This window comes from Pocillopora verrucosa, chromosome 5 (assembly GCF_036669915.1).
Source record: "Pocillopora verrucosa isolate sample1 chromosome 5, ASM3666991v2, whole genome shotgun sequence".
Taxonomy (NCBI): Eukaryota; Metazoa; Cnidaria; class Anthozoa; order Scleractinia; family Pocilloporidae; genus Pocillopora; species Pocillopora verrucosa.
This window is the reverse complement of record NC_089316.1, coordinates 2929639-3000580: the sequence shown is the minus strand read 5'-3', so window position 1 is coordinate 3000580 and position 70942 is coordinate 2929639. Positions and strand designations below refer to the sequence as shown.

The window sequence follows — 70942 nt, the reverse complement described above, 5'->3', positions numbered from 1 at the left end:
AGTCTTTTGCCTTACTTTTGACTTTATTTATATCATATATTATCCTACACAAACTTAACTTATTATATTCTGTCGCTATCAGCTAAGTGATACTGATCCACTTTCGAAATTACCAAGGTCGTAGTTCTTGACGAATGACTGATGAAGATGACGCGCAGGACGGAATCTTTCAGGGTCATAAAGACTATTTATTTTTCTGTCAGCCTACGGATGCATTATATTCAAATTGACTGAAATTTTCTATTTTCTTTAAACAACTTATCTGTCTCTCAGTAAGACACTATCTCCACCGGTGCGATTCTGTAGGAAACTCCAGTGAATCCATAACTTAGCTTGGGGATGAAAACTTAGAGATTTTTTATTTCGTGCGATTTTGAGAGTTGGAAACTACAAAAGTTTAAAATCACTACAGATTGCTGGAGAGACCACTTCAAAGATCTAAAATTTGGACTTAAGTCCAAAACAATGATATTCAAGGGTGAGCCATCACGGGCACACAATATACACTTCCAGCCGCTACTTTCATGTAGAACTGTTTATCTTTTCGTGAAGAGTGCCTCTGAATTTTTAATTATGTGCGAAAGCCATATGGTTTAAAGCAGAGAAAATACAACTGTGGCACAATTCTTTAGTTTAAGATTTTCAGCTTAATTTGTTAAATTTGAAAAACCTAGATCTGGAAGTTGATAACAATCAAAAAAATTTTCCGAAGCTTGATTGTTGGAGAAGAAGGGAAAGTAATGTTTAGATTTCAGTATCTTTACACAAAAACAACCCCGACCCGAAAAAAAAAAAAATAATAATGTTTGTTTAATTCAAATTATCCATACATTGTTTTACAGAACCTAATGATTTTAAGCAGGATTAGTGAACAACAAAACAAAAATAAGCATGTTCAAAGTGTTTCGGACATCATGCATCAGAAAAGTTATAATCGTAAGGAAAAACAATGAGTTGTGAGAAATGGCAATTGTAACAGTAGCTGAGTATGTTTCTCTCTCTCTCTCTCTCTTTTTTTCTGTGCTAGTCTTGAGAATTTCGTTTATCTTTTCATATTAAACATGCAAATGAATTGAGAAGTCACTTTTGGAAAGTGCATTCATTTTGCCATTAACAAACCATGATAGTATTTCTAATTAAAAGATATGTGGATTAGGCTACAATCTGGAACTTTATCTACGGCGTAAGAAGATTCAAATCTCTTACTTTCTGGCTCATTACTGTGCCTCGTAAATCTCGTACGATGAACATTATTGTTTTTGCATAATGTTCGGTGGTGGTTGCGTGTAGCACTAATCTCAATTATTAATATATTTTTTTTCTTGGCAAATTAACATTTTTCTTTTACCTAGAAAATTATGGCATTTTGCTCGACAATCCAACTTTTATGGGAAGGTTTATGACGTACCCAAGTTTTGCAGAAGCTTGAATAATCATTTTGTTGTCTTATTATCAGTAAATACTAAATGAAGTTATTTTAAGCAGTGCAATTTAAATTTTAAAACACTCAATTTTGCAACTAAATCATTTTTCAGAAAAAAAAATACGCAAAATAGAGACGGTAGAGACCACTTTGATTTAACCAAAAATTTATTTGATGGAAATCAACGTGACAAGGAGAGTTTTACAAGGTGCTGTAGTGTTAGACATACCGTTCTTTAATTTTTTTATGTTATTATTTATTTATTTCGAATTGACTGGGTTTCTTTCTCTTTTTCCTCATTTCTGACAGTAGGTGTATAGGCTTGGATAATAGTGTTGAAAATTGCCACGATACTTCAGTTTAAAATGATAGCTTTCCTAATAAATAGCTTGAAAATACTTTTAAAACCTGACTAGTGGGTCATTTTATAATGCAGATACGCTGATGTTTAGATGACTATATGCATATGCAGACTTAAGTGTATTTTAGATATTGCCGAAAGCTGCCTGAGGGTGGACGGAGGACTTCTTTCAAAACTTACAAACTAGGTCACATCTTTTGTAGATAATTTGGTTTTATAAAGTGAGTTGATAACGTAAATTATCCGCCCTAAACAGTTTCTAAAGCTGACGTTTCAAGCGTGAGCCTCTCGTCAGAATATTCGTTTCTTTCGGCAAAAGTAACGGAATCTTCGACCACCTAATTAGAAGTCATCGTTAGAGTTGAAACGAAACTCGCTAATTTAACGTATGTAAATTAATTTGCTTGACAATTACCCCTTCTCCAGACTGCCGCTTCTCTATTAATAACAATCTTTGTGTCAACAGTAAATAATTAACCAACAATGTTTTGCAGACAACTATCTCCACTATTTGGACCCGGACCAGAGAAAACTAATGGTGTCGTGCTGTACCTCGCATGAAGTTCTGTCCCGTTTCTAATCTTCACCGATCCACGAAACAGCTCAGTCTTAACACAGAGTGGCAGCTACCTTTGCACGAAGAGAGATCATGAGCTTTCAATTAATGTTGACTTCTATGTTGTTTCTTGCTGGTATGTACGTGTACATTTCTATCAGTCACATTAATCACATTCCCTTATTGTACAATTTAAGTAAATCGAGAAATTGTTTCTAAACAATTCAGACCTGATTCTTGATGTTTAAACTTAAATTTCTCAAACGGAAAATATGAAAAGCAACTTTCATCCGAACTGCATGGCTACATCTTTTATTTGGATTCACCTATCCTGGATTTCCTGGTGTAGTACTAACCAGCTATAAGTGCAAAGTGTAGCGGCAGGCGTATAATGTAATAGTAGAGAGTTTAGCCATACAGGACGAGTACTTTCTGTTTCTTTATAATCGATGAATGATATTCGTCTTTTCGTTGACGACCTTTGCTTGTTAATTCTTTCCCTTACAACCGGCAACTTAATATTCCTCTAGAAAAAAATTTCCGTCTGACTTTAACTCAGCCTGCTTACGTCTAAATTCCTTATGGACCATAGAAATGAAAAGTCTGAGAGACGAAAATTCGAGGGAGTCATCACAGTTTTTCACCAGATGAGGTTAAAGCAATTAGGGCCGTCCTTTTAAAAGAATTCTGCGCCATATTTTCTGTAAACAAAGCAACTTTGGAATTCATCTTTATTAGCAAACTATTTGCACTTAACCAGAGACGCTCTTTTCAGAGGCTCTAACGTAACACAACATTTAATTTTAATGTGTTAACGTTGCCGGGTACACAGCCTTCATCAGGGAATGTGCTAGCCTCCATTTATTGTGTAGAAGTCTCTAGAACCTTGTAGTTAAGAATGGCTAGAACAAAAGAACAATACCACAGAAGTTATCATAACCTGGTATTGTGCCCGCCTGTTTAAATACTCTGAAGAATAGGTACGATGATTTTCAAGTTACTGATTAACTTGAAAATTATCCTGCTCATTTTTTAGAGTATTTAAACAGGATCTTTAATATAAATAACTTAGTTTTAATTTGATCCAAGCTCAGAAAGCGCAATTTCTTTTTCAAATTCCTTAGAACTACAAAAAGCAAATGGTGCAGCTTCGTATATAGGTAAAAACAGCTTCCATCGTTGGTCTGATGCGGTGACGAATTGTAAAAGAAATGGTGGCGGATTCCTCGCCAAAATCAAAAGCTCAGCTGAACTTCAAAAGGCAAGAACTGCATTCTTACAATACCAAGACCCAAAGGAATACTGGATCGGTATCAAATATGATACAACGAAAGGTGACTTTGTTTGGGGCGATGGAACTTTAGTGACCGCAACTACAGCCTTTGAAACAATTGTCAACAGAGTTGAACAACAATCGGACACTGATAAACGGTGCTTGTATCTCAGTACACAAGATGTACTAGTAGCAGCTGATTGTGAAGCACATAAAAAGTATATTTGTCAAGTTGGTGAAACAGCAGATCCAGTTGAAACAAGTGAGTTATTAAGCTCACAAAGTTATAATCGGCCATTCTAATCTTTTCCCCTATTGGTTGTCTTCGGTCTTTTTTGTGTTCCTTTTGTTTTCTTTTGGTTATGTATTATGCTTTTTTTTTTTTTTTTTTTTTCTTTTCATGTTTTTGCTTTGTTATTTTTGTTTTTGTCTGCTGTTTGTGTTTTGCTGTTTTTGTAGTTTTCTCTCACATTAAATTGTATTTTACAATCTCCTTTAGGTCAACCGCCCAAAAAGACCAAAAGCAAAATCAAAAACAAGACCAAAACAAAATTTCAGAGATCTCGACATAGGTTCTATAAACCTGAAAGTACAGCTTTAGAGATGGACGTACAGCCGTTCACCAATTCCCTGACACTATGCTATCAATTATGCTATCAGGCTAATTAAAAGTGGAATTAGCTCTATGGGCTACATTAAGGTTAATAAAGGTTTATTTTAGCAATAATTTTGTAAGATCTCGAAGAAGCATGACAATTTGATTAAAGAAATATTGTCGAATTACTGACCCAGAGTCTCTACAAAGGCTATCGGAACTTCTGCAATTTTGACATCGTTGTTTATTTCTATGTTTATTTGTTTATTGTTTATTTGCTTACTGATAATCAGGCGACATCAAAGTCAATGTTGTCTGTCATATTATTATCGACAGCAGCGGCAACCACAGCAGTTCCAAAAACCACAACAGCAGCAAAACCAACAACAACGACGACGATACCGACAACGACAACAAATACAAAGGCAAGAATTGGATCCTCTTTACCTCTGACTTCCATGTCGGCGTTATTACCTGTTCCATCACGTTCGGTTTCTCTAACACCATTGCTGCAAAGTACATATTTATCTGTCTCATCAACGAACCTGCTGTCATCGAGTTTGGCCCTTACACCTTCAAAGACCCTCCCTACTATCACCGCTATTACCGCTTCTCACACACCAAGTTTGGTAAAGCTGCTATTTTTTTATTTGTTGACTCCTCTACCCATTCCCTATCAAAATTAGTCTGCTAGTGTCGATGAGTGACAAAATGCGTGGGTATCAGCACTTTATCGAGGAAAAAGTGTCAAACCTTCGTGTAATTCTGTCCGCTTTGTTACCAAGAAAACTCGAGGCATTCCCATTGCATTTATCCCTCTTACCTTCTTTTGTCGCCAAAGTAGCTAGTAAAGTATTATACAATTTGTTAAAATTGCAGGTTGAGGAATATGCCAATGAAATAGAACAGCTCAACGCTAGTGAGCCTTCGTCTCTAGAGGTAATTTACGAATGGAAAACAGGCTCACAAATAGGATGTAGAATTATACATATTTGCTTTATTAAGCTTACGAACTACAGTTATGTTTCGATTATACAATAGTAAATTTGCACATTGGTTCACGGGAGGTTGATGATTTCAAACTGTCTTTCATTTCTCGTGCGTTGGCCTGTTACTTCCATGGTGTACGTATCAAAAGGGGCATTTCCTAAAATTTGAAAGGCAAAGCGGTTGGCTACGGAGCTGACAGTCAAGACCGATAACCACCAGCATGAATTTGACCTAGGTATTCCCATCAAATATGAAGAAAAATGGCGCTGGATACTATACTTGATACTGGATTTTACTCACAAAAATTTATCAAGAATATAGTAGTTATTATAAATGCCTTTTTTATAGTAAACTTTGCCTTTTCCTATTTTTATTTCTTGCAGAATGCTGTAAATCTCACCTCTACGCTTGTTAGAAAGGCAAGCACTGCAGACAGCAAAGTCAATATTCTTGTTAGCTTTGAGAAACTGGAAGTCTTTGCTATGAATTATGCTAGCCTTCACTTGACGCCCCAAAATGGTTCTGAGAGACAAATTTCTATTGAGCAGAAAGAATTAGGTATCGCTTTTTTCGTTACTATTTTACAAATTATATTTGCTATTTCTGTTTGTTTCCTTGTTTGTTTGTTTGTTTTTTAATCTTTTCGGACACCAGTGGTCTTGATTTCATGTTTGTTTCTTTACTGGGCATGGTTGACTGGCTGCTATCACTTATCTGCCAAGATTACGACCGAAGCTCGAAAATGATTTGATGTCTCTTACCTTTGTTATTTATTTGTTTCTTTGTTTACTATTCTTACTGAAGGTATGTTAGTGATGAGAGTTTCTGCTGATCACAAAAGTGGTGTCGTATTCCCGTCCCATGCTAATACTTTTAACGAGAGCTTCATTCAAGAAGAGAAGGGAGCCATTACGCTTTCTGCTAGCATGTTTAATCAAGGTATTAAAACATTATCTTATATTCACATTTTTTTGTAATGTAAATGTGTTTTTCGATTTGCTTAATAAATGTATACTCTTTTTTTTTCTTACTGAGAATTGAAGCCCAACATATACGAAACATTTCCATACACTGCACATTTACATTTCTACGATTTACATCTCATCCTTAGTAATTCTTTAAGCACACGCATTATGACCTCTACATGATATATCTCAACCAAAATCATAAATAGCGACTTCACTGACACTTGACAAGAAGTCCTTTTGCCCTACTGTTTGGCTTTAACTCTCCAGTCATACATTTTTTAACTTAGACGATGACAGTTGTATCGTTTATGGCAATCTATCGCAATATTTCTCTTTACTTTAGACCGATACGTTGTCTGTGCGTTGTACAAAAACGCCGCCGACTTAATGCCTGAAGGAGCAAATAATGTCAATAACAGGTTTGTATGCGTGTGTCAACAGGTTTTTTTTTTCGTTTTTCCTTTTGCCTTTCGAAAATCCGCGTAAGTGAGTCAAATTTAAAGGTTCTTATGAATGGGTCAAACGTTTCATTAAAAGAGACCGGAAACTACTTTTTCTCTCACTTTAGAAAGAAGTCCACCATACGCACTCGGATCATATCATGTACAGTAAAACCAGAGGTTCGAGGCAACTTTGAAGAGGACGTCGTAATTAACCTTACTAACACCAAGGTAAATGTTTGAAGAATTTTCTCGCAATAAGGTGAATTATCTTGCAACATTGTTTAATATTTCATGTATTAATACAAGTAGAGAAGGCATCCTTAAAGTGTTATATATGCGAATTTTCCTCAGGATAACTTAACAGCCACACAGACGAGCTGTGTATTTTGGAATTTTTCGATAAGGTATGAAGGCTTAGTTTAGATGACGAACTACAATCATTGAATGATACTCTCTAAAAAAGGCCCTAGCATCAAGAAAGGAATTAAACTCGATTAGACATAGATACATCAGTCAACTAACCATCAGCCACTATAGAGGAAACAAAAAATATCATCTAGTAAAGTATTTCATCATCGTCAACTCTATTATCGTTGTTACTTTTAATATTACCATTGCCATTACCACCATGGTTATTTTTGTCTATGTGATAAGGTAATTTATGTACATAATTTGAATGGTTCTTATATGGGGTCTATTAGGGAACAGACGCATAGATTACGTCACCCTTGACAGCGTTAAGACTAATGTGCCATTTTCTTGTTCGTACTACGTGTTGACATCATCTATGATCTATTACTGAGCACATGCACGACAACATGGGATCTATTTGTTGATGTTATTATTGTTTATGCTATTACTATTAATATTATTATCATCGTTTTTATATTTTATTATTATTGATATCATTGATATTATAATTATCCTTTAGCACAAAGTTTGACGGTGCTTGGTCCCAAAAGGGTTGTAAAATGGTTCAGGAAACCAAAGAGCGGACTACCTGCAGTTGTAATCATCTGACGAATTTCGCTGTCTTAATGGAAGTGGGTGAGACAAAGGTTTGGCCTTTCAACTTTCTTTTCTCAAATTTTTCAGCATATGGTTTAACTTAGCTTCTTAAAAAATGCAGAGGATGTGGTTTTCTCTTGCTGGCGTAACGGGATCAAGAGATGAAGAGAAGAACACAACAACGAAAACCGCAGCCACAACCACCACATATAGCCAAATAAAAAAAAATTTCAAAGTGCATTCGTTCAGTTCATATTTATCTCTTTATTCCCAAGATCTAATAGTTTATTTCCCCCTCTAAGTGCTACACATTTTATCGTGAATTGGTTTCGAGAATTTGGTGTTAGTTTTACCTGATGAGTTTGAGTATTCTCATTAAGTTTTTGCGAGACAATGCATGCACATTGTAAGGACAATTTTCATGTTCAACACCTCTGGGAGTTAAGGGGTTGAGAGGTTTTGGAGTCCTGTAAAGCATGCTTACCTCTGATTTAACGAAGTTAAGGAGTACATAATTTTCATTCTCTCATCTAGATCTCTGACGATCACAAATTTGCACTAACGTTGGTGACCTACATTGGACTTTCACTGTCTTTGATTGGCGAGACTATCACCATTTTGGTCTATTTAGTTCTTATGTAAGTGCAAATAGCTTCCATTTCTTGTATGCGTTATCGTGTATTTCACCTTGCTTCTTCTCTATGTATAAAGCTAGTTTACTTATCAACACTGTGTGGAACGCTGCAAAGATTCAGATGGCCCAATTATGCTAACACCAGATGATTCTGCTTACTTCCAAGGAATCTGAAATCCTCTCAGTCCCATATCCGGTTGAATTTGGTAATGTGCCTGGTTATCGCCCAGTTAGTTTTTATGACTGGTATCCAAGCCACTCAAATGAAGGTAACGTTGGTATGGAAACCTAATGCAAACGTATACGCAAACTTGATGAGGTGCAGTGTAGCTGACAGAGTTAGTCAACCAGCAGAGTCCCGCCATTCGCTCAATTAATTATATGCAAAACGGAATCTAGCGACTTGATCACTCGTGGTTCCTCGAGCTTCAGGCCGTTTTGTTTTGATTTGATTTGCCGCTCTATATTAAATTAATTTTTTTTATTTTCCCTCTAGACGTTGTGCGCGATTGTCGCGATAACAATAAATTACTTCTACCTTGTTGCTTTCGCTTGGATGGTTACGGAAGGAGTCATGCTCTATTTAAAAGTTGTCAAAGTCTTCAATGTTGACACAAGTACAAAGATCTTCTATGCCCTCGCTTGGGGTAAAAAGAATCTCATTATATCAAAGAAGCGACTTTTTTTTAGTGACCTCTTTCGGTTTAACGTTTTCTTCTCCTCTGAAATCCGTCTCAAACACTAATGTTACCACAAGTACAAAGTTCTTCTATGCCCCCCCATTGGGGTAAAAGAATCTCTTTCGACCACTGACGAGACTTCGTTCTGATGAACTCTTTCGAAGAATTAGATTGGACAATTTCTCGTCGTGTGAAATCAGTCTTGAACACTAAATATGACCAAATAAAAACAATAAAATCAACCTGGTTCATATCTTTTCTCGTATTTTGGAATTAAAACCTCTCTTCCTGGACATCTCCGTACAGAGGTCACCTCAATTCAAGGATACAACCCTGAAATAATCTTTTTATCTGGCATTGGTGGGATAATCCTATAATCCCTATTCCTGTTAGGAAAACCTCTATTCATGGGTCATTGTAAATATTCCCAGGATTTGCCCCAAATAAAGATTCCACTCGAAATTGCAACAAGGTTGTGATGAGGTTATTCAAAACGGTGAAGTACACTTTTGAGTATTATCTTTTGTCTAATAACATGAACTCATGATTATATGATTCAGATATCTGTAATATTTAGCCTGAAACAACACCAGGCTGTATCCTATTTTTTTTTTCTCCGAAGGTGTTCCAACGTTGGTGGTAGCTAGTGCACTTGGTATAACTGTTATCCTCGATGGAAGCACGGATAACAGTATGCGTGATGACGTGTGAGTAGTACAAAACGATCTGTTGACGTAGTTAAGCCTCTTCTGCATGTTGATGTCGTAACTATTGTAGTTGTTTCTGTGTTCATGTATCCTTTTGTTTTACTCACAATTTACATGCGTTGGTAAGGTTGTAAGCGTGACTGTATTGCATGCTAAGTGCTTAGCTTAGTTTCGCTGGGTAGCATGTAGGGATTAGGAGTGTCTATACTATTAATGCTTCTGGAAAGAGAGAGATCCTGTGTCGTGCCTAAGATCACAACAAAATAACTCGACGAAGAAAGATCGAAGTATTTTTACGTTCAATCGAATTTTTCGTGTATTTTGCAGCTGTTGGTTTGCATTTTCTTCTGGTTTCATGTGGGCTTTTGCTGGATCGGTACTTCTTGCATGTTTGGTAAGTAAAATATGCACTGTGTCTATTAGAATTCATTCATTAACAGTAAAAGGTTGAACCTTGATCTTCTGATCGTCGCATTAAAATGATGAACGCCATGATGGATTTATTTGAATGGCCATTAACTAGGGTTTTACTAGATTAAAAACCCGCAGAGTCAAAAGAGGAACCCAGTGCGTGCTATGTAGCTTCCACACCATCTTTTTTTTCTTTAAGCACATGTACCCACTACAATAAAGTAAAAGAGGTAAGTTTCTAGAGAATCTGTGGTGCCGCGTCAGTGACGTGGGGGTTATTGCAAGTATTTTATTTCATTAACTTAGTTTATAAAGTGTATGGCCACCATCAAGGGAATCTAAAGCTGACGTTTGACCGTTAGCCCTTACACTCGAAACCAGTGATAAACAAAAAAATCGAAATCAGTAATATACGGAAACTGACATAGTCTCTCTTTGAAACGTTTTTTTTAAAGATAAACTTAGTCCTCCTAATACGGATCATAGTGGAGATCACGAGGCTAAAGGACGTATCTGGGGTCTCAGAGACTCATTCATGCAGGTACAACTCGCTCTAACAGAGTTTTGTGTAGTATCATCGTGTACTCTTTCAAGTTTTCAGTGTGTTTGTGTGTGTTGGCCGAAGCATACATTTACATTTTTGCTTTTAGCTTTTTATCGTATGTTTTCAGTGGTATCTATTGTTTGATATCAATAAACAATAAAATCGTTTTAAGGCACTTGTTTTATGAGATGTGGCTTGTTTTTTTGAAATTTACTTTGTTACCTTTCGGTGTTGGACTTGCCGAATTAACAAATATATCCCACGATGCCGTGTGCTTGTTCAGTAATAATTCACAGATGAAGTCTAAAAGTGGTAAGAACAAAAACATTGGCACACGAGGCGCAGCCGGATGTGCAACAGGTGTTCGTACAACAGTTTTTTTACAATCTGTTATTTTACAGACCCGGCACCCCGACATAAAATATATTTGTTTTGTATGATCAAAAAAAAAGAGTTGTTTGTCCTTAACAGATCGTAAGGAAGAACCAGTAAAAAATCATATCTTTCAACTTATCACATAATTGATATCAGTTATTAGCTGCTGTTGTTGTTTATTTCGATTTACATAATTCGATCCTCGTTTTGCTTACAGGAAAAGTCTAAAGGCCTGTGTAGTTCTATTCCCATTGCTCGGCCTCACATGGATTTTCGGGATTCTGACCGTCACAGACGCTGGGCTGGTCTTCCAATATTTGTTTACTATCTTTAACTCTTTACAAGTGAGTCAAACGTCCAGCATGTGTAAGGCATTGTCACCAAGACTAGAAATTGTAAGCGTTTCAGCCGTCAATTTCTCGATAGGCAGGATTATGGCTAAGAGGTGTCGGTCACGAGTATCTTCAATATCATTTTTTAAGAGGTTTCCTGAAGGATTAGGAAGAAACCGGAGTGATTTAAGTGTTTAGAAGTGACGAGTTGACAGGAGTAAAGGTTCTTATTAATGGCAGTGCACAGAAAACGATCCCCCAAGACTGCAAACCCTGACCTGTCGATAAAAGTCGAGTTCCTTGAGCAAAATTACATCCACAGGATTACAGAACTATTTTCTTCGACAGACTTGTGGTGTTACTCTTGATGACTAAATATAGTAGCAGCAGCACTTAATTTAGACCTATCGAGGAAATTGCTCCACGCTACCGAAGCTAATATCGCGTTTTCCTTAGCCTGAGCGCGGCTTTGAGTATCGATACTCCTCTAGTGTGAAGTGCCTACTTCATCGCATTAACCCCTAGGTGCATTCCAGTGTAGGGTTGAGAGTGACTTGTGAGAGACAATGCGGAGCACAGCTTAAAAACCCGGCTAAGGTTCCTCGACTCTTAGAACTAAACAACAGACAGGCGCATGCGTTTCTAACCTTAGTAATGTTTTTCTTGCCATTGACAGGGTTTTTTCATCTTCCTGTTTCATGTTGTGCGAAGTAAAGAAATCAGAGCCGCCTTAGAGACAAAAAGGCAAAGATGGGAAATATCGAGAAGTGTATCCATGGCGGCAAATGAAAAATCAACGCTCGGCACAAGAAGATCGAGTGCAGCGAAGGAAAAACGACTTTTTACGCTTGTGAACAAGATTCGTCCTGAGACACAAAAGAGTATCAGTACTTCATTTACCACTGTTTTATAAGTGGTGATTATTGTATATTGCTCAAAACAATATCACTAGACCAAAAAATAGGTTTGGAAATCTAGATCTTACCCAACTTTACCCATAATTTTTAAACTGATTTCTTGCAGTTCACACACCAGTCTGCTTAGCCATCCTCGTTCCTTTCTAATTTTACCTCGAGCTCCTTATTTTTAATATTATATTATCTTGAATACTTTAAAAGAAATATAAAGATTTAAGTACAGTGGTTTCCTTAACACTTTCACGCGCAACATCGATATACAATGTCCCTGCAATTTTTGCAATAATTTGTTATAACTTTTCGCTCTGAGAATTTTGGTGTTGATCAAACAATATCCCCCAACTGGTATTTATCTTATTATTCATCATCCATCTGTTTGAAAATGTATTCATACCGTCAGGAGAATTTACTTTTTGATAAATCCTGGGATAGTGTTCAATGTGTTTTCAATCTGTAAAGCAAATATCTTTAAACTTAAACTCTCCGAGAACCTCAATCATCAGGGCTGATAGCAGACAGAACCGCCGAATTAAGGCAATCAAGAAATGACTTTTTGACATTTGTTAAACTTTTCATTGCGTGGAGTGATCAGGTTTAAAACAGTTTGATCATTGAAAGTGAGTTAAAAAAATGTAAATTTAAAATTGACGCTTGGCATGGTTCATTTTAAAGCAAGTCATATTATGAAACCATGTTGTTTGTTGTTTGTTCCGCTGTTTTCTCTCGCGATCACGAGCGCAGTGTATATGTTGAGAAATAAAACTAAAAAATGATATTTGGAAAGTTCGCTGTAAGAGCAGTTACTAAATTTTCTAATACATTGTTTTTAATATATTAGCGATATGCAATACTTTGATTACAACGAAGGACACGCATGCCCCTAAGAACTTAGCGTATACGTGTACGACATGCTTTAGCCCGCTTATCCTCTTTCAACATTTTTTTTTAACCTCTGTCGGTTTTTGACAAGAAAACTTTTTATCAAAGGGAAAGTTACCTGACAGTTTATATTGCTCTTTAATCGGAGGTTAAAATAGTTTGCTGCTAGGAAACTAGTCAGTCTCTTCCTTGAAATTGTCGATTTTAATTTGATACCGTAGGGCACGGTTTTTTATCGTAATAAGTCATCTTTGTTACTCAAAACCCATTTCCTTAGGGGTCGGCATATTGATATATTTTGCATTAAATGATGTCCATAGGGAAATACGTTTACGTCTCCAGTTCTTCTGATATAACCTGATTGTATTAGCTAATAAAAATTTACCTTCAAACTGAAATAGGTCAGAGACTTAAATCGTTATGTAAAGAAAAATCAAACTTTCTTCTCATGCGGCAGTATGTTTTAGGGGAGAAAAAATTTATAAACGTGACGCAATAGCTGCCAAGACATACGTTAAACCATATTTTTTTCCTCGTTGTCAGAGTTTGCAAAACATTAAATTTTATGCCGTATGAGCATAGAAGCCGAGTCATCGAACTGCGTCAACAAGTGCTCAGGTGACATTATCAAACTGTATTTATCAACCACCTTGCCGCCCACAGGAAATGCTACAAAATATCAATGATGATGTCAATCGATTAAAACAGCACGTTTTAAACTTGTATGTAGGGTAAAAGCCTACCAGAGCCTGGGTTTCCCTCCCAACAAGATGATGTGGTGTCATTCAGTTAAATTTACCTAGTATCTCTTGAATACACCGAAAGGATAAAACCCTTCTTAATAAATGATCAGAACTGAAAGAGAATGAAACGCGGAACTGGGCGTTTGTAAGTTTCCTAAAATTGCGAGTTTTTATTACGCGCATGACTTTTTTAAAAGCTCTTCTTACTAAAGCTTTTCTTCACATTCATTAACTCGTATCATTTTTCACCACCAATAATAATTTCTTTAAAAAATTTCGTTTTGTATTATTTGAGTAATGGATTTAATTATTTATGTCGTTTACACGCATTCATATTTTGAACGAGTTATAGCTCCAGAAGGATACGTATTTAGATAAAAAATTGTATCCGTTCTGCATCGTAATACTCAAGTTAAACCGATTTCTGTTGTTCTGAGTATGACTTCACAATGTTGTCGCGAAACCAGCATATGAATGAGTGCGCTATTTTTTTCAGTTTACATCATGGAGTAAGAATCACATGTACACTGGCTAGATTGTGAAATGACGCTGTACTTTAATAACTGAGTCGTCGGGATGCGATCATAAAAATGATTACGGGCTAATTATTCTCTTGGTTCACAAACACTTTTTATTTTGTCTTTCCTATTTCCTAGTATGCATTTTTTCCATATTTATCATTTTTCAACGAGCCATCTGTTGAAAAGCTTAAAATGACTTTTGCAGGCTTTAGAACACTGTGCACTGCGTTGGTGCTTTCTGAGCGTGGGTTATATACCAAACATGCAAAATTATAACTCGGAATGCTGTTTCCTTGTTCTTACTTGTCGAAATATAAACAACAAGTCGGCCCAGAAAGTTCAGCTACAGGATATGTTTGTTTGACCCTTATTCCGGGTGTATTAACGATGAAAGCAGCGCTGACGAACTCATTAAACAGTACGAGATAGCTACGACCACATGTTTTACTGCATGTAAACAAACAGGAAGATTTTCAAATTGCAGTAAGCTGGGTAAGTAAGCTCACATGCAGAGATTTACAAAACAAATCATATTGAAAGTAAAGTAAAGTGAAGTAAAACTTTATTTAGACACTATAGGTATTTAAAGCCAGGAGCTTGTGGGGTCGTGTTATTAACTTGAAATATAGATAAATAAAAATAAAAAAGGGAAAGGGAAGGCCCTCCATTTTTAGCGCCCATGTATACATATGTACATATGTGTTTGTGTACATGATGATGATCGTTTATTCAGCCTTCTTGCAGTAGAAACTGAATTACAAGGCGGGTCATAATTTACAAATACTTCTACATTATGCATACATAGAACTATTTTAGATATCAATTAAATATAAAGATTAACTATTGTGTAAACATTAAATACTATACTAATAAGATAAATTGCAGTTAAGTATATTACACATGATTCTGATATTTAATAGTACAAAAATTTCCAAATCTAATAGATCTTGAGGAGGTAGGTACAGACACAGTTCTTCCTGCCCTGAGGGCATATGGTCTTGAAATTGACATCGCGGTACTAAATTTCGTAGTAGGTCAGAAGAGTAGTAACTTCGCTTAAGGAAAGTGACGCATGCGTCCTCCCTCCTCTGGCATAGATTAATTAAGCCTGACTTCTTAAGCGCGTCCTCATAACTCATAAACGGGAAAATGATGTTTAGAGCCCTCTTTTGCTCAAACGCACAACGCGAACTTCCTAATACATGAGTGCACTGTGAATACGGTTCAACGAGAATAAGCGGAAGTCACGTTGTAACCTGCGGATACTCATACAAGATGCCACTAATATGTCATGGGCTCATCTGGTTTAAGACGATGATATATATTTGTTAAGGATATCGAACAAAGAACAGCCTTTTTTTTATTAGATCAATTGTCAATTACTTTAATTTGTGTGCCTAGTTACGATCGTAGTTACAATGTTTATCTTTTTCCCTATTGGTTTGTAATCGGATCTTTTAGCGTCACCACGCGCATATAAAAGCTAAATTAGCGTCCCTATAAGCCAGAGTTTCGCAAGATTTCACCTTGAACAGCAATAACTTCGTCTTTCGTTCCAAACCTTTGGCACAAGCGGGACCGATATGTAAGTGATTTTGTTAGTTTTATTTCAATATGTTTAAGTTTAGTTTTTCACCTTGGGCGATAGCGCACATATGTACTGTGTTGTACAACAGTACAACTAATTATCTTGAAATCAAGGAGTATTTTGAAATAACTAGACGCTCACACAGTAACGCCCACATTTTAGTCTTTGGGCTGTTAATCAGCCGCAAATGGTCATCGTGTAGCCGATCTTTGAATCTCGAGTAGTTTTAATTTAGCCTTTTATGATTTGTTTATGTTAATTCACGTTGATTGTTGTTATTTTAATCGCGTTATCGACATAAGCACGTAAAGCGTTTCTTTCATGCCTTTCGCAACAAATCAATTAGATTCATGCTTTCGTTATAATATTATTGCAATTTCAGTTTACGATCGTGATCGTGACCGTGATCTAAATAAACACCGTTGATAGTCATCTTGGTTTTCGTGGTTTCATTACGACCGGTAAAATAGTTCCCACATCAGCGACACTTAGAAAACACGCATAGCGACACCCCTCGAAGTTTCCTCTTTCGTCGCAAGCGTCACAATATTGCTTGACTTCCGAAAATCATTTCCGTACGATTTCAATCTCCGACAATGGCGTCCGATGCGAAACGCTAGAGATACAGCGTAGCTAAGGCTTTAAAGACGATTTTTGACGATGGAAGTGAGCGTGGTGGTATGTCTGGTGGTGAGGAATCCGAATTAGACAGAAAACTGGAAAATCCCAGCGAAGAATCGAAGAATCGATATATTTTTGAATGTAAAGTAATATATATTGTGATCAAACACGATTTGAAGCGACGGAGTAAATAATGTTCAATGGAATTTTAGAACGCAACGGCTCAAATTATCAGCCGATGACAGATCGAATGACGCAGAGTGCGTCTGAACTAAATCAAATAAAATCTTTTATGGAATAAATACATGGAGTTTTGAAGGCAAAATATATTTTTCTGCAAAGCTTATTTTGTCCTCTTTTAAATGAGATATAGTACTACTCACTAGTCTAAATACTGTTGACCAAAGAAAAAATAATAGAAAAAAGGTTGTCATCACCTGCCATTTTTTTATGTCTACTACAAAGAGTTAATTTATGTATGCGTTTAAATAAGACCAGTTTCCTCGTTAGTTCAACCGACGGATAGAAGATGAATCAAGCGGGACAGGATTCAACTCCGTTGCGTTTTCAAATGTTACTGACTTTGCTAGTTCACTTCTTTCAAGGTAAGAGCTACTTTTCAGTAATATTCTTCTATGCTTTTTACTGGGATACCTGTGGTAGCCCAGTCATAAAATGCCTTTGTTTTTTTGTCGTCTTTTTACTGGGATACCTGTGGTAGCCCAGTCATAAAATGCCTTTGTTTTTTTGTCGTCTTTTTTTTTTTTGTTTTTTTTGTTTTTTTCCTCCGCCACAAAATGGAAAAATTGCGCAATAGTACCCCGAGGTCATTGGGCCCTCAACACCATGACAACTAACTGTGATCCAATGAGGTGTTCACATGCTGATCACGCGTGCTATCTTGATGATGATTGACGTTGTCTTGCACGGACAGGGCCGGGTCACATGACGAACACGAGATTTTTGCCCATAAAACTATTTTGTCAGTCGTTTTGTATTTCAACGTTATTGGATTATGATCATTTGGAGCATTATGGGGCAAACGCTCAAAATACTTATAGACGCATACACAAGTCGTATTGTTCGCGGCCAATCCACACAAAAAGATGTTATTGAGCGATAATTTTGGATCGGACAGAATCGCGAACGCTTGAAAGCCATGAAAGCATTGAATGCCTTATATGTCTTGTATGCCAAGTATGCCAATGTCTTAGTTGAAAACGTAAACTCGTTGTAAAAAGCAAAATCTGAAATCTGAAACCAAACTGCATATACTCTATGCAATCTATTGAACAACACTACTACCGTGAGACTGAAGAACAAAATTCAAATGGATGCAAACTGCTAGTGAAGAAACATGCCATGTTAGATTCACTTGATGCCAGGGAACGTAGCTACGATAACAGTGCGAATGGTATTAATTTCACGATCAGAAAGGTGAAGCTTATGTTTGTTTTCATTGTAGTTGTATGGATATTCTTTTTTAATAAATACATGATCCAAAATCCCGTGTTTTTTGTGTATAATGTTATTATGTCAAGTATTGTTTACGCAATTGTCTTGTCACAGGCGACCCAAGGTCACGTTTCGAGAAAGAGCCAACGATAATTCACGAACGCGTCACGCGTTGTGTGACCCAGAGTAAGTTATTCTAGGAACCGTTGAAAATTTAACCACGTTATAAGGAAAAGTATAGGGAACGAAATATGGTCGATTTACAACGATAAATATTTTGAAATATGAAGATTTTTCTCGAAAAATCCATAAAACTTACTCGTACCCTGTGTATCCGTTGTAGTTTCTGGCGATTGTTGCCGTTTTAAGCTTGCTTTACCATCACTATTATTCACGTCATCTACTTTTATTACATTGGTAAAATCTGTACAGACATCACACCAACCAACTCGCGCGCAAAGTAAGAAGACTATGTTGAAGGCTTGAAATTATATTACGATCGATTTTCATCAAGAAATGGGCCAGGAACTTTCCACAATAGTGCAAATAATCGTGAAGGCTGATCGCGGAAAAGCGATTGCGTGACGCTCGGTAAGCTGAAAGATGACATGTTATTACATACCAGACGTAAAAACACTTCAGATTCTCAGTCTGCACTTTGTACTCACTCTGCAGTCTATATTTTGTATCCGGTCTGCAGTCTGCTGTCTACATTTTTTACTAACAGGTATCCGTGGCACAAATACAGTTTATTTTTGGTTACATTTATTCGCACAACACACATAATCTACCACAAAATACCTGTGTGTGAGGTAATTCGATATTTTCATTCTTTCCCGCGTTAATAATCTTCTTTCCTTTTGTAAGAATGTAGACCACTTACAATGTTCCAAGTAATCCACCCACCCTACAAAAAATAACTCTTACATGCATAGCATGGCTATGTTTTGAGACAGGTGTATGCCCTTGGCCAGACTTGAGCTCAATATTTCAGTATACTAGTCCGACACGCGTAGTATCACTACACTTGATTCCACGGATCCAGTACCATCCAGGTATCCCAGTTACCCTGCTCACAGGGTCTAGTTTTTTTTTTTTTTCCCTCCGCCACAAAATGGAAAAATTGCGCAATAGTACCCAGTGGTAATTGGGCCCTCAACACCATGACAACTAACTGTGATCCAATGAGGGTGAAGGTGTTCACATGCTGATCACATGTTATCTTGATGATGATTGACGTTGTCATGCACGGACAGGTCCGGGTCACATGACGAACACGAGATTTTTGCTTAGAAAACTCTTTTGTCGGTCGTTTTGTATTTCAACGTGTTCTGATTACGATCACCTGAAGCATTATAGCGCAAACGCTCGAAATACTTACCGACGCATACACAAATCGTATTGTTCGCGGCCTATCCACACTAAAAGATGTTATTGAGCGGTAATTTTGGACTGGATTGAGTCGCGAATTGTGTAACCGTTGTAGTTTCTGGTGATTTTTGCCGTTTTAAGCTTGCTTTACCATCACTGTTATTCACATCATCTACTTTTGTTACGTTGGTAAAATCTGTACAGACATCACACAAACCAACTCGCTCACAAAGTAAGAAGAGTATATTGAAGGCTTGAAATTATATTATGATCGATTTTCATCAAGAAATGGGCCAGGAATTTTCCATAATATTGCAAATAATCGTGAAGGCTGATCGAGGAAAAGCGACTGCGTGACGCTCGGTAAGCTGTAAGATGACATGTTATTATTTACCAGACGTAAAAACTCTTCAGATTCTCAGTCTGCATTTTGTACCCACTCTGCAGTCTCCAGTCTATATTTTGTATCCGGTCTGCTGACTGCATTTTGTACTAACAGGTATCTGTGGCACCAATACAGTTTATTTTTGGTTACATGTATTCGCACAACACACATAATCTATCACAAAATACCTGTGTGTGAGGTAATTCGACATTTTCGTTCTTTTCCACGTTAATACTCTTCTTTCCTTTTGTAAGAATGTAGACCACAAGTAATCCACCCACCCTACAAAAAATAACTCTTGCATGCATAGCATGCCTATGTTTTTATAGCCAGACTTAGCCTTAGCCAGACTTGAGCTCACTATTTCAGTATACTAATCCGACACCCGTAGTATCACTACACTTGATTCCAAGGATCCAGTACCATCGAGGTATCCCAGTTACCCTGCTCACAGGGTCTAGTCTCTTTTAATTGAAGACGAAGAGGATATACGGTTATTATTAATTCAAAACTGAAAGGCAATCAAGCGACATGCCTTTCTTGCAGCGAACACGAAATTTTAGGCAAATTGTAAATACAGCACAAGAACGTTTTTATATAAAAATTTCGTAGTTTTAGATCATTTTCATTTATTTTCTTTTGCTTTTCCTGTTATTTAAAGCAGGTCTCTGTCACTGGTTAATATTTTTCGATTGTTAAATATAACCCTCTAGTGAACCGTTTGTTTTGACATGGATGGTCCTTTAGCGCTAGTATTTGTTATTCAGGAAATATCAAGTGCCTTCAAAACTTAATCCGTAGAAAAAATCTAAAATCATAGACGTTGGAAATGATCGTCGTAACAAAGTTCTCCTCGAAACTCCAGAAGTTTTACGGCATCACTGTCATCTTCAAGCTATTTCACCGCTCTGAATCAAATCTACTTTCGTTATCTTATCATATGCTATTTAACTTCAGCGAAATCCCATTAGTTAAGGATCCGCTTCACTTTATAATCTTTAATCCAAACCTAATCGTAGTTTGTCTCGGATTCGTCTGTTTTGAACAGCAAAAATCACAATAAGCACACCACTTCGATGCTCCTCGTTACTGCATATGGAACTTTAAATGGACTGTCTGTGGTCAGGAGTTAAAGTTATTTATCCATAATATTCCAGTTCCTTCAGCGTAAAATTCTATGTAAGAGACAGTTATTGTCATGTAGTTTTAGTATAGGTTCCTAAAAAACGTAAAAAAACGGAAATAAACGCTCGACAAAAATGCTATTTATCTATTTAGGAGTGCATACAGTGTCTGCCAAAGATAACCGCCATGCCAATGTCTACACAGTATGACATCACGCCAATTATGTTTCCTAGAATTATGTTTTGGGCTGTATTAGGTCGGGGAAGATATATGATGTGAAGTGAATCTTTAATTTGTAGGCTCATCTGTAAAGAAAAATCTCGCGTTTGATAGCAATAAATAAATGATAAAAACTTCTTTTATGTCTCATTGGGAGAAAAATATTTTATTTAATGAATAGACGGAGAGAAGGAAATTAGTATTGAGTTCAAAATGCAATTTGTATTTATTTGATTTTACTTTTAAATGAACCAAGGATAATTTTAGATATGGTTTAATGCCCGACTTTAACATTTACAAAGGTATCTAAAATGAGCGGTGACTAATGCATCGTACAGGTGGTCTGCCTTTTGATAGATCAGTTCAATGGATTGATACTAAACGAAGTACAGAGGATATTTAGGTGGTAAATCAGATTTCTAAATGCATTCTACAATAAATCGATTATCTCGCAAAGTTTTAAGAAAAATTTTAAGACGACTTCTACACTTCTTCGAACTGTCGATCTGCCATTTGATTGTCCTTTGGATTGTACCGATTTCGTAGTGTAAGAGTAATTTGTGCGGTTGATAAATCGCTACAATCTGTCGCCTTGCGTCAATCTTTTATTACCTTAGGTTAGATCTAGGATGGTCAAAACATCGTGAAATAATGAAATTTCTAGGATCAGTTAGGGTTTTCCCACATATGAAAATCAGCCTTTACTTAGCACCTATTTAAAAATATATTATTTTCTTAAGGCCTAGCTTATGGAAAACATTCTATCGCTTTTCAGAAACTCACTCGTCAAATATTAGTTACGAAAAAAATGATTTGTTCAATTCTAACTGGACTTCGGCCTTAAGCGAATATCCATTAACAGACGACGCTCCCGTGGCAAGAATTGAAAGCATAGAACAACTCTGCGACGCTCAGACAAAGTTGTCGTCTGACTTAGATTACTGGACTGCTCTAAAACGCAATAACCTGGGTTTGTTGCAATGGGGTCTTCTACCTACCAACTCAGTCGACGTATCCCTAGAGCTTCTGGACAGAACAGGGCCCGCAGATCGTTGTTATGCCATAAGTAAATCTGCGATGAAGCTGAAGTCTATGAACTGCAGCAGTGCACTTCCTGTTTTAACTTCTTACCCGAGAGGTGAGGTCTACCGATCTTTATCAATATTTAGATAATTTCTCTTAATTGCACCTTTTCTACGAAGATTTTTTTCTGTGCCTATATATCATTTCTGTTTAGAATTCCAGTCAGCTCATTCCAAAACCCCAAAAGGAACCTTGACATGACATTTCTGTCAATTTTGGACTCGTTAAATTACCAAAAAAAGTTGATGCTATACACGCCCCTGTTGATCTGTAAAATGAATTGTAAAGACAACTTTGCGTTGGTTTTACCATTCTTTGATCAGCTAAGGTATCGAAAACTGTAAAAAAACGCTGCATCTTACGTACTTCTGGGAGCTAAAGGGTTACACCGAGGTGAAGCAGACAAAACACAGGCAATTGCTGATCATTCATTTTTCTTTTACAATATCATTATAGAGGATCCAGGTCAGCCTGATTATGGTGAATTTTCAGATCATTGCCTCCAATATATGGTAAATAAAAATCCTGGTATATTCAGTGGCTTTGCGTATTTGAGAACAAAGATTTATCAATATAATGCGTTCAATTCATAAGTTGACTCTGATGAAACATTTTCTTTTGCTTTTTCTCATGCAGCTTTCAAAGTGCTCACGAAGTAAAGGAACTCATATAAATTTCCAGGTAAAATACTTTCATACACTTCTAAAAAAAAAAAAAAAAAGGATCTTTGCCCTCAGTTCAGCTGGTTGTATTTGGCTAAATTAACCCTTTAACTCTCCATGGTTCTCCCGTTGCATCAAAGGCGTTACAATATTCCTGGTCTTCTGAAGAGCATAATGGTACATTGGTCGGTAGCTGCCAAATCGAGGATACACTCCTGAACTGCTGTCAAACCTATTGTAGACAAAGGAATGATATTTATTATATAGATACGGGATCAGATTTGGGTAAGTACCTATTGTGTCAACATGGGCCTTAATTTCTGTATCATTGATAAAAATGATAATGGTATGATAAAAACGTACGACATGAAAAGAAATAAGATGTCCTCTTCAATAAACCCGTCAGATTTTAAGCCAATTCAATGAAATATATCTGAAAATCCTCTGAATCATTCGGTCGCTTAAGATCAAATTCCGAGACGATTGCTACCAAAATAAAACGTTATTTTTTGTCTTGAAATGGGTTCCAAAATGGTGGCTGTCAAGATGTCCGCCATCTTGGATGACGTCACGAATTCTCTAGCGTCATAGCCCACGATAAAAAGCTTATTCGGTATAGTTCATCGTTCTCTATGTACTGATTTTTTAATTTTTTTTTCTCTGAAATATCATAGATACTAAGTTGAGAAAAGTACCCAAAGGAATTTCCTCTGATGTTGAAATGAGTTTTGATATAAATAACAACAGCAGTGAGAGCCGATTGGTCAGAATTATTATTAACCACAAAGTGTTTAAAGACGCAGGTAAATATTGGAGTTTCTTCTGAGCGCTAACATTTATGATCAGCTGGTGTTTAAAAAATAGCGATGTTATCGTTTGTGTTCAGTAGGCAAGCCTCTACTCACGCAGTATTTTTTTTGTTTGCCATTCTTCCAGGAAGGGTCATCGCAGTATTGTTGCACCAGAAGGCAAGTAATGAAGACAGCCTTTGGACTTATAACAGAAGCAGGTACGAATTTGTTAGTTCAGATGAACCCATTAAGTGTATGTTAAGAGAATCCTTTCTGGATGAGTGAAAAATTATTGTTTGAATTGTTTGTTCTTCAATAGCGACTCAAGGGAGGGCATAAATGGAGGAGATTTTCATGTGCTAAAATTTTACTGATACTGGTAAACAGCACTTTATATTAAGAAATCTCCTTTAAACTTTAGGTTTTCAGTTTGCAAATTAACGTTTTCAGATTCTTGGGGGGAAAATGGCAGGAAATGGTCAGGCAGTGTCTGGATATATACTCATATAAGATTAGCTAGTGATGTGATCGAGCGTTTTTTTGATCGAGTGTCGTAAAACTAAAACCAAAAATACCCTTTAGTAACCAATAAGAACTCAAACAAAAACCAAGAAAGCTGCCCAATTCAACTTAAGGGAAACGCAGAGGACAAAATAATTGTTGTTATTAGTTTTGCGTGCGATTGTTTGAGAGAGTGGTGCAAGTTTTCCAGAAAAATCACAATGCAGGGCGAAGCAAAAATATACAATCCCGGATTGGATATTTGACACTCAACTTCTCTAATAATCACACAATTTTGTTATGTTGTCTTTGTAGCTACAGACTGATCTCTGATGTCGTGGGAGTTGTTCTTGACCCTCCCCAGAATGAAACTATTCAAAATAAAATCATCATTCATTTTAGTCACAACGAGGTAAAATAAACTATATTGTTTTTTGAAGCAATTATCAGCTAAGGAATTATGATTGTAACTGGGCTTAGATGGAAAAAGTAGTATAATTCATCACGTGTACCATTTCACATCATAACGTCATTACGCTTCTTTCGCCGGTAGCCGAGCATTGATCCAAAAGCTGTTGAAAGGAAATGTGTCTTCTGGATAGAGGATTTTAGGTAGGTCATTTTGATTATTCCATCAATCTGTTTGTATATATATCTATATACTTGTTTATATTAGGTGCTCGTGAAAGTTCTTTATTTTTTTCTTTGCCTCTTTCTTTCTTTCTTATTCAAATTTTATGATCAACTGATTTTTAGCTCGTCGAACGGTTCATGGTCAACTGATGGTTGCACGGTACTGAATGATTCTTCTATGCTATCGACCGTTTGCAGTTGTAACCACCTTACGAATTTCGCAGTTCTAATGCAATACAAGGACATTAAGGTGTGATGTTATAAACGTTCTTTTCAATTGTCTTAATTAGCTTTCTCGGGAACTAAGAAAAAAAATATGTGCGTCGCTTATGCACATCCTCCTAAGGTTATTTGTCGTTCACGTGATTGCGTCTCGAATTACTTTTTGGCATTTTCTAAGCTTATTGCATTCTCCCCCTTTATTCGTTTATGGACGGACTAATCATATAGAAAGTTCCATGTTTAACGAAGTCATAACTTGTTAATCATAATTTCCAAAGCAGTTTCCAATTTTTATCTCATTTTCGTGATTCTCAGGAGGATAACATTCCACCAGAGCACAGAAGGGCATTGCTTATCATCACTTATATTGGTTGCTCCTTGTCCCTCGTTGGGGAAGTAATGGTCATCTTCGTCTACGTGACATTTATGTGAGTACTACTAAAAAACAAAAAACAAAAGCAAAAAAAGAGGAAAAAATGTCTTACCTATACATGACAGCAAGGTTAATCTCTAGATTCGTAAATTACTATCAAAGTGCGTGAAATATTATTTTGCAGAACGCGCTAGTTGTCTGGTTTTGTTTTGTTTCTAAAAAAATTTGTTTTGAGACGAGATTAGTAATTAAGAAACCATTGCACCAAAATCTCTCTTTTTTTTCGGCTGAAGTTGAGGTATTTTGACACAAAAATACCTACTAAAATCAACTTTTAAACATCTTTCATAGTAATGGAATACAAGCAGAGAACGACCCAATAATATATTACAAACTATATAGGCACCTTTCTTCCATCCCCCCCCAGTAGCGTTTGCTCTAGACTACTAGGTGATTGCGAGGAAAAATGTCATGCCCATTTCGTTTATTGAATGCATACAGGAAGATCAAAGACGAAGGAATCCAAGTCAGGCTAAATCTTTGCACAGCTCTGTTTCTCGCTCAACTAGTATTTTTGTCCGGAATCGATGCCACGAGTAATAAGGTGAGCTAACAAACGTTTGAAATCACATGTTTCTTCGTTCTTCGTAAGCGAGGAACAACGGTGTTCCCTAAATGGCCGTCTACTCAAGGTGATCACTACTGAGATAGCATCACGTAATTCCCGTTTCGAAAACCAATCCTCTCGAATCTCTCCAGGATAAACTGAGCATCCCATACGGCGGTGTATGTACAACATTGAGAGAGAGTTTCTACTAGAAATTTCGAGACATGTTGTCGCTAGATAGTTGGCTCTCGTTACTTCAGTCTACACTATTGCGTATTTCTAGAAGACGATCGAGTTCCCATGTCCGGAACCAATTTTGGTCTAAGATCTCTATGAAAGCTCTTGGCCTGATATTTTCTCGGAGCCTCTAATTATCAGCCTACTTCTGGGTCTCACATTTCAGTCCGTGTGCATCTTAGTGGCTGTTTTACTCCATTACTTCTATCTGGCAGCGTTTGGGTGGATGCTTCTGGAGGGAGTTTTCCTGTACGTAATGATTGTTGAGGTATTCAACACAGTGGACATGCGATACCTCTATTTCTTTGGCTGGGGTAAGAAATGTAACAATATCATTGCTACGGTGATGAAAATATTGACGATGATATCTACTTGTATACCACAAAATATCACACCAGTCATTATTAGCTACAATTGAAAAGAGGGATATTACTTGGTATAGCTCTAGAAAGCGATGCATATTTCACGTGGAAGAGAATACTGAGGCCAGTACAACCGCTGCAACGCATGATAGGAACGGGCCTTCTTGTATCTGGTTGACCGTATTTTGTCTGTTGTTGTTGTTTTACTTTTGTCGTTGTTGTTGTTGTTGTTATTGTTGTTGTTATTTTTTCGTTGTTATTGTTTTTGTAGTGCTCCCTGAACCTGTTGAGCTGATTTTTATATTTTAGACTCTTGTAGGCCTATGTGTTACTGAGTTATTGAGCTGCTTTCATTCTTATCCTATAGGTTTCCCTATCATACCAATAGTTATTTCTCTAATAATTGGCTCAAGCGGTGAAAAAGGACTTGAGAGTTACACAAATGAAAACTTGTAAGTACACTGCGTTTTATTCTTCATTATAACTTTTTATTTTCATTAGATACTGTCTCATAAGCTGCGTTTTTAGACAGTTCTGTCGTCTGAATTAACTTTCAGCTGCTGGTTGTCCTTCCAGAAGCGTTTGAGCTGGGCCTTTATTGTACCTGTGTTATTTGTGACAATTGTAAGTCTACCGTCTCTTTGCTTTCACTGTTATCTTAGCTGATAGCCGGTAATGACAAACACGAAGAATGGATAAATGAATAAATGAAAGAGGAAATCAATAAATGACAGAATTAATGAATGCGGGCATCATTTTCTGACTGACTGATTAACTGGCTGGCTGACCGACTTCGTGACACATCTATTATGATTGCCCTCTAGACAATTAGTAAAAGTCTTTATTTTGCTATTCCCATTTGTTAAGATCAACTTTGTAATACTCATGGCGGTGTTGCGAGAAATCAGAAATCTTCATGAGCCTAATCCTTCTAAAATGAAGACCTTCAGGTATGTTTTTGTTAGGAAGATCTCTCCTTGGAGTTTCAGAGGCAAAATGCCACCCAATGATCATCTTTCCTCAAAATATGCCTTCTCTTTTACTTACAGAAATGAAATACTAACTTTCTAGCTGAATTATGAACTTATGCTCGTACAGCTCTTAAATTTACCTAAATCAAAGGTTAATCAGCTAGGAGATCTGTTTGTTGTTGTTGTTGTTGTTGTTTTTTCCTGAAGTCTTAGATGAAGTAGTTTGACATGAAATCGTTTTGTCTTTTTTCCTTGGACCTTCATGGATTATTCGCAAAAGAGAATCTTTTCCATTATTCACTCATGATTAAATAGATAGTTCGAACGATTTCTCTTGATTCTAATTAAACAATGTCCCATGCGAAATGTATATGGCATGGTATATCTTCAGAAGAAAATTGTAACGTGAAAGCAGTTTTTCGTTTTATTCCCTTATAGAAAAACTCTGAAGTCATTTCTTATTTTAAGTCCTCTGCTGGGTTTAACGTGGGTATTTGGTCTCTTGGCTGTAACAGACGCAGGATTGGTGTTCCAGTATGTTTTTACCATTCTTAACTCTACGCAGGTCTGTACCAATTACGTATACGCATGTCGCTTTGGTCAAATGGGTCTGGGTCTGAGTATAAGAGGGCTCTGGCCGGGGAAAACCATTTTAATCCCACACTTTATTTATCGATTTGGATCACGAAGCCTTCTGTTAAGAAAACAGTCTGTTTATTTCATCGGATTAAAAATTAAATTTATACAAGGAATCATAGTTCAATGACGGAACTTTGTCAAACGCAAGATTTCCTTTTACTTTTGTAGGGTATGCTCATATTTCTCTTGCACGTGCTGAGAAACAGTGAAGTTCGTGCAGCTTTCCGTCACAAAATGCTGAAATGGAGATTCAACACATTTCATAGGAGCTCTTCCGGTCGTAGTCAGGCAGGGGTGTATGCACAGTACGGTGGCCAGCGGAAGCGGCAAATAGACCCTGAAGAAACTAAAAAGGAGCTGAGTCATAACACAACATCAAAAGAGCAGATAGCATTTATCACAAGGCTACCTCCTCCGAGCGTTCACTAAATCCGTCTGTACATTTTCCAACATCATTTTTTTAACTCTCAAATCCTTAGGAGTGACTGGGATCTTTTTTGTCTGTAGGCAACACTGCTCAATCAAATATTAAAGAGATTTAACCATTCGAAATTCTCCCCATAAATGTTAAAGAAGTCGACAACCATGCCGCCATTATTCAAAAGAAAATAAGAGCCAAAACAAAGCCACAATAGGAGAAAAAATGTCCTTTCATGTTGCTCTACACCTAGCAGCTGCTTAGATAGATCGCCAAGTGGTGTTACAAAATATTACAAATCAAAGTGCTCTGTGAGCAAACTCGTGAATTGACAGATTACTTACATGATTTTTTGGATTATGTTTAATGTTATCTGGTTTAGGGAATTTTGTAGTTGATTGTCATATTTTGAGTACGAGCAGTAGTTCAGTGTTCGCTAATGTAGCAAAGAAACAAAGTAACGTTGGCATAAGAAGGCATTACAATTGAAATGATCATGCTATTACATTTGACAAGGGTAGATGATGTCATGTGTTTTAAACATATATCATTTTTGTTTCTGGTTCAAAAGAAAAGGTTGGAAGTAAATGTGGGTGAAAAGTGAAATTTACTGTCTATCATTGTAAATATTGGAAAGTCATGGAAATAGTGTCTTAATGAAAATATTAATGACTCCCTCTTTATCAAATGGCAAACGGGAACGAGTTTTAAGTGATATAACTAAGCCCAAATTGCCACCGTATCACTTACTCCGAAGCGCTCGGAGTTTACAGGTGTTCAAAAGCTTTTTCTGTTATGGCGTAAGTTTGGGAACAAAATCGATCATTAAATTTCGTATCGTGTGTTTTTTTTCTGTGTGAAGCAACAAAAAAAGCTTTTGAACACCTGTAAACTCCGAGCGCTTCGGAGTAAGTGATACTCTTATTTCAGTGTGAATCCTCGCACGCCTGCCAATCACTGGCGCCGCTTGTTCAACTAAAACGAAAAAAACAAAATTCTTTTAAGATTATCATTAGCTTCGTTTTCACCTCACCACTATTCTTAGCAACAAAGGTCGCCATTTCGTTTCTCTATTACACGCCAAAAACTATCAAATGCACTCAAAAGCCTAAAATCGAAAAAAAGTTTAGAGAAATCGACCAATCGAGCCAGCGAGCGAGTGCCATTCTCCACATCATATCTACAACTTGCTCTTGCATATGCACGCAATTCACGAGTTTAAAAGGAGCAAGACTTTGTCATGCTATGGGTGGGAGGCGTGGTTACTAAAGAAGATCCAAAATGGCGGCGTTTGTAGGCGAATTTTAAGTAAACAGCCTCGAGAGGTTCGTGTAGGTTTTGGATCAGTACTTCTTGCATGTATGGTGAGTAATAAAATATGCACTGTGTCTGTTAAAACGTGCCAAGAAAAGCGGATCAGCTTAGATTACAGCAGGCTTTGTTAAACGATTAACAATGACCGTATACTGCTACTTTGGAACAATGGCGGAAAAAGCTTCAAAATACACGCGGGATTTTTCAAAATTTCCTAGTGTCATTAAGCGGCAGATTGAAACCATCGGCAAAACTTACGATAAGACAAATCCTCCCCGTGGGATGCAAATAGTCACGGTGGGGTGGATGGTGGGGCGACTGTAGCTTTCGTATCTGAAGAGTCACTGTTTTTTCCTATATATTGCTTAAAACTGGCGAAAGATATATTCACTTAGAGGCTCACTGTACGATGCAAAGATAATGAGAGCATGTTTAACCTGGTATTAAGGTCCGAAGCTTACTGCGCCGTTGAATGATGTAGAAAACTATCGTCATTTGCTCTATTGTTTAATGTGTGTATTTAAAGGAGAACTGAAGTCCAAATTCATGTAATTTTTTTCACCGTGTATCGTACATTTATGTATGATGGAACAAATTTCCGTCATTTTTTTTCCCTCTAACGACAGTTTTCATCCAGAAAACGAAGGGTTTTTAGTGATAATTGGCTCGACATTTGACTGTGGTACGTCGGCTCAGAACACGAATGTCAGCGGTTCTTTTTGTAGCGTGTGACGTAGGTTATGGGGATGAAGGTAAACACAGCAAGAAACAGGCAAGTTGAATTCAGAACTGCGGCTTGCTCGTGGGAAAGAATTTGTGGTTTTCCAGGAGTAAAGATTGTGCAAGGTGAAGCAAAAAATGATTCAATCGCCTCTCATATAAGAAAATTGGTCTTCTGTCCAGGGATTGTGTAAGAGAAAAATATTTTGGCTTTCGTAACCCTGTGTCTCTGAAACGTAGTTACGTGTCCAGATCATGTGCGGCGCATCTTTTATACTTGGATTGACCTCGATGTTTTCGGAATAGGGTCTCCACTTTAATTTTTCTTACATACTGGTAATTTAAGATATTTCATCTTCCATTCTGTTTCTCATTTTTTGTTATTTACCTTTTTTAACATTAGTTTGCAACGCGTTTGTAGTCTGGATTTTGCAATGGCATGTACGATAACGCACGCTGTTAACAATGTCGCAAGAAGTCCAAAACGAAATAAAATTTTGAAATTCGTGTTGAACTTTGGTTTATAAGTTTTCTATAATGGGTTAAATTCTTGGCTTACGCAAGAAAGGATGTACAAATACGGAAGCCCGAGTTGTTTGAGTTTATTCTTCTATCCGTTCTTGGCGGTTGAGTAGCCCTCGTTGCTATATTTACTTCGATTACTTTCGAGCTAAAAAATGGTATACTGCGCGGCGTTCGATTGTAACAACGACTCGAGGTACACAACTGGTATATCCTACCATTGCTTTCCGAGGGATGAAGCTCTACGATCACAGTGGCTGGCAAAGATCTCACGAGCGGATCTGGTCGTTTCGAAAAACTCCAGGCTGTGCTCAGAACATTTTACACCTGACTGCTACGAACGAGACTTGAAAGCAGAAATTCTTGGTTTGAAACCCAGATCTACGCTAAAACCAGGTGCAATACCCACGGTTTTTTCGCATCGGAGACCATCAAAAAGACCTCGACTTTCATCGGAGAAACGTTCAGAAGAGAAAGTCAGAAAAGAAGTAAGTGAATCGCGAATTACTCTCTTGTATCTGGGTTGGGTTGTTGCAAAGCTTGGGTTGTTGCAAACTCTTGAAGCTGCTCATCATTTATGCATGATTGATACAAAAAAAAAAATTGAAAGGTGAATGCAGTTTGAGGGCAATAACAATTTATATCTTAAGGGATATCACCCGAATAGGTTCCATTGAGAAACATTAAATTTTCACAGAAAAGTATTTCTTCTCCTTAAGCAAAACAATATCCTGCCATGGAATTCCTTCTAGTTTCATGTTTTTTTTTTCTGAGTCATCTTTGTACTTCATCTCTCCTGAAAATGTTTGGCCAGTAGGTAAACAAAATTAAATTGTTTCAGAATAAAGTGATTATTCTTTAATTCTAGGAACATTATACCTGTCCCTTGTTAACTAGCAGGTGAATAAAATTAGTACAAATAGACTATATGTAAGTTGTGGATATTATTCTTTAAATAATGAATTCTTTTAACCTTCTTTACCTCTATGTGAATAAAAACTTAATACAACTGGAAATTCTAAGTTAAAACCAGTGCAGGCTTTCAACCAAAGGAGGGCAGGGTCAGGTGTTATATTTTCCAAGAAAATCCCATTGAATCATTGTGTAACCATATGGTAGCATAGTTTATCCCTCATACCCACATTTTTCATTCTCTCAAAGGGTCACTAACCCATACCATAACAGAGTTAATATTTTTTCTGTTATAGTATATAGCCTCTATCACTGCACAACCTAGTTGTGGAATTGAAGAACATGCAGCTTCAGCTTTAGAACAGCCTGCACCTGTTGATGTAGTGAATTGTGGAGCAAGTACATCAACCTCAGACAGCCCATCATATCCATTCCCACATGATTTAGGGCCTAAAAGCACGTTGGTTGAGTCACAAGCAGTGCAGGTGAATTTGCCAAACAAGGGTGTGGATTTTGGGATCCAAGTCAATCTTCGTGGTCTTCATTTAATGATGAAATCTACTGACACCCAAGTCGAGGTTGATGTTTCAGAAAGCAGCACCCAGACTGAAGAGGTATTCCTTCCTGAAATTGAAGATAACAAGGGAGAAGCAAGTGAAGCTGCTGCTTCCCCAGAAGTCTCTCCAAGAAAAGATGGCATCTACCTTCCCACAAAACAGGAAGATTCAGATGATTCGAACTTGTCAGGATCAGACAACGAACACCAAGGGGAAACAAAATGCGAAAAGCCACAGGATGATACCAAATACATTGTATTTAAACAAGAGCTATTTAAATTGTTTAAGTACTGTCCTGAGTGTGGTGCAGTTGTGATTAAGAGGAACCAATCCACACAAGGAAGCCAACTATTTGTCACCCTAGAATGTATGAATAATCATAAGTACTCCTGGCAAAGCCAGCCAATGCTTGAGGGGATGGCAGCTGGAAATTTGTTGCTGTCATCATCTATTTTGCTCAGTGGCTCTACCTTTACAAAAGTAGCATCTTTGGCAGATATCTTAAATTTGAAAATTTTCAGTGAGAAAACATTTTATAATATTCAAAACAAGTACTTATTACCCGTAATCAATGAGTTCTGGCTTAAAGAACAAAATTCCACTTTTTCTGAGGTAGGGGGGCGAGATCTGTGGCTTTCAGGGGATGGGCGTTGTGACAGTCCTGGCCATAATGCAAAATATGGGACATATACCATGATTGATCAGAAAACTGATAAGATTGTTGACTTCAAGGTTGTTCAGGTCAGTGAAGTAAATAATAGCAATGCCATGGAAAGAGAGGGTTTTAAACGCTGTATGGAAAACATCTATGAAAAAGGGGGGAAAATTATGGTTGTTGCAACTGACCGTCATGTGGGCATTAGGGCTGACATGAAAAGAAATTTCCCTGAAGTTGATCATCAATTTGATGTGTGGCACCTTTCCAAGAGTATAACTAAAAAGTTAACTGAAAAAGCAAAGAAGAGAGAATGTGCTGATCTCTCTCTCTGGATCAGATCCATCTCAAACCACCTTTGGTGGTGTGCCAAAACATGTGGGGGAGACAAGGAGATGTTGAGAGAGAAGTGGATATCCATTGTCTATCACACTGCCAATATCCACTCCTGGGATTCAGCTGACCTGTATGAGGAATGTGCCCACCAACCAATCCCTCCAGCTATCGCAAGAACTAAAAGGTGGCTTAGGCCTGGCTCCTCTGCTCATAATGCATTGAAGGAGGTTGTATTCGATAAAAATCTGTTGAAGGACATTCAGCAACTAACACTAAGTTGTCATACTGGCAATTTAGAGGTGTACCATAGTGTGCAGACCAAATATGCACCCAAACGGCAGCACTTCTCTTATAATGGCATGGTTGCTCGAACTCAGTTGGCAGCCCTAGACCATAATGCCAACACTGGTAGACAACAAGCCACTGTATCCAGGGGTGCCAACCAAGGGGAGCTGCAATATAAGGTGGTGTTTCCGAAAAATACAAAAGAATGGGTGGCGAAGCCCATATTTGAGAAGACAACCAATTATCATCTCAAGCCAATGCTTAATGCCATTGTAGAGAGAAAATGCTTAAAACCACAAGAGAGGAGTGCAACAGTCACAGCACCACACATTCCTGTAAACATTGCCAGCAAACCCCGCCCTCCTAAAGCAGATGTCATTGCTAATCATACTTCGAGATTTTTGAATAATTAAATACAACAACTTTGTCAATAACACAATCAAATGAAAATAAAAGCAATCATCGTAGCAAAAAGCAATCAAAGTTAGGTTTGAGGTTTATTTCATTCAGGCCACGCAGCTATCCCTGGCAATGTGGATAATTTAATAACTGCAGTAGGGATGACATTCGTTTGGCTCTGCATGGCTTTTGACTGAATCACTATGCAGAAATGTGTTAGTAATTCATATCCTCGATAAGTAATTGTATATTTCACGCAAATTTTAGAAAGAAACCGTAACATAAGGAAAGAAGAGCCTCTGGTGTTATACACGCAAAGGATATGTTACTAATCATTATTAAAGGACATTACGGATAAAGTTCAAAGTTCCAGATCTGCTTCTCGAAACCCCACGTAATTACCACTCTCTTCTGGAAATGTTTTACGTATGGCCGTGACGACGCATGCTGGCACGATTCTCCGCCGGTTTTTTCCTAATACCCCATGTGCCCACCAAGTAAGTTGTCTGTAGGCTGCCAAACGCCAAGTTCTAGAGAACAAGAGGATATAAAGTCACAAAAGCGATTGACTTAATTACGCGTACAAAATAAGAAAGAAAAAGACAGTTTACCTGTTGACGATAGGGTCGGGAATTGGATTGAGCCGCGCATTGTGGATAGCAACCAATGCCGTGCTCAAAACATCCGTGTCCAGGCACACAATACCAAATTTCGGATGTTCTGTTATACATCTAACACCTATCAAGAAGAAAAAAGTCTTAACATTTTATTTCCCTCACTGTTTCAATAATTTTCATCCATCAGACCTTGTAATTGCAATTACAACTAAGATCGAGTTTGCAATTGTCCACCTTTTGTCACTCTTAGCAGAGAAGCGGTCGGTTCAAACAAAATACTCGTGAGAATAATCACATAATAAGTACAAACCTGAATTGTCGAACTTTTGATTAAGCTCCTCTAGTTCTTGGCAGCAGTAACATTCATTTGCCACCGGCATAAGCGCACAAGCGCCGCACAAACACCATTCGGTGTTTCCCATCCTCGAAGTATTGTCTTCTTCGTGGGCTTCTACCTCCTGTCCTACACTCTCTTCCTGAGGTGGTTCTTCTCCAGGCTGATATACTGGTTCGAACTGAAATGATTCTATTCCGCTCATAACGAAGGGTCGACGAAGACGCAATTTGTATTAAAACTTAGCTGAACGATAACACGTTCTAAAGTGATCCCCATAACATACGTCACAGGCTCATTTGGAAGACCGCTGATTTAAAATTGGTGCCCACGGTTTGAAAGCCGAAACAGCGCGAAAATACAAACTTTAAAGAAATATTTCTCCAAGGTAAGACACATTTAGCACAAATAACGCTTGAAATCGAGAATTTCGTCACTTTGGCTATCGAAAGAAATTAACTCAATTTTTGGCTTCAGTTCTCCTTTAAATTTGGCGCTGCGTGAATAAGATTTTCTTCCTGAAGTGCGCAGAAAGGCTCATATTCTCCTTCCTCTAGCGTGTGATTTAAACCTGGTAATAACGTCCGAGACCTCGCGCGTCGTTAATTCATGTAGTTTCATGGATATCATTCTCTTTCCGTATTTTAATTCGACAAAAGGAGTTAAAAAAACAATGGTGAGTGGAAATAGTCGCATACGCTCGTCAATTTTTCCCATTTGACTTGACTGTTCAATCCGAGTATATTTAGATTTCGCCCTTCGTAAGCACGGAAAACTGAATAATCTCCTACCACAATTTTTTTTGTGCTTACACAAGCCGACATCCTGAATTGATACCTATATTGATTTGTGTGAGAACAGGGGGTGAGATTCTTTTCGCGTAGTCATGTTCTGCTAGTTTTTTTTTTTTTTTTTTCAACAGGTTAATTGTATTCAACAACGTCACTGACGTCTGATTCCTCCACCAAATTATTGGGCAATCAAATTCCGCGGTACGGAAGTTATGCTATTTTCCTAGTATGCATAAAGCGCGGCGCAATCGCCTCCCATAATTTGCTCTCGCGCTATATTGAAAACAAACATAAAGTCATAACGTCCGCATTCTGCAAAGGGAATATTTGGGAAAACTGTTGATAGCTTTATAATTTTTGATGAAGACCGTTAGAATCCGTCGTAAAACTATGTTAGTTCAAGCAAGACCTATTTTTTTTTTCTCCGAAAGAGAATATGAAACAAAACAAAAAAAACATTCGCAACTTCTCCATTGTGAGACTTGCGAGTAAAAATATCACACCCTCGTCTTGCGGCGCGTTTGATTGAAAACGAGAATAACTCAAAATAGGTGTTCTTTCATTCATTCTTCTGATCGTCGCATTCAAATGATGAACGCCATGATGGATTTATTTGAATGGCCACAAACTAGGGTTTTACCAGATTAAAAACCCGCAGAGTCAAAAGAGGAACCCGGTGCGTGCTATGTAGGTTTGATCCACAACTTTTTTTTTCTCTCTAAGCCTATGTACCCACTACAATAGAGTAAAAGAGGTAAGTTTCTAAAGAAACTGACATGGTGCTGCGTCAGTGACGTGGAGGTTATTGCAAGAATTTTATTTCATCAACTTAGTTTATAAAGTGTATGGCCACCGTCAACTGAATCTAAAGCTGACGTTTGACCGTTAGCCCTTACACTCGAAACCAGTGATAAACAAAAAAATCGAAATCAGTAATATACGGAAAACTGACATTGTCTCTCTTTGAAATGTTCTTTTTTAAAGATAAACTTAGTCCTCCTAATACGGATCATAGTGGAGATCACGAGGCTAAAGGACGTATCTAGGGTCTCAGAGACTCATTCATGCAGGTACAAATCGCTCTAGCAGAGTTTTGTGTAGGATCATCGTGTACTCTTTCAAGTTTTCAGTGTGTTTGTGTGTGTTGGCCGAAGCATACATTTACATTTTCGCTTTTAGCTTTTTATCATATGTTTTCAGTGGTATCTATTATTTGATATCAATAAACAAGAAAATCGTTGTAAAGCACTTGTTTTATAGGATGTAGCTTGTTTTTTGGAAATTTACTTTGCTACCTTTCGGTGTTGGACTCGCTGACTTAACAAATAGATCCCATGATGCCGTGTACCTGTCAGTAATAAATCACAGATGAAGTCTAAAAGTGGTAAGAACAAAAAAATTGGCGCACGAGGCGTAGCCGGATGTGTAACTGGTGTTCGTACAACAGTTTTTTTTACAATCTATTACTTTACAGACCCACCCCAACATAAAATATATTTGTTTTGTATGATCAAAAAAGGAAAGAGTTGTTTGTCCTTAACAGATCGTAAGGAAGAACCAGTAAAAAATCATATATCTTTCAACTTATCACATAATTGATATCAGGTATTAGCTGCTGTTGTTGTTTGTTTCGATTGACACAATTCGATCCTTGTTTTTCTTTTGCAGGAAAAGTCTAAAGGCCTGTATAGTTCTATTCCCATTGCTTGGCCTCACATGGATTTTCGGGATTCTGACCGTCACAGACGCTGGGCTGGTCTTCCAATATTTGTTCACTATCTTTAACTCTTTACAAGTGAGTCAAATGTCCAGCATGTGTAAGGCATTGTCACCAAGACTAGAAATTGTAAGCGTTTCAGCCGTCAATTTCTCGATAGGCAGGATTATGGCTAAGAGGTGTCGGTCACGAGTATCTTCAATATCATTTTTTAAGAGGTTTCCTGAAAGATTAGGAAGAAACCAGAGTGATTTTAGTGTTTAGAAGTGACGAGCTGACAGGAGTAAAGGTTCTTATTAATGGCAGTGCACAGAAAACGATCCCCTGAGACCGCAAACCCTCACAGGACGAAATTGCAAGAATCCGTAAACAGAAACGTGGCAGAAACATGTTAAACCGTTCTGGAAACACGACGGATAACCTGTGTTTCCGTTACCGGTTTCGTGACGTTTTCTCGTGTTTCCGTTGCTGCGTATACAACGGAACCGGACCACTTTTTGTGCATGTTAAACATAACGGAAACATGGAGTTGCATGTTTCCGCCACGTTTTAGAAATACGGAAACATGTGATTTCGTCCTGTGCCTGACCTGTGGATAAAAGTCGAGTTCCTCAAGCAAAATTACATCCACAGGATTACAGAACTATTTTCTTCGTCAGACTTGTGGTGTTACTCTTGATGACTAAATAAATATAGTAGCAGTGCATAATAACTTAATTTAGACCTATCGAGGTAATTGCTCCACGCTACCGAAGCTAATATCGCGTTTTTCTCAGCCTGAAGTGGCTTTGAGTACCGATACTCCTCTACTGTGAAGTGCCTACTTCATCGCATTAACCTCTAACTGTATTCCAGTGTAGGGTTGAGAGCGACTTTTGAGAGACAAGTGGAGCACAGCTTAAAAACCCTGCTAAGGTTCCTCGATTCCTTGAGCTAAACAACAGACAGGCGCATGCGTTTCTAACCTTAGTAATGTTCTTCTTGCCATTGACAGGGTTTTTTCATCTTCCTGTTTCATGTTGTGCGAAGTAAAGAAATCAGAGCCGCCTTAGAGACAAAAATGCAAAGATGGGAAACATCGAGAAGTGTATCCATGACTGCAAATGAAAAATCAACGCTCGTTACAAGAAGATCGAGTGCAGCGAAGGAAAAACGACTTTTTGCGCTCATGAACAAGATTCGTCCTGAGACACAAAAGAGTATCAGTACTTCATTTACCACTGTTTTATAAGTTGTGATTATTGTATATTGCTCAAAACAATATCACTAGATCAAAAAATAGGTTTGGAAATCTAGATCTTACCCAACTTTACCCATAATTTTTTAACTGATTTCTTGCAGTTCACACACCAGTCTGCTTAGCCATCCTCGTTCCTTTCTAATTTTACCTCGAGCTCCTTATTTTTAATAGTATATTATCTTGAATACTTTAAAAGAAATATAAAGATTTAAGTACAGTGGTTTCCTTAACATTTTCACGCGCAACATCGATATACAATTTCCCTGCAATTTTTGCAATAATTTGTTATAACTTTTCGCTCTGAGAATTTTGGTGTTGATCAAACAATATCCCCCAACTAGTATTTATCTTATTACTCATCATATATCTGTTTAAAAATGTATTCATACCGTCGGGAGAATTTCCTTTTTGATAAATCCTGGAATAGTGTTCAAGGTGTTTTCAATCTGTAAAGCAAGTATCTTTAAACTTAAACTCTCCGAGAACCTCAATCATCAGGGCTGATAGCAGACAGAACCGCCGAATCAAGGCAATCAAGAAATGACTTTTTGACATTTGTTAAACTTTTCATTGGGTGGAGTGATCAGGTTTAAAACAGTTTGATCATTGAAAGTGAGTTTAAAAAATGTAAATTTAGGATTGACGCTCGGCATGGTTCATTTTAAAGCAAGTCATATCATGAAATCATGTTGTTTGCTGTTTGTTCCGCTGTTTTCTCTCGCGATCACGAGCGCAGTGTATATGTTGAGAAATAAAACTAAAAAATGATATTTGGAAAGTTCGCTGTAAGAGCAGTTACTAAATTTTCTAATACATTGTTTTTAATATATTAGCGATATACAGTACTTTGACTACAACGAATCGAAGGACACGCATGCCCCTAAGAACTTAGCGTACGTGTACGACATGCGTTATCCTCTTTCAACTTTTTTTTTTAACCTCTGTCGGTTTTTGACAAGAAAACTTTTTATCAAAGGGAAAGTTACCTGACAGTTTATATTGCTCTTTAATCGGAGGTTAAAATAGTTTGCTGCTAGGAAACTAGTCAGTCTCTTCCTTGAAATTGTCGATTTTAATTTGATACCGTAGGGCACGGTTTTTTATCGTAATAAGTCATCTTTGTTACTCAAAACCCATTTCCTTAGGGGTCGGCATATTGATATATTTTGCATTAAATGATGTCCATAGGGAAATACGTTTACGTCTCCAGTTCTTCTGATATAACCTGATTGTATTAGGTAATAAAAATTTACCTTCAAACTGAAATAGGTCAGAGACTTAAATCGTTATGTAAAGAAAAATCAAACCTTCTTCTGTTGCGGCAGTATGTTTTAGGGGAGAAAAAATTTATAAACGTGACGCAATAGCTGCCAAGACATACGTTAAACCATATTTTTTTCCTCGTTGTCAGAGTTTGCAAAACATTAAATTTTATGCCGTATGAGCATAGAAGCCGAGTCATCGAACTGCGTCAACAAGTGCTCGGGTGACATTATCAAACTGTCTTTATCAACCACCTTGCCGCCCACAGGAAATGCTACAAAATATCAATGATGATGTCAATCGATTAAAACAGCACGTTTTAAACTTGTATGTAGGGTAAAAGCCTACCAGAGCCTGGGTTTCCCTCCCAACAAGATGATGTGGTGTCATTCAGCTAAATTTACCTAGTAAAGTAGAATAATCTCTATCTCTTGAATACACCGAAAGGATAAAACCCTTCTTAATAAATGATCAGAACTGAAAGAGAATGAAACGCGGAACTCGGCGTTTGTAAGTTTCCTAAAATTGCGAGTTTTTATTACGCGCATGACTTTTTTAAAAGCTCTTCTTACTAAAGCTTTTCTTCACATTCATTAACTCGTATCATTTTTCACCACCAATAATAATTTCTTTAAAAAATTTCGTTTTGTATTATTTGAGTAATGGATTTAATTATTTATGTCGTTTACACGCATTCATATTTTGAACGAGTTATAGCTCCAGAAGGATACGTATTTAGATAAAAAATTGTATCCGTTCTGCATCGTAATACTCAAGTTAAACCGATTTCTGTTGCTCTGAGTATGACTTCACAATGTTGTCGCGAAACCAGCATATGAATGAGTGCGCTATTTTTTTCAGTTTACACCATGGAGTAAGAATCATTTGTACACTGGCTAGATTGTGAAATGACGCTGTACTTTAATAACTGAGTCGTCGGGATGCGATCATAAAAATGATTACGGGCTAATTATTCTCTTGGTTCACAAACACTTTTTATTTTGTCTTTCCTATTTCCTAGTATGCATTGTTTCCATATTTATCATTTTTCAACGAGCCATCTGTTGAAAAGCTTAAAATGACTTTCGCAGGCTTTAGAACACTGTGCACTGCGTTGGTGCTTTCTGAGCGTGGGTTATATACCAAACATGCAAAATTATAACTCGGAATGCTGTTTCCTTGTTCTTACTTGTCGAAATATAAACAACAAGTCGGCCCAGAAAGTTCAGCTACAGGATATGTTTGTTTGACCCTTATTCCGGGTATATTAACGATGAAAGCAGCGCTGACGAACTCATTAAACAGTACGAGATAGCTACGACCACATGTTTTACTGTATGTAAACAAACAGGAAGATTTTCAAATTGCAGTAAGCTGGGTAAGTAAGCTCAGATGCAGAGATTTACAAAACAAATCATATTGACAGTAAAGTAAAGTGAAGTAAAACTTTATTTAGACACTATAGGTATTTAAAGCCAGGAGCTTGTGGGGTCGTGTTATTAACTTGAAATATAGATAAATAAAAATAAAAAAGGGAAAGGGAAGGCCCTCCATTTTTAGCGCCCATGTATACATATGTACATATGTGTTTGTGTACATGATGATGATCGTTTATTCAGCCTTCTTGCAGTAGAAACTGAATTACAAGGCGGGTCATAATTTACAAATACTTCTACATTATGCATACATAGAACTATTTTAGATATCAATTAAATATAAATATTAACTATTGTGTAAACATTAAATACTATAAGTAATAAGATAAATTGCAGTTAAATATATTACACATGATTCTGATATTTAATAGTACAAAAATTTCCAAATCTAATAGATCTTGAGGAGATAGGTAGAGACACAGTTCTTCCTGCCCTAAGGGCATATGGTCTTGAAATTGACATCGCGGTACTAAATTTCGTAGTAGGTCAGAAGAGTAGTAACTTCGCTTAAGGAAAGTGACGCATGCGTCCTCCCTCCTCTGGCATAGATTAATTAAGCCTGACTTCTTAAGCGCGTCCTCATAACTCATAAACGGGAAAATGATTTTTAGAGCCCTCTTTTGAACCGACTCAATTTGATCACTCAAGTATTGCGTGAGGCCAGCCCATACAGGACTTGCATACTCCAAGAGAGATCTGATGATGCTACAGTAGACCAAGATAAGCTGCCCATCAGTTAAACCACACTTCTTAAGAGCACGTATTGCATATAACCTCTTGTTTCCTTTCTTTACAATATGAAATACTTAAATACTTATAGACCCACATTTAATGCATAGGTTATATTCTACAAGTTCAAATTGAAATACTCAACATTTAGGAGTAAGCTCAAGCTGAATATTCAAATGTTGACAGTTAGTGTACTGTCATCACATAATCATCATAAAATTGTGAAATATGTACATCAATTTGTTTAATACAAGTTTGAAGGCTTATCATATGATAAACTTCTGAGACGGTACTTCTTCAGAAATTTCTGTACATATAAGTTAAACACAAATGCAATTAAAATTAATACTGATGTCATTGTTCTTCTGCTCACTAGGCAGCTTTGAGGTTTAGATCGATGTTGTGTAAGATTTCCAAGAGATGCTGCCAATCAATAAGATCGTCGGAAACCAGGTCGACAACTTACGAACCGGCCAAACATTTCGTTAACAGTGCTATCGATCAAAGTATCATTACAGTCCAACAAAGGACCTGTTTTTCTGCTCAAATCTGACAGAAACTTGCCCAAACGCACAACGCGAACTTCCCAATACATGAGTGCACTGTGAATACGGTTCAGCGAGAATAAGCGGAAGTCACGTTGTAACCTGCGGATACTCATACAAGATGCCGCTGATATGTCATGGGCTCATCTGGTTTAAGACGATGATATATATTGCTTTACATCCGAAAATCATTTCCGTACGATTTCAATCTCCGACAATGGCGTCCGATACGAAACGCTGGAGATACAGCGTAGCTAAGGCTTTAAAGACGATTTTTGACGATGGAAGTGAGCGTGGTGGTATGTCTGGTGGTGAGGAATCCGAATTAGACAGAAAACTGGAAAATCCTAGCGAAGAATCGAGGTAAGTAATCTGTACAGTCTTGCGATATTTAACTGCGTGACGCATGTGGTGTTGAAACAGTGTAAAATTACCTTTACTTTTACTTTTCGCGCACAAATCCTTGTTTTTTGCCTTGAGACAAACCTGTAAATATATATTTTTGAATGTAAAGTAATATATTGTGATCAAACACGATTTGAAGCGACGGAGTGAATAATGTTCAATGGAATTTTAGAACGCAACGGCTCAAATTATCAGCCGATGACAGATCGAATGACGCAGAGTGCGTCCGAACTAAATCAAATAAAATCTTTTATGGAATAAATACATGGAGTTTTGAAGGCAAAATATATTTTTCTGCAAAGCTTATTTTGTCCTCTTTCAAATGAGATATAGTACTACTCACTAGTCTAAATACTATTGACCAAAAAAAAAAAGAAAAGTAAAAAGGTTGTCATCACTTGCCATTTTTTTATGTCTATTACAAAGAGTTAATTTATGTATGCGTTTAAATAAGACCAGTTTCCTCTTTAGTTCAACCGACGGATGGAAGATGAATCAAGCGGGACAGGATTCCACTCGGTTGCGTTTTCAAATGTTACTGACTTTGCTAGTTCTTTTCTTTCAAGGTAAGAGCTACTTTTCAGTGATATTGTGCTATGCTTTTCTATTTTAATTGAAGACGAAGAGGATATACGGTTATTATTAATTCAACACTGAAAGGCAATCAAGCGACATGCTTTTCTTGCAACGAACACGAAATTTTAGACAACGTGTAAATACAGCAAAAGAACATTTTTGATATAAAAACTTCGTATTTTTAGACCAATTTCATTTATTTTCTCTTTCTTTTCCTGCTATTTAAAGCAAGTCTCTGTCACTGGTTAATATTTTTTGATTGTTAAATATAACCCTATAGTGAACCGTTTGTTTTGACATGGATGGTCCTTAGTATTTGTTATTCAGGAAATATCAAGTGCCTTCAAAACTTGATCCGTAGAAAAAATCTAAAATCATAGACGTTGGAAATGATCGTCGTAACAAAGCTCTCCTAAAAAACTCCAGAAGTTTTACGGCATCACTGTCATCTTCAAGCTATTTCACCGCTCTGAATCATATCTACTTTCGAAGTATTCTAAATTGAAATTTCTAGGATGAGTTAGGGTTTTCCCAAATATGAAAATCAGCCTTTACTTAGCACCTATTTAAAAATATATTATTTTCTTAAGGCCTAGCTTATGGAAAACATTCTATCGCTTTTCAGAAACTCACTCGTCAAATATTAGTTACGAAAAAGTTGATTTGTTCAATTCTAACTGGACTTCGGCCTTAAGCGAATATCCATTAACAGACGACGGTTCCGTGGCAAGAATTGAAAGCATAGAACAACTCTGCGACGCTCAGACAAAGTTGTCGTCTGACTTAGATTACTGGACTGCTCTAAAACGCAATAACCTGGGTTTGTTGCAATGGGGTCTTCTACCTACCAACTCAGTCGACGTATCCCCAGAGCTTGTGGACAGAACAGGGCCCGCGGATCGTTGTTATGCCATAAGTAAATCTGCGACGAAGCTGAAGTCTATGAACTGCAGCAGTGCACTTCCTGTTTTAACTTCTTACCTGGAAGGTGAGGTCTACCGATCTTTATCAATATTTAGATAATTTCTCTTAATTGCACCTTTTCTACGAAGATTTTTTTCTGTGCCTATAGATCATTTCTGTTAATAATTCCAGTCAGCTCATTCCAAAACTCCAAAAGGAACCTTGACATGACATTTCTGTCAATTTTGGACTCGTTAAATTACCATAAAAAGTTGATGCTATACACGTCCCTGTCGATCTGTAAAATGAATTGTAAAGACAACACGGCAAAAAAACAGGCGTTCACCGTACGGAAAACGAAGGTTGAATTTACGGAAAACGTGGCAATTTACTATCGTTTACCCGTGTTTTGCCTACGGAAAATCCGACGTTTTCTGCGCGTTTTCGCATCGGTGAATCCAAGTATTCGTTCCATTATTCGGTAGTTTTCCTTCGCGGTAAATGCAGGTAAACAATTCATTTTCCGGCATTAACCGCTCGTTAACGGTAACCGTTAAAGCAACTTTGCGTTCGTTTCACCATTCTTTGATCAGCTAAGGTATCGAAAACTGTAAAAAAACGCTGCATCTTATGTACTTCTGGGAGCTAAAGGGTTACACCGAGGTGTAGCAGACAAAACACAGGCCATTGCTAATCATTCATTTTTCTTTTACAATATTATTATAGTTGATCCAGGTCAGCCTGATTATGGTGATTTTTCAGATCATTGCCTCCAATATCTGGTAAATAAAAATCATGGTATATTCAGTGGCTTTGCGTATTTGAGAACAAAGATTTATCAATATAATGCGTTTAATTCATAAGTTGACTCTGATGAAACATTTTCTTTTGCTTTTTCTCATGCAGCTTTCAAAGTGCTCACGAAGTAAAGGAACTCATATAAATTTGCAGGTAAAATACTTTCATACACTTCTAAAAAAAAAAAAAAGGATACTTGCCCTCAGTTCAGCTGGTTGTATTTGGCTTAAATAACCCTTTAACTCTCCATGGTTCTCCCGTTGCATCAAAGGCGTTACAATATTCCTGGTCTTGTGAAGAGCATAATGGTACATTGATCGGTAGCTGCCAAATCGAGGATACACTCCTGAACTGCTGTCAAACCTATTGTAGAGAAGGGAATGATATTTATTATATAGATACGGGATCAGATTTGGGTAAGTACCTATTGTGTCAACATGGGCTTTAATTTCTGTCTCATTGATAAAAATGATAATGGTATGATAAAAACGTACGACATGAAAAGAAATAAGATGTCCTCTTCAATAAACCCGTCAGATTTTAAGTCAAATCAATGAAATATTTCTGAAAATCCTCTGAATCATTCGGTCGCTTAAGATCAAATTCCGAGACGATTGCTGCCAAAATAAAACCTATTTTTTTGTCTTGAAATGGGTTCCAAAATGGTGGCTGTCAGATGGCCGCCATCTTGGATGACCTCTTGAATTCTGTAGCGTCATAGCCCACGATAAAAAGCTTATTTGGTAAAGTTAGGCGCTCTCTTTGTACTAATTTTCTGATTTTTTTTCTCTGAAATATCAGATACTAAGTTGAGAAAAGTGCCCAAAGGAATTTCCACTAATATTGAAATAAGTTTTGATACAAATAACAACAGCAGCGAAAGCCGATTGGTCAGAATTATTATCACCCACAAAGTGTTTAAAGACGCAGGTAAATATTGGGGTTTCTTCTGAGCGCTAACATTTATGATCAGCTGGTGTTTAAAAAATAGCGAAGTTATCGTTTGTGTTCAGTAGGCAAACTTTTACTTACGTAGTATTTATTTTTTTTTTTGCCATTCTTCAAGGAAGGGTCATCGCAGTATTGTTGCACCAGAAGGCAAGTAATGAAGACAGCCTTTGGACTTATAACAGAAGCAGGTACGAATTTGTTAGTTCAGATGAACCCATTAAATGTATGTTAAGAGAGCCCTTTCTGGATGAGTGGAAAATTACTGTTTGAATTGTTTGTTCTTCAATAGCGACTCAAGGGAGGGCATAAATGGGAGGAGATTTTCATGTGCTAAAACTTTACCGATACCGGTAAACAGCACTTTATATTTAGAAAGTTCCTTTAAACTTTAGGTTTTCAGTTCGCAAATTAACGTTTTCAGATTCTTGGGGGGAAAATGGCAGGAAATGGTCAGGCAATGTCTGGATATATACTCATATAAGATGTAGATACTGAAAAATGTGATCGAGCATTTTTGCTTGTAATAAGATTGAGGGTTGTCCTTAAAACTAAAACCAAAAATACGCCTTATACGTAACCATAAGGACGACTTAAACAAAACCAAGAAAGCCTGCCCAAAAAGTATTCAACTTACATGGACAAACGCAGAGGACAAAATAATTTGTTGTTATTAGTTTTGCATCCGAATTGGAGTTGAGAGAGTGATGCAAGGTTTCCGGAAAAATCACGATGCAGAGTGAAGGAAAAATATACAATCCCGGATTGGATATTGATACCAACTTCTCTAATAATCACACAATTTTGTTATGTTGTCTTTGCAGCTACAGACTGATCTCCGATGTCGTGGGAGTTGTTCTTGACCCTCCCCAGAATGAAACTATTCAAAATAAAATCATCATTCATTTTAGTCACAACGAGGTAAAATAAACTGTATTGTTTTTTGATGCAATTATCGGCTAGAGAATTAGGATTGTAATTGGGCTTAGATGGAAAAAGTAGTATAATTCATCACTTGGGCCATTTCACATCATAACGTCATTACGCTTCTTTCACCGGTAGTCGAGCATTGATCCAAAAGCTGTTGAAAGGAAATGTGTCTTCTGGACGGAGGATTTCAGGTAGGTCCTTTTGTTTTTTATATATATATTTATATACTTGTTTAGATTAGGTGCTCGTGAAAGTTCTTTATTTTTTTCTTTGCCTCTTTCTTTCTTTCTTTTTCAAATTTTATGATCAACTGATTTTTAGCTCGTCGAACGGTTCATGGTCAACTGATGGTTGCACGGTACTGAATGATTCTTCGATGCTATCGACCGTTTGCAGTTGTAACCACCCCACGAATTTCGCAGTTCTAATGCATACAAGGAAATTGAGGTGTAATGTTATAAACGTTCTTTTCAATTGTCTTAATTAGCTTTGTCGGGAACTAAGAAAAAAAACATGTGTGTCGCTTATGTACATCCTCGTAAGGTATTTTGTCGTTCTCGTGATTGCGTCTCGAATTTTTTTTTTGGCATTTCCTTAGCAATTTTTATTTCATTTCCACCTATTTCTTTCTTTTCTCGTGATTCTCAGGAGGATAGCATTCCACCAGAGCACAGAAGGGCATTGCTCATCATCACCTATGTTGGTTGCTCCTTGTCCCTGGTTGGGGAAGTAATGGTTATCTTCGTCTACGTGACATTTATGTGAGTGCTACTAAAAGACAAGAAAGAAAAGAAAAAAAATCTTACCTATACATGAGAGCATGGTAAATCTCTAGATTCGTAAATTACCATGAAAGTGCGAGAAATATTATTTTGCAGAACACGCTAGTTTCGCGGTTTTGTTTTGTTTCTAAAAAAATTTGTTTTAAGACGAGATTAGTAATTGAAGAACTATTGCAACAAATGTCTCGTTTTTTTTCGACTGAAGTTGAGGTATTTTACACAGAAATACCTACTAAAATTAACTTTTAAACATATTTCGTAGTAATGGAACACAAGCAGAGAACAACCCAACAATATATTACAAACTATATAGGCACCTTTCTTCCATTCCTCCCCAGTAGTGTTTGCTCTAGACCACTGGGTTGTTGCGTGGAAAAATGTCATGTCAATTTCATTTATTGAGTACTTTTAAACAGGAAGATCAGAGCCGAAGGAATCCAAGTCAGGCTAAATCTTTGCACAGCTCTGTTTCTTGCTCAACTGGTATTTTTATCCGGAATCGATGCCACGAGTAATAAGGTGAGCTAAAAAACGTTTGAAATCACATATTTCTTCGTTCTTCGTAAGCGAGGAACAACGGTGTTCCCCAAATGGCCTTCTGCCCAAAGTGATCTCTACTGAGATAGCATCCCATTGTTCCAGTTTCGAAAACCAATACTCTCGAATCTCTCCAGGATAAATTGAGCATACCATACGGCGGTATATGTACAACACTGAAAGAGAATTTCTACTAGGAATTTCAAGACATGTTTTCGCTAGATATTTGGCTCTCGCTACTTCAGTCTACACCATTGCGTATTTCTAGAAGACGATCGAGTTCCCTTGTCCAGAACCAATTTTGGTCTAAGATCTCTATGAAGTACAAAGTCTCTTGGCTTGATATTTACTCGGAGCCTCTAATTATCAGCCTACTTCTGGGTCTCACATTTCAGTCCGTGTGCATCTTAGTGGCTGTTTTACTCCATTACTTCTATCTGGCAGCGTTTGGGTGGATGCTTCTGGAGGGAGTTTTCCTGTACGTTATGATTGTTGAGGTATTCAACACAGTGGACATGCGATACCTCTATTTCTTTGGCTGGGGTAAGAAATGTAACAATATCTTTGCTACGGTGATGAAAATATTGACGATGATATCTACTTGTATACCACAAAATATCGTACCAATCGTTATTAGCTACAAGTGAAAAGAGGGATATTCCTTGGTATAGCCCTAGAAAGCGATGCATATTTCACGTGGAAGAGAATACTGAGGCCAGTACAACCGCTGCAACGCATGATAGGAACGGGCCTTCTTGTATTCTGGTTGACCGTATCTTGTCTGTTGTTGTTGTTTTACTTTTGTTGTTGTTGTTGTTATTGTTTTTGTATTGTTTCGTTGTTATTGTTTTTGTATTGTTTCGTTGCTATTGTTTTTGTAGTGCTCCCTGAACCTGTTGACCTGATTTTTATTTACCTGACCTGAGTTAATGAGCTGCTTCCATTTCTTATCCTATAGGTTTCCCTATCATACCAATAGTTATTTCTCTAATAATTGGCTCAAGCGGTGAAAAAGGACTTGAGAGTTACACAAATGAAAACTTGTAAGTACACAGCGTTTTATTCCTCGTTATAACTTTTATTTTCGTTAGATGTCTCATAAGCTGCGTTTTTAGACAGTTCTGTCGTCTGAATTAACTTTCAGCTGCTGGTTGTCCTTCCAGAAGCGTTTGAGCTGGGCCTTTATTGTCCCTGTGTTATTTGTGACAATTGTAAGTCCACCGTCTCTTTGCTTTCACTGTTATCTTAGTTGATAGCCGGAAATGACAAACACGAAGAATGGATAAATGAATAAATGACAGAGGAAATCAATAAATGACAGAATTAATGAATGCGTGCATCATTTTCTGACTGACTGAACTAACTAGCTGGCTGACCGACTTCGTGACACATCTATTATGATTGCCCTCTAGACAATTGGTAAAAGTCTTTATTTTGCTATTCTCATTTGTTAAGATCAACTTTTTAATACTCATGGCGGTGTTGCGAGAAATCAGAAATCTTCATGAGCCTAATCCTTCTGAAATGAAGACCTTCAGGTATGTTTTTGTTAGGAAGATCTCTCCTTGGAGTTTCAGAGACAAAATGCCACCCAATGATCATCTTTCCTCAAAATATGTCTTCTCTTTTACTTACAGAAATGAAATACTAACTTTCTAGCAGAATTATGAACTTGTGCTCGTACAGCTCTTAAATTTACCTAAATCAAAGGTTAATCAGCTAGGAGATATGTTTGTTGTTGTTGTTGTTGTTGTCTTTTCATGAAGTCTTAGATGAAGTAGTTTGACATGAAATTGTTCTGTCTTTTTTCCTTGGACCTTCATGGATTATTCGCAAAAGAGAATCTTTTCCATTATTCACTCATGATTAAATAGATAGTTCGAACGATTTCTCTTGATTCCAATTAAATAATTTTCTATGCGAAATGTATATAGCAGGGTATATCTCCAGAAGAAAATTGTAACGTAAAAGCAGTTTTGCGTTTTATTCCCTTTTAGAAAAACTCTGAAGTCATTTCTTATTTTAAGTCCTCTGCTGGGTTTAACCTGGGTATTTGGTCTCTTGGCTGTAACAGACGCAGGATTGGTGTTCCAGTATGTTTTTACCATTCTTAACTCTACGCAGGTCTGTACCAATTACGTATACTCACGTCGCTTTGGTCAGATGGGTCTGGGTCTGAGTATAAGAGGGCTCTGGGAAAACCATTTTAATCCCACACCTTATTTATCGATTTGGATCACGAAGCCTTCTGTTAAGAAAACAGTCTGTTTATTTTATCGGATTTTGATAAAATTAAATTTATGTAAGGAATTATAGTTCAATGACGGAACTTTGTCAAACACAAGATTTCCTATTACTTTTGTAGGGTATGCTCATATTTCTCTTGCTCGTGCTGAGAAACAGTGAAGTTCGTGCAGCTTTCCGTAACAAAGTGCTGAAATGGAGATTCAACGCATTTCACAGCAGCTCTTCCGGTCGTAGTCAGGCAGAGGTGTATGCACAGTAAGGTGGCCAGCGGAAACGGCAAATAGACCCTGAAGAAACTAAAAAGGAGCTGAGTCATAACACAACATCAGGAGAGCAGATAGCATTTATCACAAGGCTACCTCCTCCGAGCGTTCACTAAATCCGTCTGTACATTTTCCAACATCGTTTTTTTAATTCTTAAATCCTTAGGAGTGACTGGGATCTAATTTCTCTGTAGGCAACACTGCTCAATCAAACATTAAAGAGATTTAACCATTCGAAATTCTCCCCATAAAAGAAGTCCACACCCAGGCCGCCATTATTCAAAAGAAAATAAGAGCCAAAACAAAGCCACAATACGAGAAAAATATCCTTTCATGTTGCTCTACTCCTAGCAGCTGCTTAGATAGATCGCCAAGTGGTGTTACAAAATGTTACAAATCAAAGTGCTCTGTGAGCAAACTCGTGAATTGACAGATGACCTACATGATTTTTTGGATTATGTTTAATGTTATCTGGTTTAGGGAATTTTTTGGTTGATTGTCATATTTTGAGTACGAGCAGTAGTTCAGTGTTCGCTAATGTAGCAAAGAAACAAAGTAACGTTGGGATAAGAAGGCATTACAATTGAAATGATCATGCTATTACATTTGACAAGGGTGTTTGATGCCATGTGTTTTAAACATATATCATTTTTGTTTCTGGTTCAAAAGAAAAGGTTGGAAGTAAATGTGGGTGAAAAGTGAAATTTACTGTCTATCATTGTAAATATTGGAAAATCAAGGCTATACTGTCTTAATGAAAATATTAGTGATTCCCTCTTTATCAAATGAGACAAACGGGAACGAGTTTTGAGTGATATAACTAAGCCCGAACTGCCACCGTCATTTTGGATTTCCGCCTGGGTAGATTTTGGTCGCGTGCTAGGCAACGTTTAATCAAGAACAAGATAGAATTTCATTTCAGGCCTATATATCAATTTTGTGGTGTATAACTTTTGCATTTTAGTACGTAATATTTATTTTGAATCTTCAAATTGTCTTGAAACTTAAAAGAAAATTGTTCTTTAAAAATTCACTGAAAATCGGTAGGTGTTATTTGATTTTCGGGTTAACCTGTAATTTCGTTAGTCGCCGGCACCTTTTGTTGCTTCACACAGAAAAAACACACAATACGAAATGTAATGATCGATTTTGTCCCCAATCTTACGCCATAACAGAAAAAGCTTTTGAACACCTGTGAACTCCGAGCGCTTCGGAGTAAGTGATACTTTGAATGAATCTTCGGATTGTTTTCAAGTTCAAGGACTGTAAATTACAATTTTATGAAAAACGAAGGTTGATCTATTATTTCAGTGTGAATCCTTGCACGCCTGCCAATCACTGGCGCCGCTTGTTCAAACTAAAACGAAAAAAAAAAACTCCCTTCAGATTATTTTTAGCTTCGTTTTCACCCCACCACTATTCTTAGCAACAAAGGTCGCCATTTCGTTTGTTTATTACACGCCAAAAACTATCAAATGCACTCAAAAGCCTAAAATCGAAAAAAAGGTTTTACAGGAATCGACCAATCGAGCCAGCGAGCGAGTGCCATTCTCCACATCATATCTACAACTCGCTCTTGCGCATGCGCGCAATTCACGAGTTGAAAAGGAGCAAGACTTTGTCATGTTAGGGGTGGGAGGCGCGGTTACTAAAGAAGATCCAAAATGGCGGCGTTTATAGGCAAATCTTAGGTAAACAGCCTCTAGAGGTACGTGTAGGTGTTGGATCAGTACTTCTTGCATGTATGGTGAGTAAAATATGCACTGTGTCTGTTAAACGTACCAAGAAAAGCGGATCAACTTAGATTACAGCAGGCTTTGTTAAACGATTAACAATGACCGTATACGGCTACTTTGGAACAATGGCGGAAAGAGCTTCAAAATACGGTAAAATGGTAAATTTTTTAGGATACAAATAGTCACGGTGGAGTGGATGGTGGGGCGACTGTAGCTTTCGTATCTGAAAAGTCACTGTTTTTTCCTACATATTGCTTAAAACTGGCGAAAGATATATTCACTTAGAGGCTCACTGTGCGATGCAAAGGTAATGAGAGCATGTTTAGCCTGATATTAACGTCCAAAGCTTACTGCGCCATTAAATCATGTAGAAAATCAATTCTAATACATTGTTTTTAATATATTAGCGAAATGCAGACGATCAGTACTTTGACTGCAACGAGGGACACGCATGCCCCTGAGAACTTAGGGTACGTGTACGACATGCGTTAGCCTTATCCTCTTTCAACATTATTTTTTTAACTTCTGTCGGTTTTTGACAACTCTTTTTATCAGAGGGAAAGTCACCAGACAGTTTATATTGTTCTTAAATCGGAGGTTAAAATAGTTTGTTGTTAGGAAACTAGTCATTCTCCTCCTTGAAATTGTCGATTTTAATTTGATACCGTAGTGCACGGTTTTTTATCATAATAAGTCATCTTTGTTATTCAAAACCTATTTCCTTAGGGGTCGGCATGTCGATCTATTTTGCATTGAATGATGTCCATAGGGATATACGTTTACGCCTCCAATTCTTCTGCTATAACCTGATTGTATTAGGTAATAAAAATTACCTTCAAACTGATGTAGGTAAGAGACTTAAATCGTTATGTAAAGAAAAATCAAACTTTCTTCTGTTGCGGCAGTATGTTTTAGGGGAGAAAAAATTTATAAACGTGACACAATAGCTGCCAAGACATACCTTAGACCATAATTTTTCCTCGTTGGCAGTGTCTGCAAAGCATGAAATTCTATGCCGTATGAGAATAAAAGCAGAGTCATCGAACTGCGTCAACAAGTGCTCGGGTTACATTATCAAACTATCTTTATCAACCACCTTGCCTCCCACAGTGTATTGCTTAATAACCACAACTACTGCGCTAGCTAATTAAGGCCACAATTTTCATTAATTAATACTAATCGCATAACGTGATGCCGTCATAAACGGAATTCACTGCATTACGACTTGCTAGTCAGAAGAACTGTGAGACACCACTGGATTTTGAACGCGACTACTCCAAGCGATAATTCAATAAAGGAGCTGTTTAGAACCGTGGACTGAGTTAATCTTCGACTGGCAAAATATTCAAAATCCAAGGTGGTCTGCTACAAAGCGACAACTGGATAAGCGAAGATGGAAAACGCAGCTGAAATCGAGAAGGCTAAAGGCAAGCGTACAACAGCTAAAGGAAGATTCACAAGAAAGAAGAACTTCCTCACCAAGTCGATAGACAATAACCAAGGCGTAGAAATAGTTGAAACAAACTATGCGAAACTCGCGGAAGCGTACGATGAACTCGAAGGCAAACATGAAGCCTACATCGAGCTATTGCCAGACGATCAGTCTGAAGAAGCAGAAGTGTGGATGACAGAAGTCCAAGAGAAGTTTAATGAGGCGACCAATCGCAAAATCAAATATGTGGAACAAATCACTGTGAAAGAAAGATCAACACGTGCGTACGCGGAGCGTCAAGAATACATTCAAGAATACATTGATAAAGCACGTACAAGACAGAAAACAGCGCGCGCAGTTTTCGAAGCTTCATACAAAAGTATCTCGCACGCGCTGCAATCTAAAGAAATTCCCAATTTTGCATTGAGAGATTTACAAATGCAAATTGAAGAAGAATTTTTGGAATGCAAACGATCAAACGCAGAACTGCTACAATTATTAACTCAAGACTCAGCAGAAGCTGAAATAAATTGGATCGCTACAATCCAAACCTGTTATCATGAAATAAAGGAGAAAATAGCGCTAAGCTACACTAATGTGGAAGAAGCTAAAGAAACAAAGCGGGAGTCTACCGCCTCAGCTTCCTTTCTACAACTAGAAAAAGTACGAATGCCTCACTTTGACGGAGAACTGCGCAAGTATCCGCAATTTAAAAGAGATGAGATGAAAATTTACTTGGATATAGCAGCAGACTATAGTACAGACAAATTCCTAATGGTCTTCAGACGATTCGTGTCACTACATGGTTACCCATCTAAGCTATTCTCAGATAACGGTACCCAACTCGTCGCAGCAAATAAAGAGCTTTCTAATATGACCAAGACTTGGGATTGGAACAAACTAAAAGGTTTTGGCATAACTGAGGGATTTGAGTGGATCTTTACATCCGCAGACGCACCCTGGCAGAACGGAGTCACAGAAGCTCTCATAAGATCTGTAAAACGAGCTATTAACGCTTCTATTGGCGATAGTACCTTAACATTCTCAGAGTTACAAACAGTACTTTACGAGGTCGCCAACTTGCTGAATGAAAGACCAATAGGAAGGCACCCTGCGTCACCTGATGACGGTGCATATCTTTGCCCAAACGATCTTTTGCTTGGTAGAGCAACGGCACGAATACCAAGTGGCATGATCTTTGACGAGCGAGCGAGTAATAGAAAACGGTTTTCGTTCGTACAAACGATAATATCTTCTTTCTGGAAGAAGTGGACGCAAAATTACTTTCCCAGTTTGCTGATACGTCAAAAATGGCATACATCCCACCGTAACTTAAAAACTGGAGATATCGTTCTTATACAGGACTCGAGCTTGTTAAGAGGAAAATGGAAGATCGGGAGAGTTTCTAATACATATCCAGGAACGGATGGGAGAGTCCGGAAAGTAGACGTCGAATACAAGAACATAACAAATGAGCCTGTAACTAAATATAAAGGAAAAGGCTATATAAGTGTACAGCGACCAGTACAGCGCCTAATATTAATACTGCCTATTGATTAACAGTGACTGAACTCTTAAATTTACTTGTAAATCGTATACTTACTATACCTCATTTCAGATGGGGGAGTGTATTGCTTAATAACCACAACTACTGCGCTAGCTAATTAAGGCCACAATTTTCATTAATTAATACTAATCGCATAACGTGATGACGTCATAAACGGAATTCACTGCATTACGACTTGCTAGTCAGAAGAACTGTGAGACACCACTGGATTTTGAACGCGACTACTCCAAGCGATAATTCAATAAAGGAGCTGTTTAGAACCGTGGATTGAGTTAATCTTCGACTGGCAAAATACACAGGAAATACTACAAAATATCAATGATGATGTCAACGATCGATTAAAACAGCACGTTTTAAACTTGTATTTAGGGTAAAAGTCTACTAGAGCCTGGATTTCCCTTCCAACAAGATGTGCTGTCGTTCAGTTGAATTTTACTTAGTAAAGTAGAATAATCTCTATCTCTTGAATCCACCGAAAGAACAAAACCCTTTTTAATTCATGATCAGAACTGAACGAGAATGAAACGCGGAAGTCAGCGTTTGTAAGTTTCCAGAAATTGCGAGTGTTTATTACGTGCATGACTCTTTTGAAAGCTCTTCTTACGAAAGCTTTTCTTCACAATCATTAACTCATATCATTTTTCACCAGCATTAATAATTTCTTTCTGCGTGAAAGTGTTAAAGAAACCACTATACTCAAACAGTTTTGTTTTGTATTATTTGTGTGATGGATTTAATTATTTATGTCGTTTACACGCATTCGTATTTTGAATGAGTCATAGCTCCAGAAGGATACGTTTTCAAATAAAAAATGGTATCGTTCTGCATTGTAATACTCAAGTTAAACCGATTTCTGTTGCTCTGAGCATGACTCCACAATGTTGTCGCGAAACCAGCATATGAATGAGTGCGCTATTTTTTTTTTCAGTTTACATCATGGAGTAAGAATCACATGTACACTGGCTAGATTGTGAAATGACGTTGTACTTTAATAACTGAGTCGTCGGGATGCGATCATAAATATGATAATGGGACAACTATTCTCTTGGTTCACAAACGTTTTTTATTTTGTCTTTCTTATTCTCTATTATGCATTGTTTTCAAATTTATTATTTTTCAACATGCAATCTGTTGAGAAGCTTAAGTTGCTTTCGTTCAGGGTTTAGAACACTGTGCACTGCGTTAGTGCTTTCTGAGCGTGTGCTATATACCAAACATGCAAAAGTATAACTCGGAGTGCTGCTTCCTTGTTCTTACTCATCGAAATATAAATAAAAAGTCTGCCCAGAAGGTTCAGGTACAGAATATGTTTATTAGCATGATAATGCAACCAAAAATAGGTTATGTCGGAGCCATTGATGCACAACTTGCTGTCGTAAATAAAGCTTTTGAAGTTATATAATAACTCTAACTGGAAACGCAAGCAGGTGTACTGCAGAGTCATACATGTGTACCATAATGCAAATGAAGTTTCGTCTATTTCAGCTTTGCAAATAGCTGTAGAGCAGATTTTCGTAAGAACCCTGTTATCTGTGCGATACGATTCTCTAAGACTTAATTAACAGTTAAGGACCTTGGGGGAGAAATGCTGACAATTTGGGAAAGCTTTAGGTTTTTTCTTCTCTTTAGTATCGCCATCGTACAGTTCACGATGTTGCCAACATGCCAAATTGCCATGAGTCACATTCATAAAACTCTTTTAAAAAGAATACCGCATCTATAAATATTGTGTAAGAAAACCAGGGTTTGGTTCGAAAGAAGTCAATTGGATTTCAAGGAGATGTTTCTACTATCGTGTCCGTTCAAAACTTTGGCCAATATGCCGTCGCTTTTCCTTGAAAAATTTAATCAAGTCAACTGTTTAACATGCGACAGTAGTTATGATTATGGGTAAGATATAGTCATTACAGTAGTATTTTTAGGTATATTCTAAAATTGTGTCGATAACGGAAAAATTCTAAATGCTTTCGAAATTTGAGTCCTTACAAGCAGAATTGATCGTAGTTGAAATATACCGCGACGTCTAGAAGCTCAGTTACGTTAATGGATTTTTGACAGATAGTTTAATTTATGTATGCGTTTAAATAAGACCAGTTTCCTCTTTAGTTCAACCGACGGATGGAAGATGAATCAAGCGGGACAGGATTCAACTCGGTTGCGTTTTCAAATGTTACTGACTTTGCTAGTTCACTTCTTTCAAGGTAAGAGCTACTTTTCGGTGATATTGCGCTATGCTTTTCTCTTTTAATTGAAGACGAAGAGGATATACGGTTATTATTAATTCAACACTGAAAGGCAATCAAGCGACATGCTTATCTTGCAACGAACACGAAATTTTAGACAACGTGTAAATACAGCAAAAGAACATTTTCATAATAAAAATTTCGTATTTTTAGATTATTTTCATTTATTTTCTTTTGCTTCTCCTGCTATTTAAAGCAAGTCTCTGTCACTGGTTAATACTTTTTGATTGCTAAATATAACCCTATAGTGAACTGTTTGTTTTGACATGGATGGTTATTCAGCGTTAGTATTTGTTATTCAGGAAATATCAAGTGCCTTCAAAACTTGATCCGTAGAAAAATCTTAAATCATAGACGTTGGAAATGATCGTAGTGACAAAGTTCTCCTCGAAACTCCAGAAGTTTTACGGCATCACTGTCATCTTCAAGCTATTTCACCGCTCTGAATCATATCTACTTTCGTTATCTTATCATATGCTATTTAACTTCAGCGAAATCCCATTAGTTAAGGACCCGCTTCACTTTATAATCTTTAATCCAAACCCAATCGTAGTTTCTCTTGGATTCCACTTTTTTGAACAGTAAAAATCACAATAAGCATATCACTTCGGTTCCTCGTTACTACATATGGAACTTTAAATGGACTGTCTGTGGTCAAGAGTTAAAGTTATTTTTCCATAATATTCCAGTTTCTTCAGCTTACAATTCTAAGGAAGGAACCGTTGTTGTCGTGTAGTTTTAGTATAGGGTCCTAAAAAACGTAAAAAAAAAAGGGAAATAAAAGCTCGACAAAAATGCAATTTAGGAGTGCATACAGTGTCTGCCAAAGATCACCGCCATGCCAATGTCTACACAATATGACATCACGCCAATTATGTTTCCTAGAATTATGTTTTGGGCTGTATTAGATCGAGTAAAATATATGATGTGAAGTGAATCTTAAATTTGAAGGCTCTTCTGTTAAGAAAAATCTTTTATTTGATAGCAATAAATAAATGATAAATATTTCTTTTACGTCTCATCGGGAGAAAAATATTCCATTTAATGAGTAGACGAGGAGAGGGAAATTAGTCTTGAATTTAAACTGAAATTTGCATTTATTTGATTTTACTTTCAAATGAACCAAGGATAATTTTGGATATGATTTTGTGCCCGACTTTAACATTTACAAAGGTACAAAGGTATCTAAAATGAGCGCTGACTGATGCATCGTACAGGTGGTCTGCTTTCTAATGGATCATTGCAATGGAATGATTCTAAACGAAGTAGAGAGGATATTGAGGTGGCATATCAGATATCTAAATGCATTCTACAATAAATGGATTATCTTGCAGAGTTTTTAAGAAAAAATTTTAACACGACTTCTACACATCTTCCAACTGACGATCTACCATTTGATTGTCCATCGGATTGTAACGATTTCGCAGTGTAAGAGGAACTAGTGCGGTTGATAATTTGCTACAATCTTTCGCCTTGCGTCAATTTTTTGTTATCTTAGGTTAGATCTAGGATGGTCAAAACATCGTGAAATAATGAAATTTCTAGGATGAGTTAGGGTTTTCCCAAATATGAAAATCAGCCTTTACTTATCACCTATTTAAAAATATATTATTTTCTTAAGGCCTAGCTTATGGAAAACATTCTATCGCTTTTCAGAAACTCACTCGTCAAATATTAGTTACGAAAAAGTTGATTTGGTTAATTCTAACTGGACTTCGGCCTTAAGCGAATATCCATTAACATCCGACGCTCCCGTGGCAAGAATTGAAAGCATAGAACAACTCTGCGACGCTCAGACAAAGTTGTCGTCTGACTTAGATTACTGGACTGCTCTAAAACGCAATAACCTGGGTTTGTTGCAATGGGGTCTTCTACCTACCAACTCAGTCGACGTATCCCCAGAGCTTCTGGACAGAACAGGGCTCGAGGATCGTTGTTATGCCATAAGTAAATCTGCGATGAAGCTGAAGTCTATGAACTGCAGCAGTGCACTTCCTGTTTTAACTTCTTTCCTGAGAGGTGAGGTCTACCGATCTTTATCAATATTTAGATAATTTCTCTTAATTGTACCTTTCCTACGAAGATTTTTTTCTGTGCCTATAGATCATTTCTGTTAATAATTCCAGTCGGCTCATTCCAAAACTCCAAAAGGAACCTTGACATGACATTTCTGTCAATTTTGGACTCGTTAAATTACCATAAAAAGTTGATGCTATACACGTCCCTGTCGATCTGTAAAATGAATTGTAAAGACAACACGGCAAAAAAACAAGCGTTCACCGTACGGAAAACGAAGGTTGAATTTACGGAAAACGTGGCAATTTACTATCGTTTACCCGTGTTTTGCCTACGGAAAATCCGACGTTTTCTGCGCGTTTTCGCATCGGTGAATCCCAGTATTCGTTCCATTATTCGGTAGTTTTCCTTCGCGGTAAATGCAGGTAAACAATTCCTTTTCCAGCATTAACCGCTCGTTAACGGTAACCGTTAAAGCAACTTTGCGTTCGTTTCACCATTCTTTGATCAGCTAAGGAATCCCAAAATGAACCTTGACATGACATTTCTGTCAATTTTGGACTCGTTAAATTACCAAAAAAAGTTGATGCTATACACGCCCCTGTTGATCTATAAAATGAATTGTAAAGACAACTTTGCGTTAGTTTTACTATTCTTTGATCAGCTAAGGTATCGAAAACTGTAAAAAAACGCTGCATCTTACGTACTTCTGGGAGCTAAATGGTTACACCGAGGTGTAGCAGACAAAACACAGGCAATTGCTGATCATTCATTTTCTTTTACAATATCATTATAGATGATCCAGGTCAGCCTGATTATGGTGATTTTTCAGATCATTGCCTCCAATATCTGGTAAATAAAAATCATGGTATATTGAGTGGCTTTGCGTATTTGAGAACAAAGATTTATCAATGTAATGCGTTTAATTTATAAGTTGACTCCGATGAAACATTTTCTTTTTCTTTTTCTCATGCAGCTTTCAAAGTGCTCACGAAGTAAAGGAACACATATAAAATTGCAGGTAAAATACATTCATACACTTCTCAACAAAAAAGGATCCTTGCCCTCAGTTCAGCTGGATGTATTTGGCTAAATTAACCCTTTAACTCTCTTTGGTTCTCCCGTTGCATCAAAGGCGTTACAATATTCCTGGTCTTGTGAAGAGCATAATGGTACATTGGTCGGAAGCTGCCAAATCGAGGACACACTCCTGAACTGCTGTCAAAGCTATTGTAGAGAAGGGAATTATATTTATTACATAGATACGGGATCAGATTTGGGTAAGTATCTATTGTGTCAACATGGGCCTTAATTTCTGTATCATTGATAAAAATGATAATGGTATGATAAAAACGTACGACATGAAAAGAAATAAGATGTCCTCTTCAATAAACCCGTCAGATTTTAAGTCAAATCAATGAAATATTTCTGAAAATCCTCTGAATTATTAGGTCGCTTAAGATCAAATTCCGAGACGATTGCTACCAAAATAAAACCTATTTTTTGTCTTGAAATGGGTTCCAAAATGGTGGCTGTCAAGATGTCCGCCATCTTGGATGACGTCACGAATTCTCTAGCGTCATAGCCCACGATAAAAAGCTTATTCGGTAGAGTTCGTCGTTCTCTATGTACTGATTTTTTCATTATTTTTTCTCTGATATATCATAGATACTAAGTTGAGAAAAGTACCCAAAGGAATTTCCTCTGATGTTGAAATAAGTTTTGATATAAATAACAACAGCAGTGAGAGCCGATTGGTCAGAATTATTATCACCCACAAAGTGTTTAAAGACGCAGGTAAATATTGGAGTTTCTTCTGAGCGCTAACATTCATGATCAGCTGGTGTTTAAAAAATAGCGAAGTTATCATTTGTGTTCAGTAGGCAAGCCTCTACTCACGTAGTATTTTTTTTTGTTTTGCCATTCTTCCAGGAAGGGTCATCGCAGTATTGTTGCACCAGAAGGCAAGTAATGAAGACAGCCTTTGGACTTATAACAGAAGCAGGTACGAATTTGTTAGTTCAGATGAACCCATTAAGTGTATGTTAAGAGAATCCTTTCTGGATGAGTGGAAAATTACTGTTTGAATTGTTTGTTCTTCAATAGCGACTCAAGGGAGGGCATAAATGGGAGGAGATTTTCATATGCTAAAACTTTACCGATACCGGTAAACAGCACTTTATATTTAGAAATCTCCTTTAAACTTTAGGTTTTCAGTTTGCAAATTAACGCTTTCAGATTCTTGGGGGGAAAATGTCAGGAAATGGTCAGGCAATGTCTGGATATATACTCATATAAGATTAGCTAGTGATGTGATCGAGCGTTTTTTTGATCGAGTGTCGTAAAACTAAAACCAAAAATACCCTTTAGTAACCAATAAGAACTCAAACAAAAACCAAGAAAGCTGCCCAATTCAACTCAAGGGAAAACGCAGAGGACAAAATAATTGTTGTTATTAGTTTTCTGTGCGATTGTTTGAGAGAGTGATGCAAGTTTTCCAGAAAAATCACAATGCAGAGCGAAGCAAAAATATACAATCCCGGATTGGATATTTGACACTCAACTTCTCTAATAATCACACAATTTTGTTATGTTGTCTTTGTAGCTACAGACTGATCTCTGATGTCGTGGGAGTTGTTCTTGACCCTCCCCAGAATGAAACTATTCAAAATAAAATCATCATTCATTTTAGTCACAACGAGGTAAAATAAACTATATTGTTTTTTGATGCAATTATTAGCTTAGGAATTATGATTGTGACTGGGCTTAGATGGAAAAAGTAGTATAATTCATCACGTGGACCATTTCACATCATAACGTCATTACGCTTCTTTCGCCGGTAGCCGAGCATTGATCCAAAAGCTGTTGAAAGGAAATGTGTCTTCTGGATAGAGGATTTCAGGTGGGTCATTTTGATTATTCCATCAATCTGTTCGTATATATATCTATATACTTGTTTACATTAGGTGCTCGTGAAAGTTCTTTATTTTTTTCTTTGCCTCTTTCTTTCTTTCTTATTCAAATTTTATGATCAACTGATTTTTAGCTCGTCGAACGGTTCGTGGTCAACTGATGGTTGCACGGTACTGAATGATTCTTCTATGCTATCGACCGTTTGCAGTTGTAACCACCTTACGAATTTCGCAGTTCTAATGCAATACAAGGACATTAAGGTGTGATGTTATAAACGTTCTTTTCAATTGTCTTAATTAGCTTTCTCGGGAACTAAGAAAAAAAGTATGTGCGTCGCTTATGCACATCCTCCTAAGGTTATTTGTCGTTCCCGTGATTGCGTCTCGAATTTTTTTTTGGCATTTTCTAAGCTTATTGCATTCTCCCCCTTTATTCGTTTATGGACGGACTAATCATATAGAAAGTTCCATGTTTAACGAAGTCATAACTTGTTAATCATAATTTCCAAACCAGTTTCCAATTTTTATCGCATTTTCGTGATTCTCAGGAGGATAACATTCCACCAGAGCACAGAAGGGCATTGCTTATCATCACTTATATTGGTTGCTCCTTGTCCCTCGTTGGGGAAGTAATGGTTATCTTCGTCTACGTGACATTTATGTGAGTACTACTAAAAAACAAAAAGCAAAAGCAAAAAAAGAGGAAAAAATGTCTTACCTATACATGAGAGCAAGGTAAATCTCAAGATTCGTAAATTGTCTATAATTCCACTTTATTTTCATGCAAATCATTTTGCCATCTCCACCCGCAAATAGCAAAAGCTAGACGAGGCGGGCGGAGAGGAAAGGTTACAGCAGTCATAACAGATAATATAATAATTGTAAAGTAACTAAATAAACTATCTGGATAAATAAGAACTACTGAAAAAAAAAAAAACAAGCTAAAGTTACAAGATATATAGTCTTACAGAATGATATTACAATCAAATTTACTACTAACAGAACTATAAATTATATACATTGAGTCGAGGATGCAGAATTTGCCATTTTTTGTAGGAGAATGAATTACTATCAAAGTGCGAGAAATATTATTTTGCAGAACGCGCTACTTGTCTGGTTTTGTTTTGTTTCTAAAAAAAATTGTTTTAAGACGAGATTAGTAATTGAGGAACCATTGCACCAAAATCTCTCTTTTTTTTCGGCTGAAGTTGAGGTATTTTGACACAAAAAACCTACTAAAATCAACTTTTAAACATCTTTCATAGTAATGAAATACAAGCAGAGAACGACCCAATAATATATTACAAACTATATAGGCACCTTTCTTCCATTCCCCCCCAGTAGCGTCTGCTCTAGACTACTAGGTGATTGCGAGGAAAAATGTCATGCCCATTTCGTTTATTGAATGCATTTAAACAGGAAGATCAAAGACGAAGGAATCCAAGTCAGGCTAAATCTTTGCACAGCTCTGTTTCTAGCTCAACTAGTATTTTTGTCCGGAATCGATGCCACGAGTAATAAGGTGAGCTAACAAACGTTTGAAATCACATGTTTCTTCGTTCTTCGTAAGCGAGGAACAACGGTGTTCCCTAAATGGCCGTCTGCCCAAGGTGATCACTACTGAGATAGCATCACGTAATTCCCGTTTCGAAAACCAATCCTCTCGAATCCCTCCAGGATAAATTGAGCATCCTATACGGCGGTGTATGTACAACATTGAGAGAGAGTTTCTACTAGGAATTTCAAGACATGTTGTCGCTAGATAGTTGGCTCTCGTTACTTCAGTCTACACTATTGCGTATTTCTAGAAGACGATGGAGTTCCCTTGTCCGGAACCAATTTTGGTCTAAGATTTCTATGAAGTACAAAGTCTCTTGGCCTGATATTTGCTCGGAGCCTCTAATTATTAGCCTACTTCTGGGTCTCACATTTCAGTCCGTGTGCATCTTAGTGGCTGTTTTACTCCATTACTTCTATCTGGCAGCGTTTGGGTGGATGCTTCTGGAGGGAGTTTTCCTGTACGTAATGACTGTTGAGGTATTCAACACAGTGGACATGCGATACTTCTATTTCTTTGGCTGGGGTAAGAAATGTAACAATATCATTGTTACGGTGATGAAAATATTGACGATGATATCTACTTATCTACAAAATATCGCACCAGTCATTATTAGCTACAATTGAAAAGAGGGATATTACTTGGTATAGCTCTAGAAAGCGATGCATGTTTCAAGTGGAAGAGAATACTGAGGCCAGTACAACCACTGCAACGCATGATAGGAACGGGCCTTCTTGTATTCTGGTTGACCGTATTTTGTCTGTTGTTGTTTTACTTTTGTTGTTGTTGTTGTTGTTATTGTTGTTGTTATTTTTTCGTTGTTATTGTTTTTGTAGTGCTCCCTGAACCTGTTGAGCTGATTTTTATATTTTAGACTCTTGTAGGCCTATGTGTTACTGAGTTATTGAGCTGCTTTCATTCTTATCCTATAGGTTTCCCTATCATACCAATAGTTATTTCTCTAATAATTGGCTCAAGCGGTGAAAAAGGACTTGAGAGTTACACAAATGAAAACTTGTAAGTACTCAGCGTTTTATTCATCATTATAACTTTTTATTTTCATTAGATAATGACTCATGAGCTGCGTTTCTAGACAGCTCTGTCGTCTGAATTAACTTTCAGCTGCTGGTTGTCCTTCCAGAAGCGTTTGAGCTGGGCCTTTATTGTCCCGGTTTTATTTGTGACAATTGTAAGTCCACCGTCTCTTTGCTTTTACTGTTATCTTAGCTGATAGCCGGAAATGAAAAACACGAAGAATGCATAAATGAATAAATGAAAGAGGAAATCAATAAATGACAGAATTAATGAATGCGTACATCATTTTCTGACTGACTGACTAACTGGATGGCTGACCGACTTCGTGACACATCTATTATGATTGCCCTCTAGACAATTGGTAAAAGTCTCTATTTTGCTATTCTCGTTTGTTAAGATCAACTTTGTAATACTCATGGCGGTGTTGCGAGAAATCAGAAATCTTCATGAGCCTAATCCTTCTAAAATGAAGACCTTCAGGTATGTTTTTGTTAGGAAGATCTCTCCTTGGAGTTCCAGAGGCAAAATGCCACCAAATGATCATCTTTCTTCAAAATATGCCTTCTCTTTTACTTACAGAAATGAAATACTAACTTTCTAGCAGAATTATGAACTTGTGCTCTACAGCTCTTAAATTTACCTAAATCAAAGGTTAATCAGCTAGGAGATATGTTTGTTGTTGTTGTTGTTTTTTTTTTTTTTATGAAGTCTTAGATGAAGTAGTTTGATATGAAATCGTTTTGTCTTTTTTCCTTGGACTTTCATGGATTATTCGCAAAAGAGAATCTTTTCCATTATTCACTCAAGATTAAATAGATAGTTCGAACGATTTCTCTTGATTCCAACTAAATAATTTCCCATGCCAAATGTATATGGCATGGTATATCTTAAGAAGAAAATTGTAACGTGAAAGCAGTTTTTCGTTTTATTCCCTTTTAGAAAAACTCTGAAGTCATTTCTTATTTTAAGTCCTCTGCTGGGTTTAACGTGGGTATTTGGTCTCTTGGCTGTAACAGACGCAGGATTGGTGTTCCAGTATGTTTTTACCATTCTTAACTCTACGCAGGTCTGTACCAATTACGTATACGCATGTCTCTTTGGTCAAATGGGTCTGGGTCTGAGTATAAGAGGGCTCTGGCCGGGGAAAACCATTTTAATCCCACACTTTATTTATCGATTTGGATCACGAAGCCTTCTGTTAAGAAAACAGTATGTTTATTTCATCGGATTAAAAATTAAATTTATACAAGGAATTATAGTTCAATGACGGAACTTTGTCAAACGCAAGATTTCCTTTTACTTTTGTAGGGTATGCTCATATTTCTCTTGCACGTGCTGAGAAACAGTGAAGTTCGTGCAGCTTTCCGTCACAAAATGCTGAAATGGAGATTCAACACATTTCACAGGAGCTCTTCCGGTCGTAGTCAGGCAAAGGTGTATGCACAGTACGGTGGCCAGCGGAAGCGGCAAATAGAGCCTGAAGAAACTAAAAAGGAGCTGAGTCATAACACAACATCAAAAGAGCAGATAGCATTTATCACAAGGCTACCTCCTCCGAGCGTTCACTAAATCCGTCTGTACTTTTTCCAACATCATTTTTTAACTCTTAAATCCTTAGGAGTGACTGGGATCTAATTTCTCTGTATGCAACACTGCTCAATCAAACATTAAAGAGATTTAACCATTCGAAATTCTCCCCATAAATGTTAAAGAAGTCGACAGCCATGCCGCCATTATTCAAAAGGAAATAAGAGCCAAAACAAAGCCACAATAGGAGAAAAAATGTCCTTTCATGTTGCTCTACTCCTAGCAGCTGCTTAGATAGATCGCCAAGTGGTGTTACAAAATGTTACAAATCAAAGTGCTCTGTGAGCAAACTCGTGAATTGACAGATTACTTACATGATTTTTTGGATTATGTTTAATGTTATCTGGTTTAGGGAATTTTGAGGTTGATTGTCATATTTTGAGTACGAGAAGTAGTTCAGTGTTCGCTAATGTAGAAAAGAAACAAAGTAACGTTGGGATAAGAAGGCATTACAATTGAAATGATCATGCTATTACATTTGACAAGGGTGGATGATGCCATGTGTTTTAAACATATATCATTTTTGTTTCTGGTTCAAAAGAAAAGGTTGGAAGTAAATGTGGGTGAAAAGTGAAATTTACTGTCTATCATTGTAAATATTGGAAAATCAAGGCAATACTGTCTTAATGAAAACATTAGTGATTCCCTCTTTATCAAATGAGACAAACGGGAACGAGTTTTGAGTGATATAACTAAGCCCAAACTGCCACCGTCATTTTGGATTTCCGCCTGGGTAAATTTTGGTCGCGTGCTAGGCAACGTTTAATCAAGAACAAGATAAATTTCATTTCAGGCCAATATATCAATTTTGTGGTGTATAACTTTTGCATTTTAGTACGTAATATTTATTTTGAATCTTCAAATTGTCTTGAAACTTAAAAGAAAATTGTTCTTTAAAAATTCACTGAAAATCGGTAGCCAAAATTATTTGTTTAGGTGTCATTTGATTTTCGGGTTAACCTGTAATTTCGTTATTCGCCGACACCTTATGTTGCTTCACACAGAAAAAATACGAAATGTAATGATCGATTTTGTCCCCAATCTCACGCCATAACAGAAAAAGCTTTTGAACACCTGTATACTCCGCAGGTTCCGGAGGTTCCGGATCCGGGGCCAGCTAATCCATAGTTTAGCAACACCCAAGCAACCAATAGCCTTCATCTACTTTTGCGAAAGAAATAAAACTCATTTTTTCTTTATGCATGGATCAATTTCAAACCGAATTCGCTAGTCCTATTCCAATGCAAAAGCCTGAGTCATCTTTCTCAATTTTGAGTGAAAAGCAGTCAGTGGAGGCTGTATCCTATTTTGTTAGCACTTTTTTGAGGAAAAATGATCGCGTAAACGTGAGCATTGGTGGGGTATGAATTTCATTTCTTTTCATTCAAGGTTACCGGATACTAGACCAACAATTAATTTTGATTTTAGGGTCAATAGATCAAAGTTTAGGGTAACTGCAATCGGAACTCCCAACTTCAAAAAATAAATAGTAGACAACATGAAATTGAAATAGTTAGAACCAAGTTATATTCATGGAAAACGATGGCGTTTCTTTTCTGCCAGAAATCTTAGTAATAATTGCAGTACACGGATTTTTTTCTTTTCTTTTTTTCTTCTCTTTTTTGATTTTTTCTTATGAAAGCTAATTTCTCTCTAGCTAATTTTGAAGGCTAATTTCCCTCTAGAAGGGAAACAGAAAACCTACAAGCTAAGAAACTGATGTTATGTAAACGTTGCAAAACGGTTTTCAGGTCCAAATATATTTTATCTCCTGGAAATTCTCCGTGTCGAGCAAGGCATTTCTCCAATATTAATTTAACTTAATAGTGTCAAACAAAATTACATTAACAGTGAATTCGTAGAAGATTTAAAATCACGTTAAAAAATCTCGACTGCAAACTAACGTTTTGGAGATTTTAATGGGTCATGGCTTTTACGGCCATTTAACGGCTAAAGGCTAATTTCTTTCCATTTAAGTTAAAAGAAACCATTTTACAGTTGACTGTTTTTTCACGACTAACAGCTCATGTCAATTTTTATACCTAACGGCTAATTTTTTTTGCCATTTAACGGCTAACGGTTGACCTCATTGCGAATATCGTTTTATGACGTGTATAAGCATATTACAATGATATTAATCACTAAAAAAATAAATAAATAAAAATAAACGGCTGTCGTTTAAACAATTATTCAGTCGCCGACGTTTGGCTGCCTGAAGAGAACAACAAACCACTAGCCCCAAATCTTTTACTATGGAAGAGACAAACAACATTGCTACCTACTCTCCCGCAGCATATGCGAACCCAAAGGGGTAAACAAACAAAAAAACTAAAAAATATTCATAAAGAGGTAAATTATGATTAAATTCCCTGTCGCTCAGGACGTAGTAAAGTCTGCATTGATTTATCATTAAGTATACCTAGTATATGGTCTGTTTATCTGGGGTTTTTCCAGGCTCTTGAGGGAATATACCTTTAGCCGAAAAAACCACACGAGACACCCAAATCATGGCAGAAAACATCTTATTTTTTCCTGTAATTTTTTGCAATAAAAAAGGTCATTTTCTCACGAGGCTAATTCGAACCGTTTTTACCATACACACGTATTTGTTTCCCACATCCGACTTTAACGAACTTTTAAACAATATGCTTTGTTAGAACGGTATAGTGCGGATACAACAGCCTCGAGAGGTACGTGTAGGTGTTAGATCGGTACTTCTTGCATGCATGGTGAGTAAAATATGCACTATGTTTGTTAAAACGTACCAAGAAAAGCGGATCAGCTTAGATTACAGCAGGCTTTGTTAAACGATTGAAAATGACCGTATACGGCTACAAAATACACGCGGGATTTTTCAAAATTCCCTAGTATCATACGAGCGAGTGGCAGATTTAAACCATCGGCAAACTGACGATAAGACAAATCCTCCCCGTGGGGGTGATTCTGGTAAATTTTTAGGTTGCAAATAGTCACGGTGGGGTGGATGGTGGGGCGACTGTAGCTTTCGTATCCGTAGAGTGACTGTTGTTTTTTCCTATATATTGCTTAAAACTGGCGAAAGATATATTCAATTAGAGGCTTGCTGTGCGATGCAAAGGTAATGAGAGCATGTGTAACCTGGTATTAACGTCCGAAGCCTACCGCGCCGTTGAATCATGAAGAAAACTATCGTCATTTGCTCGTTGCTTAATGTGCGTGTATTTAAATTTCGCGCCGCGTGAATAAGATTTTGTTCCTGAGGTGCGCAGATAGGCTCATATTCTCCTTCCTCTAGCGTGTGATTTAAACCTGGTAATAACGTCGGAAGCCTCGCGCGTCGTTAATTCATTTAGTTTCATGGGTATCATTCTCTTTCCGTATTTCAATTCAACGAAAGGAGTTAAAAAAACAATGGCGAGTGGAAACAGTCGCATACGCTCGTCAATTTCTCCCATTTGACATGACTGTTCAATCCGAGTATATCTAGATTTCG

The 70942-nt window shown here is 37.2% G+C and overlaps 5 protein-coding genes across 7 annotated transcripts; 4 read left to right on the top strand and 1 right to left on the bottom strand.

Annotated features, from left to right (window-relative positions):
* The first annotated feature begins 2460 nt into the window (after positions 1-2460).
* On the top strand, positions 2461-12213 carry LOC131780193 (adhesion G-protein coupled receptor D1). The gene is made up of 19 exons (XM_066167365.1): positions 2461-2476; positions 3465-3875; positions 4113-4222; positions 4502-4837; positions 5088-5147; positions 5582-5756; positions 6003-6137; positions 6510-6585; positions 6735-6837; positions 6961-7013; positions 7541-7667; positions 8152-8255; positions 8418-8520; positions 8748-8898; positions 9554-9638; positions 9966-10032; positions 10505-10590; positions 11186-11312; positions 11977-12213. The coding sequence occupies exons 1-19, from the start codon at positions 2461-2463 to the stop codon at positions 12211-12213; spliced, it is 2562 nt and encodes an 853-aa protein (XP_066023462.1).
* Positions 12214-15774: 3561 nt separating this feature from the next.
* Positions 15775-30011, top strand: LOC131780194 (adhesion G protein-coupled receptor L2-like). 2 transcript variants are annotated; one of them, XM_066167456.1, is made up of 20 exons: positions 15775-15945; positions 17080-17174; positions 18139-18210; positions 21900-22262; positions 22664-22719; positions 22844-22888; positions 23010-23154; positions 23544-23672; positions 23806-23878; positions 24477-24573; positions 24715-24773; positions 24918-25044; positions 25332-25444; positions 25891-25993; positions 26400-26547; positions 26963-27047; positions 27153-27219; positions 27463-27545; positions 28005-28131; positions 28374-30011. In XM_066167456.1, the coding sequence occupies exons 2-20, from the start codon at positions 17099-17101 to the stop codon at positions 28632-28634; spliced, it is 2229 nt and encodes a 742-aa protein (XP_066023553.1). In that variant the 5' UTR covers positions 15775-15945; positions 17080-17098; the 3' UTR covers positions 28635-30011. The 2 variants fall into 2 exon arrangements, with proteins under 2 accessions (XP_066023553.1, XP_066023554.1); XM_066167457.1 differs by lacking the exon at positions 18139-18210.
* A 4652-nt stretch (positions 30012-34663) lies between these two features.
* LOC131796341 (P2X purinoceptor 7-like) lies at positions 34664-35754 on the bottom strand. The gene is made up of 3 exons (XM_066167459.1): positions 35251-35754; positions 34935-35061; positions 34664-34853 (listed from the first exon to the last, which is right to left on the bottom strand). The coding sequence occupies exons 1-3, from the start codon at positions 35477-35479 to the stop codon at positions 34685-34687; spliced, it is 525 nt and encodes a 174-aa protein (XP_066023556.1). The 5' UTR covers positions 35480-35754; the 3' UTR covers positions 34664-34684.
* Positions 35755-42766: 7012 nt separating this feature from the next.
* LOC136281196 (adhesion G-protein coupled receptor D1-like) lies at positions 42767-69812 on the top strand. Of its 2 annotated transcripts, XM_066167454.1 has the most exons (19): positions 42767-43358; positions 58226-58320; positions 60019-60381; positions 61175-61230; positions 61355-61399; positions 61514-61658; positions 62047-62175; positions 62311-62383; positions 62984-63080; positions 63222-63280; positions 63425-63551; positions 63839-63951; positions 64710-64812; positions 65226-65373; positions 65781-65865; positions 65971-66037; positions 66281-66363; positions 66823-66949; positions 67192-69811. In XM_066167454.1, the coding sequence occupies exons 1-19, from the start codon at positions 43117-43119 to the stop codon at positions 67450-67452; spliced, it is 2418 nt and encodes an 805-aa protein (XP_066023551.1). In that variant the 5' UTR covers positions 42767-43116; the 3' UTR covers positions 67453-69811. The 2 variants fall into 2 exon arrangements, with proteins under 2 accessions (XP_066023551.1, XP_066023552.1); XM_066167455.1 differs by lacking the exon at positions 60019-60381 and having other exon boundaries at positions 42771-43358; positions 67192-69812.
* LOC136281197 (adhesion G-protein coupled receptor D1-like) lies at positions 47878-52611 on the top strand. Its single transcript, XM_066167458.1, has 9 exons — positions 47878-48002; positions 48204-48316; positions 48754-48856; positions 49270-49417; positions 49833-49917; positions 50019-50085; positions 50330-50412; positions 50872-50998; positions 51240-52611. The coding sequence occupies exons 2-9, from the start codon at positions 48288-48290 to the stop codon at positions 51378-51380; spliced, it is 783 nt and encodes a 260-aa protein (XP_066023555.1). The 5' UTR covers positions 47878-48002; positions 48204-48287; the 3' UTR covers positions 51381-52611.
* Positions 69813-70942: the final 1130 nt, after the last annotated feature.

Excerpts from the sequence above, each read along its gene's own strand:
- LOC131780193 (XM_066167365.1), top strand. Across the intron at positions 7,014-7,540 it reads TTTTGGAATTTTTCGATAAG|CACAAAGTTTGACGGTGCTT; the intron begins GTATGAAGGCTT and ends ATTATCCTTTAG. Across the intron at positions 11,313-11,976 it reads CTATCTTTAACTCTTTACAA|GGTTTTTTCATCTTCCTGTT; the intron begins GTGAGTCAAACG and ends TGCCATTGACAG.
- LOC131780194 (XM_066167456.1), top strand. The coding sequence starts at position 17,099 with ATGAATCAAGCGGGACAGGATTCAACTCCGTTGCGTTTTCAAATGTTA. Across the intron at positions 24,574-24,714 it reads TTCATTTTAGTCACAACGAG|CCGAGCATTGATCCAAAAGC; the intron begins GTAAAATAAACT and ends TTTCGCCGGTAG. Across the intron at positions 27,220-27,462 it reads CTGTGTTATTTGTGACAATT|ATCAACTTTGTAATACTCAT; the intron begins GTAAGTCTACCG and ends CCATTTGTTAAG.
- LOC131796341 (XM_066167459.1), bottom strand. The coding sequence starts at position 35,479 with ATGAGCGGAATAGAATCATTTCAGTTCGAACCAGTATATCAGCCTGGA. Across the intron at positions 35,062-35,250 it reads TCAAAAGTTCGACAATTCAG|GTGTTAGATGTATAACAGAA; the intron begins GTTTGTACTTAT and ends TCTTCTTGATAG. Across the intron at positions 34,854-34,934 it reads CCCGACCCTATCGTCAACAG|AACTTGGCGTTTGGCAGCCT; the intron begins GTAAACTGTCTT and ends CTTGTTCTCTAG.
- LOC136281196 (XM_066167454.1), top strand. The coding sequence starts at position 43,117 with ATGCCGCTGATATGTCATGGGCTCATCTGGTTTAAGACGATGATATAT. Across the intron at positions 60,382-61,174 it reads TTTAACTTCTTTCCTGAGAG|ATGATCCAGGTCAGCCTGAT; the intron begins GTGAGGTCTACC and ends ATATCATTATAG. Across the intron at positions 62,384-62,983 it reads TGGACTTATAACAGAAGCAG|CTACAGACTGATCTCTGATG; the intron begins GTACGAATTTGT and ends TTGTCTTTGTAG.
- LOC136281197 (XM_066167458.1), top strand. The coding sequence starts at position 48,288 with ATGGTTATCTTCGTCTACGTGACATTTAT. Across the intron at positions 48,857-49,269 it reads TCGATGCCACGAGTAATAAG|TCCGTGTGCATCTTAGTGGC; the intron begins GTGAGCTAAAAA and ends CTCACATTTCAG. Across the intron at positions 49,918-50,018 it reads AGTTACACAAATGAAAACTT|CTGCTGGTTGTCCTTCCAGA; the intron begins GTAAGTACACAG and ends ATTAACTTTCAG.